We start from the raw sequence: 72,089 nt of genomic DNA, 5'->3' as shown, positions 1-72,089 counted from the left end.
TAGGGCAGATGCTCCAGCCCTCTGATCATCTTTGTAGCCATATGCTGGCCTCTCGCCAGTAGCTCCATGTCTCTCTTGTAGTGGGGAGCACAGAACTGGACACAGCACTCGAGATGAGGCCTCACCAGGGCTGAGTAGAGGGGCAGAATCACCTCCCTCAGCCTAATGGCAACACTCTTCCTAATGCACCCCAGGAGACCATTGGCCTTCTTGGCCACAAGGACACATTGCTGGCTCATTGTCACCTTGTTGTCCACCAGCACTTCCAGGTCCTTCTCTGCAGAGCTGCTCGCCAGAAGGTCAGCCCCCAGTCTGAACTGCTGCATGGAGTTATTTCTCCCTAGGAGCAGGACTTTGTCAAACCTCATGAGGTTCCTCTCCATCCAACTCTCCAGCCTGTCCAGGTCTCACAGCCCTCAGGTGTATCAGCCACTCCTCCCAGCTTGGTCTCATCAGCAAACTTGCTGAGGAGGCCCTCTGTCCCCTCATCCAGGTCATTGATGAAAAAGTTGAACAGGACGGGACCCAGTACTGAGCCCTGGGGGATGCCACTAGCCACAGGCCTCCAACCGGACTCCATGCCACCAATGACGACCCTCTGAGCTCTACCTTTCAGCCAGTTCTCAATCCACCTCACTGTCCACTTGTCTAACCCACACTTCCTGACTTGCTTAAGAGGATGTTATGGGAGACAGTGTCAAAAGCCTTGCTGAAGTCAAGGTACACAACGTCCACTGCTCTCCCCTCATCTACCCTGCCAGTCATTCCATCAGAGAAGGCTATCAGATTGGTTAAGCAGGATTTCCCCTTGGTGAATCCAAGCTAGCTACTCCTGATCACCTTCTTATCCTCCATATGCCTGGAGATGACAGAATGAGCTGTTCCATCACCTTTCCAGGGATGGAGGTGAGGCTGAGTGGCCTGTACTTGCCTGGGTCCTCCTTCTTGCCCTTCTTGAAGGCTGGAGTGACACTGGCTTTCTTCCATTCCTCAAGCACCTCTCCAGTTCTCCATGAATTTTCAAAGATGATGGAGAGCAGGTCGGCAACAACATCTACCAGCTCCCTCATTACCTGTGGGTGCATCCCATCCAGGCCATGGATTTGTGGACGTCAGGTTTGCCCAAAAGATCTGTAGCCTGATCCTCCTCGATCAAAGGAAAGTCTTCTTTTCTCCAAACCTTCTCTCTCATCTCAAGGCTCTGGGATTCCTGGGGGCTGCCCTTAGCAGTGAAGACTGAAGTAAAGAAGGATTCAGTACTTCTGCCTTTTCTGTATCCCTTGTTACCAGGGTCCCTATCCCATTCAGCAGCAGGCCCACATTTTCCCTAGTCACCCTCTTGCTACTGATGTATTTGAAGAATCCCTTCTTGTTATCCTTCACATCTCTAGCCCGATTTAATTCCAAATGGGCTTAGCCTTTCTCATCGCATCCCTGCATACCCCGACAGCATTCCTGTAATCCTCCCAGGTGGTCTGTCCCCCTCTTCCACATTCCGTGTACTTTCTCCTTCTGTCTGAGAGTGGTGGAGAGCATCCCAAGTGGTTACAGACAGAGGCAATAAGGAGCTGGCTAGACCTGGGGGAGAAGATGGGAGAGAGGCAGAGCTGTTGCTGTACAGCAAACATGGCACTTTGCTGTTACTACTGAAAGGTCACAGTCTTAATGCAAACCTGACAGTGCAGTATCTCCAGACTTGTCTAGGTTTGCATATGACCTAAGCTTATTTAGCCTGTTTTAGTAGTGATAACCTTGCAGGCAGGTTTGGCTTAGCTTAGCTGTAGTTTATAGTGAGAACCAGTAGTTATTCTGTGTATTATTTATGATCCTAAAATAAAAAGCGGCTTGCAAGAGTGTAAACACAGAATGGTATCAGAGATCCCAGACTAAACACAAATCACAAGTTCAACGAGTGGTCACTACAGGAGCACTACAGGAGTTAAACCAGAGTATATACAACAAAGAGAGCAGAAAACTAAATAACTGAGAACAAATTAAGATAACTGAGAACAAATGAAGATAACACTCCACTGTTTTTGATTTTTATTCTGTTTTTATAATAATCAAAATAAAGATGACAGTTACAAATGTTTATAAAAGACCCATGTGGATATAAGAAATAATGTCACATTCAATCCTCTCATATAAAAATAAATTTACATGGTTTCTTTGCCTCCTCTTAAGCATAGCTGACTTTCTATGTGTACTCAACTGATTCATCTCTCTGCCACTATCTATCAAAAATCTTTTCTCTGGTAAACTGTGGTAGCTTTTTAGGAATAATCTGATTTCCTTCTAAGTATTCACATTTAATTATTTCCCCCCAGAGCTAATCTCCTGTGTGACTTGGAGGCCATTCTGGAAGCCATTTTTTCCATTAAACAATGAACCACAGCACCTGTATGAAGATCCAGATATGCTTGCACTTGACTGGCTTAGTATCAGTTCTTCAAGTCAGGAGTAAAATTTCTCCCACTAGTTTATTACTATTTACTGTTCAGCATAAAATGCCTCTATCCATTGAACCTTAGCATTTCGTTATCTAATACAAATAACATCCTTCAGGCAAATACATGAACAGGATTAAGCCATGCAGCTCTTCACCAGCTCTTGATGGAGAACACACATCACGGTAATCACTGTCGACCCAATTGGCTTGGATCTCCTCAGTTACTTTTGAGAAACCCTGTGATGATAAATTGGGGACCTACCGTTGGAAGTGGCAGTGAAGGACAGAGAACAGGGTGTATAGGTCAAGCAGACAATCATCAGTCAAAAGAATGACATAACTGGAAAATGCAAGTTGAGTGTGCAAAGAGGAGTGCAAGGTACTCAACTCATTGGAACTGGGAATCTCAAACTGGAGACCGCCCCCTTGGGTAGAGAAGCAGAGGTGCAACAGAGCTGAGGAAAACAACATTCAACTCTTATTGGGCCTCCGTCTCTTTCGTTTTTATTTTTTCCCATTCTTTTTTCTATGAAAAATGCTAAATATACTTGTCCTAGCTTAAAGTAACCATGACATACAAAAATATATATTCTCTTGATTCTTGGCCACAGAACTGCACAATTCCTATAAGCATTTGGTTTTAACTAAAGCAACAATTGGCATACAAAGGTAGACTTTTTCTTTCTTTTATTTATTTTTTTTTAAGACCAGGTTTAAATGCCTAGTAGTTTGTTTATTGTGCTAATGTGTTTGTAAAGGCTGGCAGGCAGATCAGTCTGTCAGTCAGTTTTCTCTACCGCTCTTTCAAGTCTGTGCACTGATCTAGTATCCTCTGAATATGTTCTCTTGCCTTTCTATTGTGCCCCTTTCTAGGCTAAACAAACAGTCAGTGTGCTGGGCACAGTGAGGCTTACCTCATTTACTGCTTTCCAAAGATACACAAAATGTCAAGAGGACATAAATGATTTATATATATAAAAAAAAAACCACGCAGCTACACCATCGTGCAAAGTGCTGACACTATATTGAACCAAATATACTAAAGAGGCTGCATAAGTCACTGTGCTCCTATCATTTAAACTCAGAGATACATACTGTAGTGCAAAGTACCGAATTCCAGACTAGAAATAGTATTACCTTATTTATCCATAGACTTTTCCATGAGTCTAAAACATGGACAATAGCTGTATTTACATTAGTCTATTTTTTCTTGCTTATATAGTCAGGCATCTATGCTGATACAAGACCCTGGGGGTTTTGGAGACAACAGATCCAAAGTTTGACAAGAAAGTGTCTATCCATAGCTCTGACAACCCAGCTAAACAAAAACTGTTACTAGTATAACATTTATACTTCCATCCTGTTTAACAAGAGGGTTTATCCAAAAAAAACCTATTTGATAGAAATTCAAATACATTCAAAGAGAATACCAAAAAAAATCTTCAGTCTTCATAATATTTTCTATTAACTACTTCAAAATGTTTGTCACAAGTCTTGTTAACTGAATAACTGAATTCTAGACTCCATTTCTTCAAAGTAGCTACGTAATTAGTCATTTTCACATCTCAGATTCCTATTTTACAATTTATTCATATAATCTGTAACTTAGCAGGAGAAGAGTTTATGTGGACAGAAAATATTATTTAAAGGCGATAAAGATGGTTAGTTCTGCCTGAAAAGGAAGTGAGAAGTCACACTTCCAGCTGATTCCTGATGGCAGACACTGAATGAAAAATCGTCTTGTTTAGCTAAACGTATCTTCTGGGGTGTTATACACCTGTATAGCTATGGCTGACTTTTCTGACCTAAAATAAACCTCCGTTAAAGAACACTTCCTTTATCCATTGTTTCCTGATGTAAATATGCTTGGAGTCTTTTCCTGCTTCTGTGTAAGTGAAGAGATAAGAGAGGCAGCATCGTATCAAAACCAGGCTGCAATGAACACTTATAAATGCACTCCTCTTTGCTCTCCTTGACAAATTCAGGTGACTCAGGCTAAGTAGCTTTCTGGAGGAGAGGAGGGAGAAGGGAGAACATAACATTTCTAATGTGTAAGCTTTAGTGAAGTATCCATGATTTCCAAAGTTTAAAAATGTTCCTGGTTTATGCATAAAGTACATATATAATTTAAACCAAAAAAAAATCTTTAGATCAAATAAATATTTATAAAACACGGTATAAAAGCTTGTCTTTTCCCTCCCAGTAATCATGTAAAATACTACTTACTTGAATTTTGCAAGTAACAGGCAGCATATAACCAGCAAGCAGCAGATGACCAACAGACTAAACAATCTATGCTCAGATAGTGCGGTCATTATATTCTTGACATTTTCATTACATTATGTATCATTTATTTGAAAATAAATGATTGCCAGGCAATTCTCCTAATGCATACTACAACATACACCATTAAATTTTTGTAATTCAGTTTCAGCACAGACATTATCTAAGTGTGTATTTTATCCACAAAAACACATTGCTGAGAAGATCTCTCGGTGCTGGGACCAGTCGCTGTTCAGACGGCAGGCTCGGCCCACTGTAAAACACCTGCAACAGATCTATCACAAGCGAAGCAGGAGCTGCCTGGCTTAGCTAAGTCAGAAAGTTTTGCTTCCTTTACCTCCTCTCTGACAACTGCAACTCCTTAACAAAACACCAGCGTCTGCAGTTCGGTCCCAGACATCCTGTCTCCAAAGCTAAGCTGCTTAAAAGACAGTTTCCAATAGCATATCTTAGCTTGCCAGGCTAGCATAGCACTAACAATGATGAGCATTTATATAATACAGACCCTTAAGTACTTCCAACGTCGCTCAGTCAGCCTCTGAGATACCTTGTTCTGTCATTCAGGCTCGCAAAACTCCTTCCATTATAACTATTGCCAAGAGATGGCGAGGTCATTTGTTCTGACAGGACTGTGCCCTGAGGCTTACATGTCTTAAATTGATGTTCTTTCCTAGGAAAAAGAGCAGAATAAATGTCCCTTATCCTCACCAACTGAACACGTATAAGAGATGCCAATAGCTCCTTTCCATTGTGTGTCCATCTGGACTGGCTTTGTAACAGTCCCTCAATGCCCTACAGTGTCTAGCAATCATTGACTCCTACCATACATATAATCTGCATCATTTTTCCAAAAGATTAAACAATACTTATGTGGATTTCTTCTATTTAAGTCTTATCTGTCCATTTATATTTCTTCAAATTCCCAACTCTTCTTGAATAAAATGTCAGCGGGTGATAGCATGTTAATCTGTGCTATTCCATAGCAACCATGCTAAATAAGGATCAGTGTCTGACTGCATTCTTTTTAAGTATGCATTTTATTAGTCTGACTTTTTTTTTTCACTAGCCCATGTCTATGAATAATAAGTACTAACAGTTACATATCTAAATCCGTATTTCACTGTACACTGCCTAAATCATGCCTACAGATCTCTGAATCATTGTTAAATGGACCTTTGTCCATACCATGTCTGGAAAAAAGCAGAATTGATACGCATTACCTATCATTTATCCAAAAGAAGGAAAATAATCCAGTACAAATAAATAACGTCTGTTGAATTTAAACCTGTAACTATTTTCCTACATATGCCCAGACTTTTGTTTATTTATTTTATATCATCAATTCGAGCTCAACTGCATGATTTAATCACAATTTTGGGTATATATAAAAGCATGACCATTTCCTCAACATTGCTGTTTTTAGGGACAAATATACTACTGAGAGTGGTGGGATATGGACAGCAACATGACATGAAGAGAGACTGTACAAGACTGCAATTTGTCTCTGCTACATGACAATGAATGGTTAATATATGGCATTAACTGGAGTGCAGGGAAGGTGAGTTTTTTCAGAAATAATTCAGAAATTGCTATCTGGAGGCTGTTAAGCAACCTACAGATTTGTTGGAAAATTATCACATTATTTTGGCCTATGCAGGAATCTGTTTGGAAGAAGCTCACAGGTATGGTCCTAAAGAGAAGAGAGATGCAGGAAAGCTGGCTGATATTCAAGGGTCACCTCCTTCAGGCTCAACAGTGTTCCAGCCTGATGAGCTGGAAATCAAGCAAGAGCACCAGGAGGCATCTGTGGATGGCAAAAGAGATTCTGGCAAAACCCAAACATAAAAAGGGAGCATACAGGAGGAGGAATAGGGACAGGTCACCCAGGAGGAATATAAAGACACTGTTCAAGCATGCAAGGATGGTGTCTGGAAAGCCAAAGCCCATTTCGAGTTGAAACTGGTGAGGAGCATGAAAAGTACAAGATGGGCTTCTACAGATATATAGCAGCAAAAGGAAGATGATTAGCCTGCTGAATGGGGCAAGACCATGGGTGATATAGGACATGGAAAAGGCTGAGGTACTCGATCCCTTCTCTGACTGTTTTTACTGGTTAGACTTGCTTTCAGCAATCCTAGGTCCCTAGATCAATGGGAAAGTCTGGAGCAGGGAAGGCCATTGGTAGAGGAATATCAAATTGGAGAACATTTAAACAAACTAGATACACACCAGGCCATGGGACAGGGTAGATTACACCCATGAGTGCTGAGGGCACTAACTCTTTGAAAGGTCATGGAGATAAGGGTAGGTCCCTGAGGAATGGAATAAAGCAAATGTCACTCCTATCTTCAGGAAGAGCAAGAAGGAATATCTGGAACACTACAGGCGTTTAGCCTCACCTTGATCCCTGCCTAGTAAGGTAATAGCTGTAAATCCTCCTGGAAAACGTTTCTAAACACATGAAGATCAAGCAGGTGAGTGGGAGTAGTCAGCACAGATTTATGAAGGGTAAATCACGCCTGACCAATCCAATACCCTTCTATGATGGGATGACTGGCTCAGTGGGTGAGGAGAGAGCAGCAGATGTTGTTTATCTTGACTTCAGTAGTGCTTTCGATACTGTCTGCTGTAACATCCTCATAGACGGGCTGATGAAATAAGGGTTATACAAGTAGACTGAATATTGGCTGAATTGTCAGGCTGAAAGGGTTATAATCAGTGACACAAAGTCCAGCTGGAGGCCAGTGACTAGTGGCATCAATAGTGAGGCTAACATTGTTTAAGTTCTTCATGAATGACCTGGTTGAAGGGATGGAGTGCACTCTCCACAAGTTTGCAGATGACACAAAATCAGGAGGAGTGGTTGATAGTCCAGATGGTTGCACTACCATTCAGAGGGACTTTTTCCAATAGGTTAGAGAACTGAGCAGACCAGACCTTACGTAGGTCTTACTGAAGGTAAGGGAAGCTGAATCTAAGGGAAATACAAAGGTACCCAGGTAGAAATAACTCCATGCACCAGTACATGCTGGCATCCGATTGACTGAAGATCAGCTTTGCAGAAAAGGATGTAGTAGTTCTGGTAAAGATGAACAAAGGCCAGCAATGTGCCCTTGTGGCAAACAAGGCCAACAGCATCCTGGGCTGCATTAGGAAGAGTGTTTCCAGTAGGTCGAAGGAGGCAGTCCTAGCCTCACTCAGCACTGGTGAGACACATGAGAATGCTGTGTCCAGTTCTGGGCATTCCAGTCCAAGATAGACATAGACATACTGGAGCAAGTCCAGCAAAGGGCTTCTCAGTTGGTTAAGGGATTCAAAGAATTGACATATGGGGAAATTCCATTTAAAAAGAAGAATAAACGTTTTGCACTGTGAGGGTGGTCAAATAGTGGAACAGATTGTCCAGAGAGGCCACAGAGTTTCCATCCACGGAGATGTTCAAAATCTGATAGGACACGGCCCTGAGGAATCTGCTGTAGCTCATTCTGGTTTGAAGGTCAGACTAGATGATCTCCAGAGGTCCCTGCCAACCTCACCCTTTCTGTGATGTGGTGATTGGTGGTAGGGACTGGGAGCTTGCTGTTTAACCTGTTCTAATAACTTCAATCATTCTCTGGAAAATCTTAAATTGAGCAGTAGATTTTGCAGTTAGAGCATCTATTTCATTGGTTGCTAGCTATATTCTTTGTTTTGGGTTAAAATATGATACTGTAAAAATTAATATTGTACTTTATTTAACTGCACTTTTCATAAGTTTTTAAAAGATTGTCTTTCCTGAGTTTAATGAATTTGAAAAAAAATTAATAACAGAAACAAGTCATTGTAACTCTTGTAAAGTAAATGGAGGGTGTTGTAGCCCTTTTTAAGCAGTTTCCATGAGTGGTCTATGATCAATTTCAGCCTGTTTTAAAGACATGAAACTTATATCCTTTAAGACACCTGGTCAAACTGATTATATACAACTTGATGTACCTGAGGGTGCTGAAATAGAGCAAGAGTAAACTGATCAAAAGTTACAGACACATCCTAACAAACACAAAATATTGGGCAGATGAATCAAGACTATGTTTCTTCATTTACCCACAGCCCAAGTTGTCTAGCACAGACATAAATGTCTACAGTGTAGGTGTCTAAGTATATTAGTATTTTGGGATGAATCACACTTCTGATTTTCATTACTGGTGAAAAGTCCTAAATCTCTAATTTTGATCATACTTCTTTAGAAAAGAACTGCCTTCTTCCCTGGAAGTACATGGGAATCCTTAATTTTGTACTTCATATTGTCTGTGAACTGGAACTTGTCAAGCTTTCACTCTCTCAGGGTCTTTATTCGCATCGCATGTCCATGAGGAAACACTACACAATAGCATTCTCAGGATGCCGGGCTAAGCAGCAAAACTGGACAGGAATTTCCAAGTATAGTCTGTCATTCCGCAGAAACTTTGTCTCCCTCCTCGTCAGTTGGGGAAGACAGCCGTGGTGATCTCAGCTGTGCTGTGATCTACATATACACAGTACACATGTCCTGAGTTAACATCTCCCAACTCCCTTTTGTTCTCTGTTAAGAGCCTCCCTATTCTTTGCAGGGCATGTTTGAACTCTTAATTGTTCTAGACCTGTAAGCCTTCAGTGAGGATATCCTCCTGACAATAGCACGAACCTTGGTGCATGGCCAGACCAGTAATACCAGCTCTTTTCCTTTGCATTACTAATAGACCATTTTAATTTGTTATTCACTAGTGCATTTATTTCACATGCTTCTTTGGGGAGAACGTGCTCTTTCCAGCTTCTTTTGTTCTGAATTTTTAATATGTCAGTAGATCAAACTGACATCTATATTGTGTTCATTCATTATGATACATCATGATAGTTTGACAATTTCTAATTTTTAACGGAATTAATTCCAGATCTTCCAGTAATTCCCCTCTACATTGGTCTACAGTGCCAGGTATCAACAGTAACGAAAACAGGAGAAAGGAAGCCTTTCAGAGGGAGACTAGGAATAAGCTTGAGCATAATCCAGTGCCAACATGTCTAGCAAGTTACACCAGACTTCAGCTAGCTTACACCCTGCTAATTCACAGATAGAGGTTTCTATCTTGACGATGTCTGTACTTGGTCAAGACTTAGTCTCTTGTAAGTCTTAGTCAGTACCTCTTATGTTTACTGGATCAGTTCTGTTTTATCATATTCTTGTAGTATCTGTCCGTTAAAAGAAAATTTTTTTCACATTTTGTTTTTATATAAGCTGTAGTACCACTTCAATTTTTTTGATATAGTTTTGCAATTAGCCTATTCTGCCTTAGTTAGCTGAAAATTTGTGAACTCAGTGTTTTAAGATATATTACAATAAAAAATAAGGCTGCCTTTTTCTTTTTAATTGGCCAGCCACAATCAATTGGCCAAATAACTTCCAATAAAATCAGTGCCAGTTTTTAAGTTAGGTCTTAGTGTGTCATGCTTCAGAAAGACTGCTCTCCATTTCTTAAGAAATGTCTATGCTTATTTTTGTAGTTCACGTACACACACACACAGATATATGCATGTGTGTGTGTGTGTATAAATATATATATATATATATATATATATATATATTTGACTGAGTTTTTTAGGAGGAAAGCTCATGCTCAAGAATATTAAATGTATGCTAAGGTTCTCTTTCTTGAATTAGGCCTTGTTTAGCCTCAAGCTGATTAAGAATGGAATAATGTTCTAGAGGAATATGTTTTCCCCTAGTTAAAGTATAAAATGAGAAGATGAGTTAACTTGAATGTCCCAGACAAATTCTAACTAAAGCAGTTGCATCTTCTATTACACCATCTATTTGCAAGGATATCCTTGGTTTAAAGGTCTAAAGATATAATTAAAAACTGAGACGTGCACAATAAGGCTGGCATAATATTGCAGAGACAAGTTTAATTATGACATTACCTAACTTTTAAGAACATCCCTTTGCAACCTAATACTGAAATATGAACAGAGGGGTGTACAGACAGATGAAATAGAAGGTAAAGATGATAGCCTCCCATGCATTCAGACTCAGAAGTCCTATTTGTTCTAGCATTCAAACATTTCAATTCTTTGACCATCTAAAACAGAACTCGGAAGTGACAATAGGGACATGCTTTTTGTTTGTACAACAAAAGCGTTGATCACTTTTAGAACAGAGGACAAGGTACAGGCTAAACTGACTGCATCCTTAAAGATGTCAGATACAATTCTAGGAAGCTTATCAAAAGCAACCATTTTTAAAAACAATTAGGTATAGAACTTCAAAGAAATAAATCTTGCCAAGATTTTAACTAACTTTTGCAACAATGAAGCATGTATTTCATGTAGGCATTTCTAATTTGCCTTTTACCATGTTATTGCACTTACTTATATTCACCTACATACACTTCTCTGTGTAATCCACTTTTTGTATAAGCAATGTAGCTGTAGCATGTCTGTATATATTTTCAATATGTAAGTCAGTCATACTATCTGAACGATCTGGATTAGATTTCCACATGAAACCTCTACTTTCATTTCACTTCTCCAGCTACTCCCACTACATTCTCTGTGTTATCCCATATGAAGAGATTTGTTATTTAATGGCAAAAGCATCACATGTTCTTCAGTTTCTGCAATGACTCTATCCTCCATTCTTTTTTAATAAAACCGTTGTCTCACATTGACAATAACAGGACCATGTTAACACAGCTTCCAAACAATTTCTAAACAATTACTATTATTTTAAAAATAATAGTACTCTACTTATTACTAATATTATTATGTTCAAAAATATCTGTGTAGTTAAGTTTTTGAGTTTTTCTGGGTGGAACAGAGCCTTAGTTTCATTTACAGCCTGACCCCCAAAATGAATCATGAACTAGAATAACAACTACAGGTTAATAAAAAATAATTACATTTTTAATATTTAATTAAATATTAATTCAATTTAATTTAAATGATTACTTTTAGAAAACAAAGGTAAACTATAACCAATAAGTTTTGTTAGAAGAGATTCAAATTGTAATTTTTAGGTAACAGTCATTAAAAAAATGAAAGACTTTTGAAACACAAAAGATAAAGCATTCTTCAGCACAGAAACAGATAATGTTTTGCATCCTACCTTTCAATTTGAAGATGGGTTAGATGACTCCATCCATCTATCTATTCCTCTGGGTAGCCTCTCACAGTAATACCTAAAAAAAACAAGGCACTTTTCAACTTAAAAATTCTTTGTTTCCTATAGTCACATTGCCTTTGGTCTTCACTAATCCTTAAGTTCCTTTTTTACAGCTTAATTAATTTTTCTTTAATCTGTTTTTCTTGTATGTAATGTTTGTTCTCCTTTTTAAACGTTTAAGGAACAACTATTATTTTAAATGAAACATTTCATGTTTTTCTAAAAGGAGTAAGCTTAAAAAAGATCAGTGGGTGACATGAAATCAGAATTTATCCACATCAAGAACAATTATTAGTTCCTTGCCTTACAAAATGAACCAATAATAATTAAATATTTTTAAAAGATTTGTTTCTGGTAATTGTTACTCAAAATTGTGAAAAGAATTTTCTTCATATGTCTTCCTCCTTATTTCCATCCTACCTTCTTTTATTCTGTTCTTGTAACACTCAGTAAGCCAGCACATGAATGGGAAAAGATGATTTAAAGTCTTTCTCTTCCCTTCATCTATGCTGTAAAGGCAATTAAGCACTAGCATAGATAATCAAAGGAGGTTGTACACACCTAATTCCTGGAAATTTTTAAGCATAGATTGGACAAATCTATCACTAGTAGTTGGTCCTGCCTTTAAAAAAAAGGATTATACTAGCTGACTTCTCAGGAGTCCTTAAAGAATATTTTCTATGACTTTATTTAATCTATATGTCCTTAATGATTTAATATAAGGCTATTTAAATATGGTTGAAAAACTCTTGTTAATTTGAGAAGTCACATCAAAAGAAAATTCCCAGGATTTTTTTTTTTTTTTTACTAGACTTGCAGAACAATGCGTATACCTAAGATATGCAAAAAGATATATTAAAATCTGTGAAAATATATATGGACTTCTGCTTTTCAATGATTTCAATCAATAAATTCATAGAGATGATCAACTGCCTGCAGAAAATTAAAGAGTAGTGCTGAAGTAGTGATGTGACTGGAAATGAGACTCGCTTGCTGATAAACTGAAGATTTGGTTTGCAGAGTACTAGGCATTATCTAGAGACAACAGAAAAGCTATTAACAAAAATAAAATTAATAGAGTTCAAAGTATGGAACTGAAGTGAGCATCATCAGAAACTACTTGCACAGTTCCAGTAAATGTTTTTGAATTTCAGAGTGTTTAACTCTAAAATTTGAATAAAAATGTAGAAAGCAAATTGGAATTCCAAAACCAGAAGCTTTTAATTATTATTTTCAGCCTACCTGTAAGTTTTTTTATCATATTTCTCGGATTTCCTGAGTTCAGAACGCTAGCAGTCTGCAGCACATTTTTAAGCCTCCTGAAGTCAATCTCACTGTTCACATGCTGTAAACTACATACTGTATTAAACTTAGGCCTACAAGACGTAGCCATCATTAAAACTGTTTGCAGGCTCGTATTCTTTTGTTTACTGCAGGCCTAATTTATTGTTCATTAAGATACAGGCTCCCCAGTGACCCCTCTGACAATCAATGAAGTCCTAAATCCTTTAGAATATAAAATTTAGAGAAACCAGGTATTATTTGTAAGACTATTTTCCCTTAAAAGTTCTTAGTTCCAATTTATTCTGACAGAGTTAACACGATTTGGTATTAATGCACTGCCTTAATAGGTTCTCCATTGAGAGGAATGTGTCAAATGTGATCTCTAATCCCAAATACTCCCACATTCACTGGTAGCAAACATTGGTCCACTTTACGGTATGTGAATGTCCTAACCAGCTGATTTACCATGACGCAACAAGTATCGTATCACAGGACAAGGAGAACAACGCTAGCAAGACAGACAGACGGTTGTTCCCTTCCTTTCTTTTTCGTCTCCCTCCATGTCCTAAAGCTTTACACTTAGGGTGAGTAAGAATTCCTGTCATCAGCATCATGGCACTAAAGGAGAAGAAGTAATCAAAACAGTATGGCTCTGTACTCCGTTGAGATGGGGGAAATTAGAGTTCTGCACCTGTTTATACCTTGAAGACAGAAACAGTTCTTGGAACAAGACCGCAAAGTATCTTGAGAATTATTAAACATCAGTTGATACCTCACTAATGATTTGCCTTTGTATGCCTCACACGAGATTAATGTAGAACACTGAATCCTTTGACACATTGCAACTTCTGCTCTGGACGGTATCTTCCAATACCAGAAAATTATGCCTCATATATATTTTTATATATGCCTTCTAATAATAACTTTTCATTAATTAAGCTTTTACAAATAACTTCTTTCGATTTCCTAAGGAAAATATTTACCCTATGTAGAATACTTCTCATAGTTAAAAGCAACATGGAGCAACATCAGGAAAAATGAGAGTATTTAGAGTTCTATCCAGACTACTGGATGACACTGAGAAACTTGTTTCACCTGCGCTGTCTATTTTAAGGGAAAATTGCTTAGCTTGAGCAAACAATAATCCAAACACTTTAGATATGACGCAAAAGATTTTACAATTGTATATAATACAAAGAATACAGTAGAAATCAAGCTTGATAACTTTCTATATTTGATGTACTTTATTTCTTTAGTGCCCAACAACCCAATATATACATTACATAAATAAGAGTTTGGACGTTTTAAAAAGTATTTCTAAAAAATCAACCAAAAATACTTAAGGCAGAGGGAGAAGTAAATGAGACACCACATGCAGAATCGTGAGAAAAAACAACATCTGAAAACAACATGAGATATTTGGTCAAGTCAGATTTGGATCCACTTACTAAAAATGTAATAAAATTATTGTTAGTCAAAGGATTGTTCTATCCAAAATTTTAAAAAGGGTAAGAGCAGCCAAAAAAACAAAAATTTGAAACTTATATAAAAAAGTCTTTTGAAGGAAAAAAGTAATGTTTTACCATTCTCAAATTTCTGCTCAAGGAGGACAGAAATGCATGTCCACAGCGACTCAGTAGATAAATATTTACCTCAACAGCAAAACTCAGAATTTCACATCTGTTAGGAACTGAATCAAAACAAGCTGTATCATGCAATGTTTCCTGAAACAGTGTGGTGTGAGCCAGCTTCTCTCCTATAAATATCATCTATGTGCATCACGTATGGGTAGACCCTGCATTTAGAGATGTTATCAGACTGTTGCCCAGAAAAAGCCGTTTTAAAGCAGTAAGCATAACGTAATTTCATCCCCCAAACTACTAAGAAAGTATAAAGAAAAAAGTACAAGAAGTACAAAGAAAAAAAAAAAAAAAAAAAAAAAAGAAGGCCTAATTTTACTAATAAACTACATTCAGGAAGTGACTCCCACAGTTTTAGTCATATGGGCTCTGGCAATGCCACAGAGCAGTCATTTAAATCTTTTTGCATCTCACTTGAGAAAGTGGGCAATGTTCCATGCTTCAGGGCCTGGATCTATATGAAAAAAATTAAACAGTGCCAGGCAACACTGGCAAGCAGCAGCAGACAAATATCTTTTTTTTTTTTTTTTTTAGAGAAGTGCCTGGCTCTGTTTTTGACAGATCCAGCTAGTCTTCCAAAAAATTTCTAAAAACAGTTTGGGAGCTGGGACTGTTGGGAATGGGGCAAGGCACATTTCCTCCTCGTCTTCACAGCTCCAAAGGAGGCAACACAAGGACAAGCCAGCTAGACACACTTGTTAAGAATGGCCACTTTATTATTAAAAAAACCCCAGCAAACCAAACAAAAAAAAACTTTAAAAAAGTCTAAATAATTTCTAAATAATTAGAAACCAGAAAGCCAAAACAGAGAGATTCATTATTATTCTTTTTTCATGGTCTCATTGAAGACGGAAGGTCTTTCCGGGACTTAGTTATACACAAATAATAACTATCAATATTTTTCATCATTTCAACACTGTAATGAGAATAATCTTGACTGTATCTTCATTTTTATAGAAAATCCTCTAGTGCAGAAACATTGTTTTGCCTCTTGCAGGAGTAATTAATAAATCATCTTTAACATTAATATTTTAACTATTCTTGTTTCATTCAACTAACCCAGTGAGGTATTCTTTTAATTCTGCTAGGACATAATAGTAATTAAAATTCTGCTTGAACCAGATCCAAGTATTTACATAAAAAAATAAGAAAATCTTTCAATATTCTTTGATTTCTTTAGTGCAAATAAATTATAGTATCAAATGACCTTCCTGTACTTGAACATAAAACACTAGCTTTCACAAAGGAGTAGTATCAGGCGAGTATTCAAAATGCATAATTTTAAAAATTTGTAAATAAACACACTAGTAACACTGATTTTCAGAGACATATGGATAATTAAATACTGACAAGAACTTCCTCTTTGACCCACAGTTTTGAAAGTACTATAGGATATCATGGATTTACTTCAGAAGAAACTGAACTGTGATTTCATGTGACTACTAAAAGCAAAACAGGAACAGAACAAAAAGATAAATACATCAGTCTTTTGTTCACAGATAGGACCCTGTTTATCCATTTAGCCCTACTTATTAAATGTTAAGATTTAATAACCATTATTCTACAGAATCCTCCAAAGAACTACCTCCTAAAACATACTTTTCTATAAATTATATTTTACATGGTCTTTTTCCCAAGTATTTCTTAATGCTTACAAGTTTCCCGACTCCTTTATATTTTATTCATACTTACATCAAGATGCGTAATTGTATTTTGATGCATTACTGTATTTTTCTAGTATATTTAAGATTATTTGATTACTAAGTAAAACTCCATCTAGTCAATGGCCCAAATCAGTGTAACTTAAAAACTCCACCTTTCCACTTTTGGTTGTTCAGGAGAAACAGACTACCTCAGACTTCTTTAGAAGAATGTCATCCAAACTAATGAGGCTGTTACAAACACAGCAACAATTTTCCTCTGCAAGAAGAAGATGGGCTTGATGTTGTCAATATATCTTGTGAAATATTGCAAGAATTTTACTGAATAGCATTGAGAATCCAGAATGTGTACCCTTAAATCGTGCTTCAGGAAAGAACCTTTAGAATTCTGATTTATATCTAAAGGATATCTTTCTAGGAAGACAAAAGATAGAGAGATATGCTCACGCATAGGATTTCTATTAGCAATATAAAATCCCATTTGATTGAAAATAGGATTCTGATTTGAAAGAATTTATTTACTGTTTTGAAAGCACCTTCCATTAAATCAGAAAGTTTTGGCCTTAAATGTCCTCATTAGATGCTCTTGGCTTCTTCACTGTTACGAGATTTAGCAAACCCCCTTAGAAGACCACATTTATCGAGTAATTCACAGTCAATTACAAAACCATTACAATACTGTTGGCCACGCTGCTTCCAGCAACACAGCTGTTCCAACCATGCTGCACATTTACCAAAAATCTTGGCAGATTTTCTCTATTCCAGTGAGAATTTTGTGCTGAAAAGTCCCATAATTAATTGAACCAACAAAGGTCCATCTGAACAAAACACTATAAGCATTATAAATTGACTTTTCCAGTAATGGAAATATTCTTACCTAAGAGTATTTATTACCCATTCTACTGTCAAATTACTCCAGATACGACTCTTAGGATTAACATAAATAATTTCAATACTTCATTTTATGTAATTATCTCTTTTTAATCATAAATTTTTTGAAAAGAGAGACATTCTGTCTTTAACCAGTCTATATACATTTTTGTCTTGTGCAAGTGAGTAATTTCTTACAATTGAGAACACTGCTGAGTCTTTGGTGCTTTCTGTAACTGTATCCTCTACCACTGCAGTACCATAAGCATCCAGTTTTCCCCACAGTGTAAAAGCACTGCAAGAGTTTTCTTTGGGCAAGTCTACTTTGCATGCAAATCACAGAATGGTTGAGGTTGGAAGGGACCTCTGGAGATCATCTAGTCCAACCTCCCTGCTCAAACAGGGTCACCTAGAGCATGTTAGACAGGGTTGCATCCAGGCAGGTTTTGAAGATCTCCAGAGGAGGAGACTCCACAACTTCTCTGAAGAACTTATTCCAGTGCTCCGTCACTCTCACAGTGAAGAAATTCCTCCTCATGTTTAGGCAGAACTTCCTGTGATTCAGTTTGTGCCCATTGCCTGGATGTAGGCAAAAAAAGTACACAAAAAAGTGTAATCCCACAGCTTCTCATAAATCAGACAGGTCCATACCAAGAGCAAAATGCATAAGCAAGCTCAGATTTGAGCATGATCTTGGTGAATGAAGGGATTCATGTGCTTAAACATGCCTGATGGGTATGTGCCTCATGGCATGACTGCACAACTTACAAGTCTGGCAGCTACATAAGTCCATTCTATATATAAGTCCATTCTATACAAAAGGCTGAGATAAAAAAAAAAAAAAGAAAAAAAAAAGAAAAAAGAAAAAAGAAGAAAGGCAGCAGGGAGAGTATCTTATCACTTGACCCGTGGTTCCTGACATCAGTAAACAGAAAGCAGTTTTTTTCAGAATTTCATAAAATGCTCTTAAAGTCCTTTGCGACTAGAAAAACTCTATCTCCTAAAATTCATTGAACACAAAAGTAACTTTATAACAACTTCATTTTTTGAACAAGTATTAAAGTCTGCAACACAAGTTACAAACACTGTACATAAATGGAATTCAGTATTGCTCAACATAAAGAGATAATAATTTCACTGAGTTTCATGCAGTTCACTAGACAGCTTATCAGGGATAAGAACTTGTCTGCTGGAAAAGATTTCACCAGAACTTTCATAGAGTGAAGTATTTCATACTGACCTTTTAACCTAATCGACATTAAACACTAAAGACTTTTTAATTTGGTCATATAAAAGAGCAATAAGGAGGAAAAGTAAAGATTGCATCTTCAGTGTTTGCTTGTATTAATCTAAACAATGTCTACTGTTTATTTTAATAGTCTGAAATCTTATAGACCTACTATGAAAATGGACTGATACACTACCAGAAGTGCTGGCCTCTAGAAATTCAGGGTAAAAGTTGAATCTAAAATAAACTCAAATAAGCATAGGGATTAGAAAGATACTCTGAGGAGTTTAACCTCTTGCTTACTGTTCTGAAATATGTAGTATTAGCAGCATTAACTATTAACAAGCTAACTACAACAAATGGTTAAAAAGACATTTTCAGCAGTCATCTTTCAGGGCAGTTTAGAAAGTATTTCTCAGATCTTTTGGAAAGTATTTCTGAGATTCTCCTTCTAATAGAGGAATCTTTTTCATTTCCAGGCAGTGGGAGCAGATGTGCTTCTAGTTACACAGAAAACTACTTATAATAGAATTAGAGGCTTTACAAATCTCTCCTTTCAATATTTGTCACTAAAGATCGCACCTTCTAAAAGTTATATCTTATACAGAATAATTTGTAATTAGGCTCATCAAAATTATATCACCTTTATTGCCATATGATTTTTTTAAAAAAGGAAAAAAATCCCCTATCTTCAATATATATTAGAAATTATAAATATTTTTAAAATCTCATGCCAAATTTGTGAATGCATTGCTGACCCCAAATTTGCATTACCAGTATTTACATAGTCAGATTGTTATAAACCCTCATGAACTTCTCTGAGAAGAATGTCTTTTCATGTGTATAATCCATTGTTAAAGATTAAAAAATCCAGACAAACATTGTGATTTAACAGAAGTACAGTTTATATGCATGTGATAGTTATGAAAAAAGATTTAACCCCAGAACTTCCTCTCCTTTCAAGTCTTCTTGATCCAAATCCCACATGCTTCCTGTATCTGACTTCCACCTCTCTATATATGCTATGGTTATATGTTTTCAGGTAACTTGCATAATCACATATGAAAATATCTCGTACCATTAAAAGAATGGCAAATATCATGAATAACAGGAAGACATAGCAGAAAAGAAGGAATTTGTTAAATATTTCTTTTTTTTTCCAAAGTTAAATTCTAACTGCTTTTATTTTTATGATTTTATTTCCAAATCTAATTGCTCAAGAAGAAGAAAAAAGCAACCATAGTATTAGTACAAAAATGGTTTCTAGTTAGAATGTTTTGCATTTGCTTAGATACTAAAAATTGAGATATCTGAGACAAGAGTCATGATTTTGGCCTAAGAAATGTTTTTTTGGAAATGTTCATTGAATAGAGAATATAGTAAAATAGTTAAATCTACATTAGCTGCACAAAATCCCATTTACTCAAAGTTATGGCTTGCATAATATCTACTCTAAAATATTTTTTTATTACTTTTGGGTCATATTGCTGCTAAAACCTTAATAAAATCTTTTCCATAACCAGAGTTTTTGTATACAATCTATCTCAAACACATTTAACATCTTTTCCCTAATCCTAAAAAATCTGTTCCTGGATATTACTTAAGTATTCATGTCTTCTACATTCAGAACCAGCTAATGAGCATTTACTCGAACAGATATTATTCATCACCAAAAGGCTTTCTTTACCAGATCCATATTACATTTCAAAGAAACAAAAAATCTACTCAGGAATACCATTGACAAGAGGATAAAGTATCACTTTTTTCCACACTTTGCATAAATCTAATCAAGATACTTTTCTCATATGAGAAATATCTGGGGCCTGAGTTCAAGATGGAATCATTAAGCACCTAACTCATAACAAAATAATTTGGTCCAGCCGGTAGAAAAAGAATGTTTCACATAAACAAGTTCTCCACTATGAATATAGAGGAGAATTAGGTAGAAACAACAGAATGTCATTAGAGAGAAAAAAAAAAAAAAAAAAAAAAAAAAAAAAAGAAAAAGAAAAGAAAAGAAAAAAAGAAAGATGAAACAAAGCAGTGTGAAAGATGAGTCAAGCACTCCGATTCCTGCGGAATGTGACCGGGTCCAAAGGGAGAGCCACTGACTCTTAACAACCTGGATCTCAGCTAAGAACTAAACTAAATTTCTATTGCTCTTGACAGAATAATTCAAGAGAAGACTACGAGAAGCGTGCTGTAAAACATAGCCTCTGGGCAGTCTGAGGGCAGTCGCAAATCAAGAGGTTAGTTTTAAACCTGAAATTTTTGCTTTCCGAACGAATCTGTAATCAACAGGTTGCTAGACAAAAACAACAAAAAAGGATGAAACCTCCTTTGTTTGATTTATTTTTTTGTGCAAGGCCAAATCCATGCAATATATTTCAAGACTGGCAAAGGGTTAAGCCTGCACAGTAAGGACCGGCTCAAGCATGTCTGTCTCCCGAAAGCTGAGAACTGAGCCCTCTGGTACTGCAAAGACCTGGACAGCATGGAAGGCAATCCAGTCTTTACAGAAAGACTAGAAATGAGAGAAAAAATAAACTCTATGAGCTGTAAATTTGGGTAAAGAGGAAAAAGAAATGGAATAAGCTCTAATACTGTAGAAAATGAAAAAAACAACTCACCTTTTTTTTCTATTTTTCAAGTAACTATCGGATAAGCTTGCTTTGTTAAAAGTAGTTCTGAGATTAAGCTATATCTACTTCAATGATATGCCAGACAGGCAAGGAATGCAGACTTCCTATATTCTTTCCTTAGAAAACAAAAGTGCATGATTTGGAATATTGGTACTGCAGAAAAAGGCACAGAATAGCTACCTGCAGTCAGTGAGAAGTAAATTCAAGTAAAAAAAAATACAACCATGAGAGAAAGCTAAGGGATGAGGATTACACGACACTCTCCTGGGAGATTCGGATTAAATCCCTTCTGCTCAAAAAGAATTATGTTTTAGCTCAGACAAAATCCCACACTGGGATGGTGTGTTTTGGGATCAGACTTATCTAACTCAGTCATCTCAGAGCGCAGGTCCAGGAGGTCAGGTCTGGCTGCATCTATCTTCTTGTATGTGGGCAAAAACATGTTTGTGAACAAAAACCTGCTTTTACTGAAATAGGAACAGGAAACGCTCTAAAAGACAAATTGTCACTGCCAAAATTTAAATGAAGACAATAAAATACTCATTTAGTATAAATAGAAAAATGTGTTTATACTACTTGGATGTGAAAAAATCTCAAGATTGATTCACACCTGGCACTTCAAATGTACAACAGACAAAAGGCTTGGAGAAGGATGAGACCGCACTTTCCAAAAATGTTCCAACAATTAAAAAAAAATGGAAACTATTTCTAGAAACTTATTTTATTTTTAACCAAATATTCTCTGGGTTCTTTAGTATTGTTATTGCTTCATTGCTATGTTAGAATTGCCTTCATTCCCCCTTTTTTTAAAAACAGTAAAAGATGCATCTGACAGATATTTTCTTTCTTTAAATTTAACAAATATTTTCAAAACCAATTTTTCCATGTTTCATGAATCACAGAATAAAGCTCTTTCGTTACTTCTTATTTTTGTTCTGTATTATATATTACATTAAACAATAAAACTGTGCTTTAGGAAACAATCCTGTGGCTATCATTTATTTTATACATTCCTGCAAGTGCATATAAATTCAAAATTTAAATCGTAGAATCATAGAATCAGTAAGGTTGGAAGGGACCTCCGGAGACCACCTAGTCCAACCTCCCTGCTCAAACAGGGTCACCTAGAGCATGTTAGACAAAGTCGCATCCAGGCGGGCCTTGAAGATCTCCAGAGAAGGAGACTCCACAACCACTCTGGGCAACCTTCTCACAGTGACAAAAATTCCCCCTCCCGGTCAGGCGGAACTTCCTGTGCTTCAATTCCTGCCCATTGCCTCTTGTCCTGTCACAAGGGACAACTGAAAAGAGTTTGTCCCCATCCCTTTGACACCCTCCCTTCAGGTACTTGTACACATTGATAAGATCCCCCCTCAGTCTTCTCTTCCCCAGGCTGAAGAGGCCCAGCTCTCGCAGCCGTTCCTCACAGGGCAGGTGCTCCAGCCCTCTGATCATCTTTGTAGCCATACGCTGGACTCTCTCCAGTAGCTCCATGTCTCTCTTGTAGTGGGGAGCACAGAACTGGACACAGTACTCGAGATGAGGCCTCCCCAGGGCTGAGTAGAGGGGCAGGATCACCTCCCTCGACCTGCTGGCAACACTCTTCCTAATGCAGTCCAGGAGACCATTGGCTTTCTTGGCCACAAGGGCACATTGCTGGCTCATGGTTACCTTGTTGTCCACCAGCACTCCCAGGTCCTTTTCTGCAGTGCTGCTCTCCAGAAGGTCAGCCCCCAGCTTGTACTGGTGCATGGGGTTATTTTTCCCTAGGTGCAGGACTCTGTGCTTGCCCTTGTCGAACCTCATGAGGTTCCTCTCTGCCCAACTCTCCAGCCTGTCCAGATCTCTCTGAATGGCAGCACAGCCCTCAGAAGTGTCAGCCACTCCTCCCAGCTTGGTCTCATCAGCAAACTTGCTGAGGAGGCACTCTGTCCCCTTATCCAGGTCATTGATGAAAAAGTTGAACAGGACGGGTCCCAGTACTGAGCCCTGGGGGACACCACTAGCCACAGGCCTCCAACTAGACTCCACATCTCTGATGAAAACCCTCTGAGCTCTGCCTTTCAGCCAGTTCTCAATCCACCTCACTGTCCACTCATCTAACCCACACTTCCCGAGCTTATCTAGGAGGATGTTACGGGAGACAGTGTCAAAAGCCTTGCTGAAGTCAAGGTACACAACGTCCACTGCTCTCCCCTCATCTACCCAGCCAGTCATTCCATCACAGAAGGCCATCAGGTTGGTTAAGCAGGATTTCCCCTTGGTGAATCCGTGCTGGCTACTCCTAATCACCTTCTTCTCCTCCATATGCCTGGAGATGACATCCAGAATGAGCTGTTCCATCACCTTTCCAGGGATGGAGGTGAGGCTGACTGGCCTGTAGTTTCCTGGGTCCTCCTTCTTGCCCTTCTTGAAGACTGGAGTGACATTGGCTTTCTTCCATTCCTCAGGCACCTCTCTAGTTCTCCAGGACCTTCCAAAGATGATGGAGAGCAGCTTGGCAACAACATCCCCGTTATTTTGTATTGGACTCTATATTTTTAATATTTTTAATAAATCATATTAAAAATATGGAGTCCAATACAAAATAACACATCTTCTCTTTCTTTTTGATTCACACTTTTTTTTCAGTTCATCAATTATAATATTTTTTTTTTATATTGTGTTAAAGATATGCTTATAGCAAACTGCATCTTATTGGTCTGCAAGCTAAAGGGCATGGAAGCAAGAAAAGAAGGGGAACGACTTGCACGTTCTTCTCAATACCTGCAATATTGATTCACTCCAATCTTCTGGCTTTCACAGCTATCTTCAATAAATATAAAAAGGCAATGGTTTCATCTTCAACAAAACTGAATTCTACAGGAAATTTTCAGTTACTCCGACGTACTTTTCCATAAGTTGTACCAACAACTCAACACGTGTAACTATGAATTTCATACATAAGGGGATTTGTCTTAACAACACTAAGCCTATGGTTTAAAAATCTCACTGTTCTTTTATTTAACCTACAGTGGGAGTTCCACGGTTCAGAGCAGTAACATGGTAAAATAATTCACGAAGAAAATTCAGGAAGTTGAGATAACTTATTCTCAGTGTTGCACTAAGATTTCAGTTAGATTATAATCACAAAAACAGGCAATTTTAATACAATCTGACTTTGTGTTGTTCTGTGCGCAGAAATTTCACATGCAGAATAAGTCTATTTGCAATAGGCATTATTATTATTACAGCAAAACTACCTCCAATTTAAACATATGCATTGAAATAAAAGGAAGGTGGAACAAATTCCTATCATTTCTATCCTTAAGCTGCTCTAAGGAAGCACAAAATCAGAATGGACCTCCAGGATCACAAAATCTAATCTTTTATTGCCCCAGGGAGTATTTTATTTATTTTGTTTCAAAATTGTTCATATTCTCTTGTAATCACGCACACTTTTTCACACGTTTAGCCTCACATGACAAGCTATAGCTCCTCACAGAAGGTAAGTCCTTCCACTTTCTTTATTCACCCAGCAGAGAGTCTTCATGTTTATTTTGGTTAGAATTTAGGATGTTTAAAATTAAATAGTATGTTGAACAACACCGATGTGTTGTGGTAGGTGACATCCATTTTTACTGGAGACTTTTCAACACAGTTGCCTTATTTTTTGGCTTCATGACTTTGGTAGCTTATAATCCTATTGTTAAGTAGGGCACCCAAATGCATTTCTGCCTCAATTTTTTCCAAACTGTGTTCAAAAGAAGAGAATCATACCAGTCCCAGAGTATGTCACTTTATATTATCTATTATTGAATTTCATGCCATTTCTACTAACCCAGTCCTCACAGCTAGGAAGTTATTTTTACACTACATCATCCCTTGTGTTTAAAGTATTTACAATTTCATTTTAACAAAAAGAAAATGCAAAGAACATTTTCATAATATTTCTGCCAAGGCCATTAGCGGTAAGATTAAAGAAGTTCAGTGTCAAGACTTCAGATTCTTTTAGGAACATCACTAGTAGCTTTTCACAAACCTACCAATAACTCTCTTAATTTTTTTCATCCCTAGTTTAACTAATAGCTTATTCACAGCTGAATTTCAGGAAGATGCTATTAAGTGTTTTCTTCTGTGTTATTTATAAAATATATAAAACAACATCAAATAGCATCTTGGCTTACCTTCAGAGAAATGTTGCATTTTATTTCCATCTGTCTCTGTATTTAATTTATTTTTTTGTCTTAATACATTTGCGCAAAATTTACCCTTTGTAAATTCAGGCCCCAGTAATAGACCCAGTAAACCTACTTTATCTTTCCATTTAATTTAAAATAAAACAGTTTGTAAGATTTTTTTAAAAAAGCTATTTTACACAGTCAGATCCTCTCAAATACACTATTACTTAACAAAAGTAGTTTTAATTAATGTCACCTTTTACAGGTTTGTAGCCTACTAAATTAATAGTTTGCTGGCTAGCATATGCATAGACATCCTGGCCTTACCATATTTTTAGTATTTGTTCTCCAGTCTCTATCTGAAAAAAACACTTGTCTGTCCAAAAAGATTAAGATTTTAATATGGATTTAAATCCAAAACTGAGGTTACAGTAGGCTCTTGTTTATCCTACATTATTCCAATCAAAGCTTTTCTACTTTTCTCCTCTAATGATTCTGAAGTTCAGAAAAATACTTCTTATGGCATGAGTCAGACTAAAAGTCCATTTATCCTGGTCTCTGATCATGTCTAATGCCAAATGCTTTAGGGTCAAGTCTCGGGATAGGAAAGTATAGAGTGTTTTTTCCTCTCAGTATATCCTACCAGATTTTGATAGGTTCCAACCGAGGAACTTCCTAAACTAGAGTTACATCTATTTCTTTGTGTTTAATAATATTTCATAGATTTTCTCTTTCATTAACATAGCTGATTGGGATCTTTTATTCTTCGGCAACCACGACAGCTTGCAATAAGCTATGTGATAAGCTATATAATTTGTGTGTTGTCTTAAAACCTGATGGGGGATGTTAATGATGAGAAATATGAAAAAAAATCTTTTCATGATTCTTTCCTATCTTTTTTCCAGACTAAAAAGTCTTTTCTTAAATAATATGATGACTTCTTGATGCCTTCCATGCATGTGAACATTGCTGTTGTCCTTGACAGTATCTTTCTGAATTCTGCTATACATGTTTTTTGAGGCAAAGGGACTAAATTTCTAAATGAACTTCAGTATACTGATTTATACAGTGATACAATGAATAATAATTTTTAACTTTTACTCATAACTTCTACAATTTTATTTGCCATTTTGACTGCTGCTGCACACTGAGTCTATTTTTTTTCATAGAAATGCAGCACTAACTCACAATATATATTTCCTGTGTGGCAACAGATGATTACAACCCATCATTCCACATTTACAAAGGTGGCTTTTTAATTTTTTTTTGTGAATATTGCTTTTTATTTCTTGATACTCAGTTCAACCTGGTATTTTATCTCAAATTCATTCAATATCATGAGATCTTTCAATTTTAAATATCTTTGTCAAACATCATTCACTCTTAGCAGCACTTCAGAAGACACACTGCTTTCCAGGTTGTTTGTGAACATGTTTAAGGGATCAGCAAAGATCCCAGGGGGACTTCACTGGAAGCATGTCCACTGTGAAAGCTGCCTATTTATTTTCATTCTGTATTCCATATTTTTTAAACAATTACCAACTCATAATAGGCTCTTTCTCTCTATTTCACAATAATTTGGTACTTTAAGAGACTTAATAACTTTACAGACTTTGATGCAGACAAGTTCTCTTTACTTCTGCTGTTCCTCCTAATTTGTTTTTATCCACCAGTACATGAAAAATTATGTTCCCCTAACAACTGTCCTTTCCAAACTATGTTTCTTCAACATCTGTGTTCCAGACCTTCTCGCTTATTTTATCATTTCCGATAAAAGTTTTGTTCTCACATATTTCTAGTTTCATAAACAAACACTTTCTATTGTACACTATTCTCTCAAAACTTCTCAGAAAGTATGCTGATCATTCACAAATGTGAACACTGTGAAAGATGGTCACATATAGAAGCATGCACACATATAGAAGCATGCAAGAAAAATGAACAGTGATGAGATAAGCCCAGTTTTATGGAATGCAATACATGAAACGATGGTAAGTGGCATGTTTCTGCATGGAATAATGCAAACAGATTCACAAAACAGAATTAACGAGAGCTGGAAGAGACCTTTAGAGCTCGTCTGGCCTGACTCCCTGCTCAAAGCAGGGCTAACTTCCAAGGCTGCTAGGGCTATGTCCAGAGGATGGATATCCCATAAGCCATCTGAGAAACCTATTTTAATAGTTGAGTTCAGCCTCTCTTCACACATCATAAGCTACAGTCCCTGACCAGCTTGGATACACTGCAGAATTCCCATACAGGATTAGACAATATCCCATTTAACCCAATTTCAGTCTCCAAAAGTGAAAGCTTAGAGAAAGGGTGTGATACTTCTCTGGTGTATATTCAGAAATCCAGAAATTTGTGGCTAAACACTTCTTGATCTACTGGTTGTATCTTCGTGTTTAAGAATTTAGGATGTTTTTTTTCCTTAAACATTTGCAGTCATGCACTACCTGCAATATTCTAATGTCACCTGTGTAGCACTTTCACTGTTTGATGCAATTCTACATACAGACATCACAAGATGTAGGTAAAATAAGTTTATGTTATTAAAAGTAAAGATTTGTAAGAGTGAGATTTGATGGTGACATTTAAAAACAAGTTAGTATTTTCCCTCTGATTATCCAGTTGCAGAAAACAACAAATTCTTAGGAGGAAAACTAGATACAGCGAGGGATGCTAACAAGCAATATCTGGTATTGGAAAACTTGATATTTCTGTATCATCAAGGAGCTCTGTAAGAACCTAGCTGCAGTATTTCTAGACCCTTCTTAATAAATACATCTTTTTTGTGTGTGTGTATATATGGCTTAGATCATCACATACTTCCATGATGATAAGTTTCTCGGGTCAGAGGTTGTATCTTCTAGTGGTGTTATTTAGAGCATTGCAATTTATCCTGTTACAGAGAACATGAGTTGAAGTGCTGCCTAAAATTTATAACGTTACTGGTCTACACTGTAGCAAAGTTGCTACTAGTACTTCAAGGAAAATTAACTGCAAATAGCTGAATGCAGGACAGAAATATGGGACAACACTAGCTAATTCCATCCTTGTCCATCCATTGGCTGCTTTTGACATAATTTTGGTCTTCTTGAAATCTTCTAGTTTAACACGGCAAACATGGCAAAAGTCAGTTATACATAATTATATTCTATGTATTAAACAATCCTATAGACTTATACAGATAAGTTTGTGTACTTAGCTGATCCTTTGTGTGATTTATGCAACTGCTCCATAGCATGTAATAACCTGAAAAAGTAACTCAGTCATTGCTACCTGTAGGTATTTTTGCTATATTACTGATCTGAATAGCAATAATAAAATTGTTTGTAATAATACATGAAATAAGTACCATTCCTAGTGGATGCTGAAATAATTGTGTTCCAGTTTCTGGTCTGAGTTGCCAAAGTTCTTCATTACATTAAGCAGAGACTTACATATGTGACATTATACCATTTATAGGGATGGATGAATGGACAGACAGACAGATAAGTGAACAGATAGATTTAAGTAGAGACACAAAAAGCAGAATAATGAAGATGCTTATTAGTAATACATATACAGACTTAAAACCCTTGAGTAAGCTCCTTCTCTTTTTCTATTTTCCTCTTTAAAGCCTTCTGCCTTAAAACAATGGAAGTGTGGGAAAATACCAGTGCCACAGAAACAAAAAAAACATGAGAGAATAAAGGAAAGCAAACTTTAAAATATTCAAGAAATAAACAGTCTGTGTTAATCAAATTCAACCCAACTTTCAACCCCCAACTTCTCTAGAACTGAAGAAAAAAAGGGTATACTAGTAAAAACAACTATCTGAAATGATTAGTAAGCTCTGGAGTTGAGACTGTCAGTAACTGCTGGATGTTTGCTATATTTTCTTATCTGTCAGAAGGATCTTAAGACTTTAAAACACTAGGCTGAAATAACAAGCTTTACTTGTTGTTTTGTTATTAATTTTTAAAACAAAAATTGAGATGTCTTCTTGCATTTGAGCTGCTTTGTATGTTTTTTTTTCCCACTACAATCAGCGTTTGTTTGCAGTGTTCATAGCTGAAGAATTGTTTTCCAATTTTGTACTTCTGCTTCAACAAAAAGATGTTATTTAGAGGAAAGGGACTTTCAGGCAGGTAAAGAGGAAGAATAAAATGAAAGAATAAAATGAAAGAATAAAATGAGGGAAAGTCCAAAGATAATCCAAGGGTGAAGGAAGTCAATGGAAAGAGGGTTCCTTTTGTAATTTTATCACAAGATAAACCAGTGCAAATAAAATTAGAACACACGTTTACATTTTATTTTGTATATATTGAGCAGAATGAAATAACTCAAAAACTTATTTTTGCTTTTTTTGCTTTTCTGGAATATTCTAGTAAATTAATTCTTTTGAAATGTCTTTAGAAACAGAAGGAAAAGAAAAATATTTGCGCTATAAACTTGACCGGCTATTTTCATCTGAGTAAGCAGAAATATAGTATCGTTCATCCAAATAATTCTCATTGATACAGCTCATGCTCTGACTTCATACAAATCAATTTACGTAAGCACATTTTGAAGAAACACCGCTCCATTCAGCTTCTACACTTCAGCACAGCATTTACATTTCCTGAGTATTAAGCTTTCACATAGCTTTGATTGTCTCTGTAATCATTTATTTGGGAAACGTGTTAAACGTTTATGTATAGAACTGAAGAAAACCATTTTTTAGGCCTGTTTAAGAATTGCTCAGGATAGATATGGCATTCAGAAGCTCCTTTAGACTTCCCTTATCAATTGCTTGCTTTGGTTTGCTGAGTAATACCATATTTCTGCATACTTCTAAGCACAGCAGTTGTTATACATCTTTTATCTCACCAGATTTCAGTAATACTGAAATATTTCTTATTATTTGTCTTCCCTCACTTCTACCACTCTCTACAGCTTCCTCATGTGCACAACAAAATCATGCCATCTTTGCCTGCTAGTGAGAAGGCGCACATGAACCTCTGCAAACTGATATAGTCAGACATGACTTCGAACACTTGTAGACAAGAACAGCTCACCTTGCGACAACGCAAGAACAGCGGAAAAGCTGACGTACAACCACTGTCGAACAAACAAGCAGCCTCCGTTATTCAGCTTGAGGCTGAGGAAGGCTAACAACTAACCCCATTCCGTAAGGATCAGTTGTCACGATACCGTTTCGGCTCGTAGCACTGGTGAGTTAGCGCTACGGCACAGCGCTTTGAGGATAGGATCATCACGTACAACCAAAACAGAGGGCTGGGTTAACAATTACAACTGAAAAAAAGGTGAGAACATGCTCAAGGTGGTATTTTAGAGCCCCAAATTTATTACTTGTACTTTTGGTAAAACATCCTGTAATTGTTGTATTTTCCTCCCACACCTACTTTCATTGTGTGTGGATGAATACACATGTAATTAAAAATACCTTACTACGTGTTATTTAAAAGACAATACCCTAACAACTACACACAAGGAGCAAAGATACATGCTGAATAGGTGTAGGAAATAGGAAAAACTTGCTTTATTTTAATGCTCACATCTTATTCTATCCGGAATCCTTCAGGCTTCACATTTGTAACAGTGTTGTAGATTTGAAAAGACACAGAATTCAGAACATCATATGAAGCTTGTAAATTGTATAAGCATATCACTCCCCGAAATTATTTGTACTTTTGACCTACTAGTAACCAAAATCTGTGAGAATGGCTATTTCACTCATTATCATACATAAAATTTTCCACAATATCAAGACCTAGTCTCACACAAGGCCACTCAGCTCCCCCCATACATCCTCTCACTTACCCTTCAAGTATTTCATTTCTATCTCTGTCTCTGTCCAGAATCTATAAAAGAGTAAACTCACCCCAAAAGGTACATAACCTCTAAACTCACTGTAAAGAATATTAGCATGAACATTTAACAAAACTATTTACAATACTGTAAGCACAGTTGATGACAAGCTGAACTTTTTTCTTACTTTCTTTCGCTGGCATATTTCTCATATTGGTAAAGATGTAGGAGATAATAGCTTTTTCATTATGCCGGAGTCTATTAATATTATATTAGTAATTTTCTTTTAAACAAAATCGCTTATTTCAGAGTATGTAATACCTATGAAGACAAGTTTTCTAACAATCTTTGAAGTGAAGATACTGCCCTGGAAAGATAAAACATGTTTTTCTAGAAGTGTTTCCTATTCCAGGACATTTATGCAGAAGTATTTTATTTTACTTATTTAGAAACTGGCAAAAATGTTTATTCAATTTCTTCTGGTATTTTGCAAAGGAAACATTCTGCATGTGGGACCACTGATTTGTAGAAAGGTACTAACAAAATACACAAAATGCAGAAAGAAGATTCTAGTTTGGAAAGAATACTGGCTACACTAACACTCAGTGAAGTGATATATGAATAACATGAGATTTAGCATATTAAAGAAAGCCTAGATACGTTACTTTGACCACAGCCAGGAATCTCCTGCCTTTGCATATGCTGAGTTTGTTGTACGTTTGAGGGACACAGATTCTTCTTGCTCAATTGCAACACCACCTTAAGACTGTTAATAGTTTTGTTTGGAGAGCAACTGTGAAGTGAAGGAGGGATAGAAGTAGATGTGTTTTCCAGTCTTTCCCTTCTCAAACTTTCTGTCCAAGCAGAGCAGGATTCCTATGCTGAAAGTCAAAGAATATAATTTTGATCACATGGTAGTGCTGAAGCAGGTCTTTATAGGAGTAATAGGTTCTGCTGCAACCTCACAGATTTTGCAAGGCAGAGATGGATTATAGAGCCTTTTGAGGGAAGAGCCCCAGCAACACACCCTCTGCCAAACTGGGACTCTTTTCTTGTGCCTTCATAGGATTCAAAGCTTGCAAGAGTTACCCTGAGAGCAGTGGCTATTTTCCCAGAGCTGTTGTGCTTTCTGTAACATCTTTCTAAATGAAACTTCAGGAGGAAACAAATGCCACAAACCCTGCACAGTCCCTGCAAAGCTCTGAATCCTGAAGCAGGAACATGAGCACCTTTACTGTTATAAGGCACAGCTTGATCTTGCAAAACCTAATCTGGCAGATAAGCAGCAGCAGACTTGACTACTGAGCCTGAAAAGCTCTTAGCCATGGAGTGCTCAGCAGCTGTGAGGAAGAGGAAATCTGTTGAGAGCTTGCACTGGAGAAGCTACATACACAGTTTTAAAATGTTTCAGCAGCTTTTGTTCTAGCAGTGTTTACTTTATGCACCTGACAACTCGCTCTGTTCAAGAGGTGACATTTCTTGCAATTCAGTGCTTTGTTCTGAAGTCCCATTAAACACTAGGTTGCCGCAGAATCCCACAGGCCTGTGATTCACCTAGTTGTGGTGAATGAAGAAAAGCTGAGCAACAAGTCATGCTTTCATCAGGGATTTACGCACACTTAGGGGGAAATAGAAGGACACTGTGACAATACTGTCATAGTTCCAGGAAAAAAAAAAGAAAAAAAAAACAACATGTGCATCTTTTGTGTACTACAGCACACAGCCATAGAATAAACCTGGCCCCTCTCCCATTTGCATAGGAGGATTTTCTAAGCCCCCCTCCTTCACATCTGAGAGCTGGTGGGGAGTGGGGGGCTGGCCAAGAAGTGTCTGCAAGTTCTCCAGCCCAGTCACAGTTGGAAGCTGGAAACCCACTTCCTTAAGATTTCTGCATGTCATTTTCAAATATACTGAAACTGCACTTATGTTTCAAAATAAGGCACAAGTCAGTAACTTAATTTTAACCTTGCAACTGAGCAGAAATCAAGCTTCCCATATCTTTCAGCTATGCTCTGCCAACATATGCATAAGTTTGCTCGTTTTCCTCATATGTTACTCTTCACTCACAGCAAACTGCTCCTGTACACTTACCTGCATGGTGACACTAGCTGTTACAGTACTCTCTGCTCAAGCTGTACACTGCACTGAAAATTAGAATCTCCCTCTTTTGGGACTCTAATCTCTTGACAGTCTGTACATGAATCTTGGTAGAAAAAGGTTTCTATTCTTTGTTAATTATGGTAATTGTCAATTATTCTATCTTTACTATTTTTCCAGACAGAGCTGATAAAAACGTTTGGAAAAAAAGAAAAAAAATGTATCTGAATGAATATACAATGTTTTTAACTGGATGCAATACAAAGCATAACACTTAGAACAAGAAATACTTAAAATACTTCCAAAATGAAGTAAAACAATACCCCAACACTACACTAGGTAGTATATATTATACTAATATAGATTAGCCTAAAATTCCATGTTATCCTTCTACAACTGCACTACTCATAAGGCATCCAGTTGTCTCAAGTGTATGCATGCGTATGTAATTAATGCTTATATGTCACCTGTTTATGCATAAATTCAGCTGTAAAAGATAACAATGAATTTAAGACAAGTGCAGTTTTGTATTGAAGTTACATGAAGAAATAAAATATGCATAAAGTTTAGTATGTTTATTGTAGTTGTACATTTAATTTTGAATAATTTCCTTATGCAAAGTTGACAAAAGACATTTCTTCATGTTTCTTTCAGCAATTACAGCTGAAACATATTTGAGAAGATGGCTTTTAGTATGCTCATCCTACCCTCAAAAATCCCAAATTCTCAAGTATTAGCAAAACTGGGAGTTCTGAAAGAGATGACAGTTATGGTGTCCTTGTACACAGGGATGCTAGGGAAAGACGTAAAGAAGATAAATTACATCGTAAAGAAAAAATGCCTGTCAATTAGTCTCTTTCCATTCTATCTTCAAGTAAATGAAGCCAAAGTTATTTTTTCTTTCATAGTTTTTTCATGAGGAGAGGCTATTTTGATCATTTTTTTCAGAACTGATATCACTTAAATTTACCACACCATTTTTCTTGTGAGAGTTTATCTTAAAAATTGTTGACATTTTACAACAGGGTAAACACAAACCAGCACATTGACATTAGTCAAAATATTAAAATTTCTTAAAAATCAGAAAACCCATGTTGCACAGTACCTGCTAATGGCCTGAAAGACATACTCCTACCATACTTCACTTTATATTGAGCAAGGATTTTAGTTAAAACTACTGGCACCTCTTAGTGTGAATAAATCTAAATAATTTTTGCTAGTCCCTGAAGACCACCTATGTGGGAAGTCAAGATGAAAGCAGAGTGACAGTAATTATTTTTTTTAAAAGCATTCCTGCCTGCCCTGGCACAATTACACAAGTTGAAAGTATGCCCTTTTCTAAACTCTTGATTACACACACTCAGTAAAATTAAAGCAGTGTGGTTGCTTTTGAATAAGAGCTCCTGTGTTTATAAAGGAAAGCAGAATTCTAGCTTGCTTAGTCAGATAGAGAGCACCTTTTCTACTACTTAGTTCCTCCCTCTTTCAAATGAATGTTCCTTTGTATCATCCAGGATGACGACTCATTCATGTGTAAAGCAAAGGTTTGGAGGTAGACCTAATATGCAAGTTAGTGTTTCCGAAACAAGCTATAAGTATCTAACAGTTATTCATAGCCAAGATGAAGCAGTGATTTCCAAAGTGGGGTCAGTAATTTACTGGGGGCTACAGAACACTTTGAAGCTATGTACAAAGAACCGCTGGACACCAGGTACCTGTTCTCGTCTCTGGCTTTCAAATCACGTTTAGAAAAACAAAAACACTCCCTCCCTCCCCCCCAACACTTTTCCCCTTGTCATTACCATACAAGTAATTGTTGTGGTAACATCACAGATTACATGTAAGGAAGAAAAGGTCTCTGCAAGACCTTTGAACATTTAAGATTCCCTCCCACAAAGATAAGTATTATGTCTTACAACTAGATTACAGTCTGAGGCAAGCAACTGAGCTGTTTACAGAAAAGATCATGGTAGTAGGGTTGCTAAGGAATAATTCTGACTCATGGAATGAGACAAAAATACAAAAGATTAAAGAGTTAGATTTAAAGATTAATTCAACCATTATTGAACCCAACTCTCATTTCTCTTCTTCATCATAGTCAATGAAAACATCAACTTTAATAATAGGTAACATTAAAAAAAAAAACACATGCATTGCACAATGATAAAAGCAACACAGATTTTTTAAAAATTTAATTTCATGTAAGAAATTAAAATGATGCGTTAGTGGAAAAGTGTAAATGGGAATATTTTAGTAGTCAAAATAAATATTTAATAAAAACAGATACCCACAACAAAATACAAACACAACAAAACTTGGTATTTGGAAGTATATTACCCACAATTCCTCATGTTAAACTGCTAAATTTCAGTGGTTTAATTATTATCATATTGCCCTCAGCAATGGCTAAACATTATTTAAATTAGTTGTGTGAAAAGTCATGAGACCAAAAATACTATTCCAATGACTAAATAGTAAAGCCAGTTTACTATACATAAGGAATAATTTACTACACCAGGGACTCAATCCACAGTCATCAATACTAATAATACACAAAGTCATCCATCAGTCAGCAAGGACAACTGCATAGCATACTGGTTGTTGTACCAAAAGTGCATTTTTCAGCATCCAATGGACTGGGGAAAAAGTGGTAAAATGGCCCATTTTTTACATAATTTTTAAAAACAACCAGATGATTGACAGTTGAAGAGAAACATGTATTTCTTTTAAAAGGAAAAGTATAGTCTAAAGATCTTAAGAGCACCATAAGATTTCTATCAGATAAAACAGTACAAAACATTAGTATTGTAAGTAAAGAGCAATTAAAAGGTTATTACACCATCCCATATTTAGAATGCAACTGAAAGAATTTTAGTGTGCTGTTGCATCATCCCATGGTCTAACACACACATACTACAAACAGTGGTATTTATTGAATTTTCACTAAGCACTGAAAACAAATAAAGCAAAGAAAATGTTTTTCATGTATAACAGAGGTCTAGAAAGATTTAAACTGCTAATGTGTAAACTGAAATGTAGAAAACACAAACAGGCTTATTATGTGGGGAAAAGCAGCAGTGTCTGATTTAATCCACTAACTTTCAATTCAGCTCTTTCACTGATTCTTTGAAAGTATTGGTAGACAGGGATATTCAGTAATAATAATTTTATGTGAGTGCCACTTTCTCACTATTGGAAGTTTCTGCATTTATATTATTCTCAATCCTTTATTATTCTATTCCCATCTACCTCCCACATTTAAAAGCTGCAAATTTCTCCCATTAAAAAAAAAAAAAGTAGAACTACCTTTTGCTGCTTAAGTGATATGCATTTGACATTATTTCTGTTTTCAAAGCACTGATTCCACTTCCCAGGTGGATCACATATTAAACAATAATTAAAAATAGTACTCTCTCCCTACTCTGTTGTGACATGATAAAGGCTATTCACCATTCAATATACGTTCAATCTCTTCTAGTCTTTTCAAAGCAGCAACTCTCTTTTTCTCAATGTCTTTGATTTCCTTTGTAGATTTTTTAGAAGTCTCTTTGCCCATGTTGGTTTTCTCTGTTCGTTTCTTATTTTTTAACTGCCCTTTAACTGTTGTTTGGGCGGTTTTCTTTTCATTTTTTACTTCTTTCAAGTTTTCAAATGATTTTTTCTCTTCTACAGCTGCAATCCCATCTGCTGGAAGTGATGACTGCTCTGCAGCACTGAGTGATGCAATTTTACTTCTGACTATGTTCAGATGACGCTGAATATATTCCTCATGAGGTGCCAACGATAGAGTTTCAACCAAACATTCTTCTGCTTTCTTTAAGTCTTTCTCTTCAAAGTAAACCACACAAAGATTATGTTTTCCTTGTACATTGTTAGGATCCAGTTTCAGAATTTTTTCAAAACACATTTTTGCTCCACTTATATCTTTCTTTTGGTTCATTAAAATATCTCCTTTTAAAATCAGACCTTTGGTATGATCAGGGTAGTATCTCAGTAGGTCTTCCAGGATGGGTAATGCCATCAATTCTTTTGCTGTCTGAGAATAAAGAAGTGCCAAATTGAACAAAGCACTTCGGAAGTTTGGCTGTAACCTTATCGCTTTCTTCATCCAGGCCTCTGCTTCTGTATCTTTTTTGTCATCCATTGCTAGCATACCCAAATTGAAATAGCCATTTGCATCCTGTGGTTCTTCTTTCACATAATTTAATAGTCTTTGTTTAGCTTCAGGTCTAAGCCGAGCATCACCTAAAGGACACAAAATTTCAGATTTCTCAAGAACTTTTGGACTAGGCCTGTGAAATGCTAAGGTTTATACAAATTAAAATGAAACATTTAGTACAACTGCAAAAGGTTTAAAAATCCTACTTTTTTGCTAACAGCTTTTTATAAAGTTTTTTTTCCCTACAGAATAAAACTACTTACAGTTGACTTGTAGCCAAAGTTAGCATCACTACCCTATTATTTCTTGAATTGTATTTAGTTTTTGTATAAAGTACAAATATAGGTGTCTCCACAAGCTTAAGAGAGATTATTTTCACATTTGATTAACCAACAGGAATGGAGAAAAGACATTAGTTCTGACAAATCTGTTCTCACAGAGGCAAACTTGGCATGGAAGACCTCATTTTGTTAAAAATAGATTGATAGAATTTAAAGCTGGGGATGACACAGTAACTTCAGATTGAGCCTGGCTAAATATTTTTTATAACCAGTTAAAATAAACTCAAAATAATTCCCTTATTTTGCCTCAACAAACAAACCCAATCATTCAAATACCATCCACTACCATAGTGAAAATTAATCATATCTGATCATGCTAAGAGTCTCAGCTTGAAGTCTGTGCTACTAAACACTCAGTGAAGATCTCTTTGTAAGAAGGCAAGTCTTTTTGAAGGATGGGGGAGCAGGGAGCTGACTTTAGCTTTCTTCTTCACCTCCTGGCACCCTCTAGTATGAGTAACTGAATACTAGATAGCTAACACTTCTGCTTGTCTGAAGCCCTTGTGGTTTCTGGTATTACATAACTTACAACATGAGGACAAGAGATGAACAACAAACCATTTGCACCATAGCTCCAATCAAACCTACTGAATCCCTTTCTTAGGGGTAACTTGCCATTCCAATAAGAGGAAACAGAATCCCTTAGTAGTTACTTGGTAAATATTCTTTGCAACAGCCTGTATTCACGAAAGGGTTTCATTTATCCATAGAGCTAGAAGTTATCATATATATATATATATATATATATATATATGAATAAAATTAGACATTAAAATTGGACTTGATTCATACTAATTAGCAATATTACAAAGGAAATTCTTGCTAGATTTAAAGTCCACAGCGGTCATACATTTTAGTCAGTGAGGAACAGATATCTATATAAATGTAAAACATCAGTATAGCACATATTTTACTAAACAACAACTTTTTTCAAAATTGTTCATATGTAATCTGTTCTCAATAATTCTGCATAAGACTATTCTTTATAAGATGTTGTATTACAAAAAAATTGTTTTAAAAGTACTTATCAGTTAGTGTATATTTACACTTTGCACAAATTTCATACTCTCCCAATAAACAGTTTCTTCTTTTGTGTCTCAATGCATTTGAGAATGATACGATGAACTTCTTTTTCAAAAAACAACCTTTTTTTTTTTTTTTTTAAAAAAAAAAGAAAGTATGCATTCTATGAATGCGGATACACAATGCTTGTATTAGGGACAACTAACATACCAGACTCCTGCATCAGCAGTGCTGAGTTGAACAATGCCAGTTTATGTGCTGGGTTCAGTTCCAGTGCTCGGTTGAAATTCTTCAGAGCTTCTGTCGGATCTTTTAGTTCAATGTAAACAATTGCCAAGTTGTACCACAGGTCTGCATTAGTTCTATCTAATTCTAGAGCTCTAAGATAAGCTTCCTTAGCTTGCAGAGGTTTGTTCATTTTTAGAAGCAATTCTCCCCTGTTAAAGAATCAAATTTTACTTTCAATAACTTTTCATAAGGATATCAAAATAATTGAAAGGTTTCTAAAAGTGTGCCTTCCTAAAGACAGTAGATGCAGTGAAATAGTAATTTTTCTCTTTTGTTTTAAACAAAGCAACACATGACTTGGTTTTATGCCATTTCCCAAAGCTTCCACCTCTCAAAATCTATATAGAAGTGTATATGTAAGGGAGGAGGCAGGGGAGTCATCAAGGGTCCTAACAGCTACTCTGTAATTACACACTGCAGCAGCTACAGTCTAGGCTTCTTGGCACCTGCCTAAGTCCCAGGGGGGATCTCAACTAGATAATTAGTGAACTGAAGCCTCAGTGCTCACAGAAATGTTACTGTTATCTGCTCAGGCTGCTATTTACATGCTTTGCACTCATGCAAGTCTTGTGTCTTCTGGACCAACTTGGTCCAACTTTGTGAACCAACTTCAACAAAAAAAGGTAAAGAAAGCTCTATAATCCAGACTAACTAAAAGCTGTTTAGTTAAAAACTAAACTAGCTAATGGGAAATGTGAGTTTGAAATTCATGAAGATTTCAAACAGAAGCATCTTGCTATAAAATCTTCCCATACGCATCATGTGTGAAAATATTAAGCAGAAATTTAAAATATTTAAAAGGAATTCTAAGAATGAATAATTGATTACTGATGCCAGAACTGTATCTCCCAATTTCAACATAATCATTAAACCCATTCCAGTAGCTTAACTGCATAAAGTAAAAACTGTTTATTAGTTCTGCAAATAACTAAATAAATACACATTCAAGAATATACAACTATAAAAGAGATACCTGCTGATATAGGCCTGCTTGAAATCTGGCCTCATACTAATCGCTTGTCGATATAATTGATCTGCTTCTTCAAGGCGAGATTCATTTGCTCGAATTAGGTTTGCAAGATTGATATAAACATTCAGATGGTTGGGAGCTACTCTTGCTGCGTACTTTTTACCTGGAATAATCTGTCAAAAAGAATATATGTACCATATATAGACCACCAAGAAATTGCAACAAAATCTGAGACATAATCAGTAAAGATCTAATCTTCAGTCTGCCAAATTTGTTTTGGGTACCACTGGATATCAGCGTATAGGCTCTTAATAATCACAAATAGCAATTCTTCTTTCCTGAAAAAAATCATACCAAAACAGAAACAGATTTTTTCCTTTTTTGATTCTGCAAAGATACAGACTTTTATACCATACTTGAGATACTAGTTTAAGCTCTGTTGTTGCTTAACTGGGCAAATGGCCATCAATGACCAGCCAGCCCTTGCAAAACTTCCCCAATTCAGATTAAGAATATTTGTTAAAGCCTAAACCCACATTCTATCAATTTAATTCCTTTTTGGACTATCCATCCTAAGGTGTGATAAGATTTTACCACTCACTGTTACAGTTGATGTGAAAATTTCAACTGCTACAATATACTAACAGTTGTATTGCTTATACTTTATCAGTCTAGAATCTTCATGTTGTTTCACAGAACAAACTTTTTAATGCTGTAATTCTCCTCAGTAGTCTGCTGTTTTTTATTGACAGTCTCATTTTACTCTTAACTTGTGTTACTTTCATATATACAGCAATAAAATTACTTTCCTTTTCCTCCTAAACAACTAAAATAAGTAATATTACCTACACAGACATCTAAATTTATGATAAGAGTAACAAAGTATGTTTTAAAAAATATATTCAAGCAAAGATTTTTTCTATCACTGCTGTTATTTCTCTTCTCCCCATTCCAACACCACATTTTAGACTTCATATGTAGGTTTGGAAATTCAATCGTTAGTGTTGTTAGCTAAAAGGGAGAGCAAACCCTGTGTGATTAGAAACTGTATGTACACATTTAACTATTGCTCTTTTATATTCTCAATTTAAGCAAATTAGTATAAAGTTAAAACAGTATAAAATTGAAAGTTTGAAGAAAAAAGTTCAAAATAGCATTTCTTAAAATGTTATGACTATAACCTGCTCTTTCAAAAGAGAAAGAAAAAAAAAGCCCTTTAATAATACAGCAAAATAGAGCGCTATGCAAAAATAAGAAAAACTTGTATCATGAATAAAGGTTTGAAAGATCTATGACAGCAGATAAAATAAAATTAATAATTACCTGTGGCATCAATGATTTGGCAATGATATATGATTCTTCAGCTTTTTTAGTTTTGTTTAAATTTTTGTAAGTTCGTCCTACATTCATATGGGCACCAATATCATCTTAATAAAGAAAAGAATAATAAAAATCTAAATACTTCCATATATTGAGTACCATACAAATAAATGACTATGCCTTACGAGTGGCATTAAGTAGAGCTACTATATAAAGACCATTAAAAAAACAATTCTGAAATATTTTTCATCTTAATTATGAAGTTAGCATTAAATTAAGCATAAGCCTAGGACAGATCATAAAGTTTCTTATGAAATGCTCTAAAATTTGAGGTCATGCTTTATATGCATCTATTTTTAATTTCTTGTTATAGTAGAAGCATCTGACTGACAAATTTGTGTGTCAGAACTTTCAGTTTATGTTACTTTGTGACAGAACTGTCAAAGTGAAAGACAACAGTGCTGATGTCAAATTTAAAAAACATGATGTATCTTGAGTAATAAGAAATTCTCCAAAGTTAGAAAATATCTAACATTAAAATATAAAAAAAGCAAGCAGACCTTGCTTTCTTCTGTGTGAACGTAATATGTAACAAATGCAGTATACATGTTAAATTGAAATTTATTAGGTTTCTAAAATGAAACAGTAACAATTATCAAGTACTACCTAGAACTTCCTTTGCAACAGTACCTACAATTCAGTACATACCCTTTAATACTGCCTAGACTTATTAATTTTTAAAGAAGTTTTTAGTTTGAAATAAGAAAATTAAATATTATTAATTACATTAAATACTGAATTAAGAGTTTGGATAGCATTCCTTCTGAATTAATTTAAATAATGGTTTTAAATTGGAAGTCTTTGTATTTCTGCATAGATACAAGCTTTTCCCAAGTATCTTTTGGAGTTTATTTCTTTTTAAAGAATTATCTTCTCACACTTAAAAACTATGGATCAATTTATTAAGACTATTATAAGGTTTGAAGTTTGGTTAGGGAAAAATAGTTGATTCAGAAGATTTTAAGCAAGCTTAGAGTACTAAAATATTAGAGGTGGAGAGGAGAGAACAATAAGCTATTGAACGAATTCAACGGTAACCAGTCAAAGGTTATACCTGGTTGCACTTGGGTGGCCTGTATGAAGAATTGCAAAGCTCTTTCAAAATTCTTTTCATTTTCTAATGCATGTCCCACATTATTCCACAGTTTTGCATTGTTCTTATTTACCTAAAAACAAGAAAAGGATACAAATACATAGATTATTAAACTGCAATTACATAACATTTGGTTTTCTTGTAACTACATCAGACATGTAAAACTGCACAGCAAATGACACAGATTTCATCAAGCTACTCTAAAACCTGTAAAGAATATGCGAAGAATAAACATAGCATACAATTAGAACAATTAAAAGGATATTTAGGAAGAAGTTCATTTTAAGCTATTACTCAGATATTGCCCCTAAAAATCCTAAGAGTTCCAAAATTCATTGGAATTGTTAAGAGACAATGAATAGCTGGTAATACAAACTATCCTATCATGTTATATGCACTTTAAACATTTTCATGCCTCACACCTTTTTTTAGATTTTTGTACTCAAGAGAACATACTATGCTTTTGTCCAGATAAAATAATATATTCAACTGTAACAAAATCAAGACAAAAGATACTACCTCTACAAGAAATATTCTATTTCTAAAAGTCTATTTCTTGCACATGAATTCCCATGCAACAACACACAGTGCTTTTAAAGCATTCTCCAAAGTGACTAATGAAGTATTAATACAATCAATGTAGAAATAAACCTGGCAAAACAAATATAATTTCTCTTCAATTTTATCATACTCTACCATACTCAGCATTTTGAAAGGAATAATAAAAAAGTTTCCAATAATTCTTTGAAACGAAATACAGTACCTTTAAAGCTGACATAAACAATGTGTATTCTGACTCCCAATCCCAGTTTCTGTGTAGTGTTTTTAAGGCATGAGTGAATAATACCACAGCCAAACAGACCCAAGAAATTTTTCTTAGCACACTATTAAATTAAAAGAGAGATATGTTAGAAGCACAAAACTGCAATTCATAATAAATTAAATATTTTATATGCTAGAAGGCACATAAATTGAGGAACTTTTTTATGGTTTATCTAATTTTTTTGCATCACTATGCAATCCATTTAATAAAAATGAAGGCATTACACATTATTAAAACCAAAAGTATAGAAAAAGTATATTTTTAATATTCAGAGCTTATCTGTAACGTAATAAAATGAATGTGATCATGATGTCAAACACATAGAACAAACAGCAGAAAGGTCTGCTGTTGAGACTACCCAAACTTTCATAATCATATAAAATCCTAATGTAACTGTAATACCTAACTTAAAGCCGTTTTCAGCATCTCTTTAGCAATCTGCATTTTGTTTTAAAATCTGCAAGTCGGGGGCAGAAATCACTCTCTGTGACCAGCTTCTCAGCAACAGTATTTTTCTAGAGTTTATGTAGTTTATTTTTCTGAAAGTTAAGCATCACTTAATTTAACCACAATAGATATAAAATACATGCTTTGACAAGTTGATCATTAGATCTCTGAATTCTGATGTAATTGTGGAAAAAACCTGCACTGAATACCCAGTAGCTTTCCTAAAATTATGAACATTCTTTTGTATTTAAAAAGCTTTAAAAGTTTCCCTCAAGTAGATATGGCTGTTCAGCACTGCCAGCTATTGACTCTGAGTTATGTCATAGGTCTTCACACACTGCTCTGTGCTTCACAGGGGTTGGGAAAAAAATCTGTTTTCTATCAAATTTTAAAATGTACAAAATTGTGCAGACTTAGATGGTTATGTTTATTTTAAAGAAAGTACAACAGAACTAAGAGAAAAACTGGCACATGACACAGGCTCTAATTGTATATCCCCACTAGCCTTATAGAAAGCAACTTCACTGCACATAGTCCTAAAGTAAAGAGCCTTCTCCCCCTCATAAGACTTTTTAGAGCACTGATTCCCAACCTTTCTGTAATAAGCCACCCTGCTGCCTGACTTCCCTTCTCTGACATCCTCTCCTCTTGGATCTTAGTATTCTTTCACACCACTTTGATTCTTATTCACGATGATGCCTTCTTCTCACTCCCACAAAGTATAGCTGATTTCTTACTCTGAGCTGTCAGCTTTGGCAGCACCAGTTCGGCACAACTTATCATGCAAAACCTCACCTCTTCTGATGTCAGTTATAACTGATTGGAATTTACTGCCTTAGGGTTTGTCTGAACTAGCACAAGGATGCCACTGGCATAACAACGGTAAAGCATCCAGGTCACAGGGAAGTATTTACAGTTTATGAAGATAGTGTAAAATCTAAGAGCCATTTATAAGATAACAGATGCCTCCAAAACCCCAAAGCTGCAAAAGGTACTTTTTGAGCATAATTTCCTAATGAAAGATTCTCACCTAAAGTATTCTTTATTTTAAAAAGTACTGAATTGCTCTGATGTTTATTCTTAGCACTGCATCTCTTAAGATTTTAGCAGTAATGAAGGTTTTTGAATATGCTGCAAACCAATGCACATGCATTATATACACTCCAGTCAGTAACTACTTTTGAAAATGATCAAATCTGAGCAAGAATTTTTTCCGTAATCCTTTTAAAAAACCTAGATTTTAAACAGCAAAAGTGTGTTTCTTTATATTACAGAGACTGGATATACTACTAGGAATACAGATCAGTGAGTAAGTCCAGGAAACTTCAAAGAAAACAATGTACTCTGCATAACCTAGTATTTCAGGTTAAAGTCATAAACTATCATGCTGAAGTTCAACAAATATGATGCAACTGAATCAAATCTATTAGCCTTTCCTCTTACAATCTTCATGCAACTGCTAATAAAAAAAAAGTGGCACAAGGCCACAACCTATATAGACTAATTTTAATCACAAATATTTGCCTGTGCAAAAGTGTTTTTTTTCTATTAAGCTGTCTAATAAATGTCTGTCTCCTAAAGCAGCACTGGAACTCTTTCAGCAACAAGGATAAGTGTATCATGTTTTTACATCAATGATGCTCACCAAGCTTTAAAAATTTTGTTACAAATGAAAATACCCAATGGTCTAAGAAAATCCTTGTTATCATTTGTCCACACCACATGACTACCAAACAGTTCATCTAGATTGTTCAGTAAGACCTCAGAACAAGAACTGTAACATGCTAAATGAACATTGGTAAAATGTGTACTTGTTTATTTGCTACGAAATTAAGATGGATGAGTTAAACTAGTTACAGATACTACTAAGGTACCTTTTATTGGACAATTTCTTCCATCCATGTGCTACTAAAATGCAGAATCCCATGCTAGGAACATACAACACTCGTTCTGCTACTACAAACCCAACAGGAAAAAAAAGATTTGATGCAGGAATGAATGGCAGCACAATTAAGCAGAGTGCCTAGAAAAGAAAAGTAAGTGAATTAGTAACCAAGATTAGGTAGTTACAAACTGTATCTAACAGCCAAATTAAGACACACTTATGAAAAACAGAAAAATAGACATAAATTATAGATCTTAATTAGAAAAATAAACCCAAACCGAAGACCTCTGTTTTATATTGAGACCACTAAACATGGCAAGCTTTAAACTACAACTGGTATTCTTTTTACTTAACAGTTTATTCGGTTCTTTACATTACAGAAAAAAAACAATTGTAAAAAAAAACCCAGTAAGATAAAGAAAAAAACCCACCCAAGAACTCTGAACAGAAAACAAAATACTCTTTTTTAAAATTAAGATTCCACATATAAAAACAACAACAGTCCTAGAACCCTGGTCATTGTCTTTTTATAAAAGAAGCCACAGTTCTCAATAAAATGAACTTTAAATATTGATTTTTCTATTTTCTATTAATGTATAATACTTGATATAATAGTGAGAACTATTATGTTAACACATAATATTTGAAAGTCAAAAGCAGTAATATTTACCAACTGTCATACCTTTTGCTTAGTATTATTTACTAAGAATTTGAAATAAGGCATGATCCTCTTTATAATTTGTTAATTTTAAAATCAAGAGAAATTGTATTGTATATTTGCAAAATTCAAAAAGTTAGTTTTATTGTATTAAAAAAAAAAAAAAAACACTCTGCAAGGTCAATGCAGGCTGAAAGAATGGACACATTTAACCTAAAGCTTTTGGAAAGACTAAACCTAACCAGATTACCCCACAACCTACGATTTCAAAATTGTTCCAAGCCAAAAAGAGGAAGACGACTGGAAACAGCAAAACTGCAAAATATCACATATACATACATTTTAACCTTAAACTTGAAGGACAGATACAACTAACTACAATATCTACATGAGAGTAAGTGAACAAAATATACATATACTTTTGTTCATGATCCTTTATGTATGGTCCATTCCTACAGAGCCCTAGCAACTCTATCAATAGAATCCCTTACTAGAAAAGTAAACTAATTTTTTAAAGTTAAGAGAACAGGTATAGTATTTTCAAGCCTTAGACCATTTGGGTCAGGAATGGAAAACCAACTGTAGTTTTCTTACAAAAATAATTTTAATGCTATAAAAAAATCCCCAATATAATTATACACTAACAGCAACTTTATATGCAAAGCAGAACTGAACTTTAGAATAATTAAAAGTTAACTGCTTTTCATATCATATAGATTACTGTTCATTTACAATAAAGTGCCTTTCTGGTTTCTGTTAAGATTGTGAGCAACTGCATAAAAAACAGAATCAACTACTGAATGAACATCTCTTATTAGATATTGCACGGCTGGCACCTTAAGATACCTAAAATCAAAACAAACCTAACTGCCTTAATTGCAACTCTTAGGCTGACATCTTGACAAAACGTGTGTGTATGGGAGAAAAAAGTCAAAGATGGAGAAATCTGTCTGCTGCAAAGAAAGTAGACATCACTATTTGCTTTAAGGCTTCAGTGTCTTAACATTAAATAACAGCTTTAATTTCATGTACCAAAAAAGAACTGAAATGATTATTCCTAAATATTTGGCCTCCAACTAAGAAGAACAAAAGACATGGAACATTTCTTTGAAGAAAGAGTTGACAGGAATTTTCTAAAAATTTTCAATACAAGCAGTTGCTATTCTTTAAACTATACATAAGCATAATTTTAGCTACTAATCTATGTTCTCAAAAACTAAAACCACAACACAGAAGTCTGAGCAGATGTTTCAAACCACTTTGAAATGGCAAGGATCCTTCATCTATCAAAGTCATTCTTCTGTAACATTTTTTCATTTAATTATAGGAAATGCCTTTACTCTTTCATAGAGGGCAACTATGGGAATTGAGGGTTAGTATCATTCTATATTTCACTGTTCCGAGCAGCCAAACACCTATGACTTTGTACAAAAAGCGCATTGTAAGTGTGCCTTGATTCAGCGTGCACTGTTTTACATATGCTTTCATTGAACTGTGAATTATCTGTTTTTAACTTTAAAAGTGTATAAAAGGCATGTACATAAGTTTAAATGGATCAACTGATCTTGTGAAGTCTGCTAGGTTACTGATTTCAAGTTCTCTTATGATTTTACCAAATTAGTGGTTTTACATTATTGCTCAAAATTTTATATTCAATTTTTAAGTAAGGACATGGTTCCACAACCCCAGGAAGTCACACTAATTATAGAGAAAGCCACTGTTTTCTATTAGGTTGGGGTAGAAAGGATCTTGTAGCATGATATTGCATAAGCTCCACCAGCGCTGGATGCTTTTCGTCTAGGCATCTACTTAAATGGCTGACATGTTTCAAAGGTCTTGGAATTCTTTTCCCTCCAGAAGTTCCATAATTTTGTAGCATTTGTTGTGAGAAGAACTGCACAACATTTTCCAAACTTCTTCCAATTATTTTGCTTCTTCTTAGCACACTGTCCTTCAGCTCTTACTTCCTGTGCAGTAGCCTCAAAGCTACCCCAGATAAACATGTTCTCTTCTGCTCATTTAGTCTCTCTTTATCAATGTCTTTCAGTAGATGCAGAAGTTCCTTTGAAAAATATCCTAGCCAAGGCATCTGATAAGAAAAACAAAACAGAAATCATTAAAGTATGCAGGCAGAAAAAAAAGCATATGAGAACATTCTAAAATACAATAGTAAAGTATGAAGAGTATCTGAACAGCTACAGGACCATTCAAAAGCCCTGGCATTATACACAATATTTCAAAGCTTGAGCTGTCAGCACAGAGATTGTAGAAATAAGTACTGCTAAATTTAGAAGTGGCAGATATATCACTCGAAAGTGTCAAATGCTCCCTCCAGGAAAACTAAAGATACCTGTCTGTCCTGACACTTATACAGTAATAACTTACCAAAGTTTGTGGACAAGTAATAATAGAGTTGTCCCATGGACAGGGGCTAAAGGGTAGGGGCAGGAAGGTGGTGTTAGGCAGGGCAGTAAAACAATACTTGTTTGGGACATTTAGCAAACATTAAGAGATGATAAAAAATTAAAATTAAAAAGCAATAAAGAAATGCCTACACCAAAAAAATTCCATGAACAGAAGAGGGCTGTGATTGCTGCTTAATTCTGAAACCAAGTGCAAAGCCACTAAAGTAATTCCAGATCTACACTACTCTTCATATTCAACATTTTCAATATTTATATTGCAATCTATTTTTAAAGGTCACAGAGACAGTTATCTGATTGTTCAAAATCTGATTGTTCATCTGATTGTTTGTAAAAAAAAAATAAAAAAAGAAATAAGAGAATTTAATAGCTCGTACATTGTTTCCAGGGCATGTCCTTTTCTACTGTCAAAATAATTGATTAATTGAAGCAATATGACATCAATGTGTCTAATTGAAATATTTTTTGTTCACTTGTTTAGTTATTGTCAGTTGGTAAAATAAATTACTTCAAAAGAACAATTCATCTGTTTTACACTTTCCTAGTCCTATTTCTTATTCTGAAAAAGAAATTTCCCCATGACAAAAAAAATAAAGTAAAACAAAATTAAACAAATACATCCACTTACCTAAGTCATTTTCCCCCAGAGGTAACTGGCATCAAAGGGTTGCTGACTGAAAATAGGTCTTTCATCTTTTGCATCTCTCATTAGCAAGTTTACCACACGAGACTGCTTCTGGAAATGTGTAGAGGGTCACTGTCGCTTGTAGATGTGGAAGAGGAATCCCATCTTCAGTCTTATCCTTGTACCACACGTGGCACAGTACCCAATTCTATATTCTATATCAGCAAGCATTGAAAGACATATTCAAACACACTTGCAGCGTCCTTTCTCTTTTGCATTCTGAATCTCTCTCCTTTGCATTTCCTTTACAAAGTCCAAATAAACATCTTTATTTCTGTAGTGGATCTGCTGATCTCTTAAATGAAAGTAATTTGAGACTCTCTCCTTAAATTAGGCTTCAGTATGAGACCTGCCTGATTCCTCTTAAACAGCTTTTTTTTTGACAACACATTTGTGCAGTAAGATAGCAGCAGAATGTTCATTCGTAACACTGGGCTAACAGATGAGGCTTCCAAAACATGATAGAGATTTGCAAGACTCCTAGTCACTTCTTTTCAAGACCTTTAGAGTTTAAGATATCAAACAGTACCTACAGTCATGGTACCAAATGTACTATGCTAAAGCCACCTTTATACTGATACAAACAATGTGGCATCCATGCAGATGGCACACAGAATTTATACCTACCAGGGTTATAGCTTACTTTGACTAGCATAAATTCAGGCTTTTATTGGCAGAACTGAGTATCAAGACAACAAATTTTTAAAAAAGTAATTCAATATAATTAACTACAAAATTGCCATAAACTGCATAAGTTGGTCTTACTGAACAACTTATGGTCTTACTGAACAACAAAGTTGGTTCACTTTAAAGATGGTTCTATGATTTCTTTTAGAAAGTCAGACTGAGAAGCCATATAGAAGAGTTTCCTGCTATGGGATGGCAGAACTATCTATACCACGACACTAACAGCTTACTGGAACGCAGAAATATGTTTTTATCTATAGTGTTTTTGCATGTTATAGTACATGTATTAAAACCATTAATATGATATTGCATTCTCATTTCCTAAGAAATTAGCTTCTAGGCATTCAGATACTATGCTTGGAGGAAAAAAAAAAAAAGGTCATACAGGTTATATACATAGTATATGTATATAATTAAGCTATGGAAAATTGCTTTCATTAAACAATTATATTGAGTTAAGCTATATTGTAGCTGCCAGACTGGACAGAATGACCTTGGAAGTCTATAAAAACCACTTGGAATAATATAAATATGTATTTTATAAAACTAAAAAGAACACTGACTTGCTACTATGGGTGCTGAGAATGTCATTAACCCTTCTCTTACAAATTTCACTGGGGGGACCAAAGAGAAAAGCAGGGAAATAAGGGTTCTCAAAGTTCTCCAAAAACAATGAAAACCCTCTCCCTCCTCCCCCCTATTTCTACTACTTTTAGTACACTGGAGGAAAATAATTTTACTATATTTAAGTAAGAAGTAATTAAGCTAAAGTTTCACAATTTTGAGAAATGTTAATGTTGGCAGCACTTAAAGACACCAGTTAATTATCCATTTAAATATGTTTTGTCCAAAGTTATATTTTTTAAATTGTGATTTTCTGGGAAAGTCATTTTGCACATTTAGTATATCAAACAGCTATATAGGTCTCTTTTGCTCCTACAAAGTGAAAATAAGCTGTAGCATTGCAGATGAAGCCTCTTATCCTGAATTTGGAAATCAGTTTTCTAGTGAAGCAATTAGATTTGCTTCTCCAACATCGCGAGAATAATCATATTAATCAAAGCTATAACTATATACTAGGTCTCTTTGAAGTGAACCAAATTTGTCAGCTTATTAGCAAAAAAAGTACTTAAGGTTAAATTGTGCATAAATATTCCCACCCACATGCAACTTTTGGCTGAGGTTACATATTAAAAAAACAAAACAAAACACGTTATTACTGAGGCAGACCAAGATTCAGGCATGCTGGTAAATGTTTGTGGTAGACATAATTACATCACTGACTTAATAAGAAGAAACATTATCTGGGTTCATCAATCATCTTGTGAAATTTTGAAAAGTCAGCAACTAAAAAGGCAAGTGTTCTTAGACAAAAAAGTACTAGTTGTTTCATTTGCTTCTTTCCACTTCATCCAAAATATTCTTTCTTGTCAATCCATTTCAGTTTTAAAGCTTTATATTACCAAAAAACATTTATAGGCTGAGGAAATAATTTTTTCCTTAAAATATGGAAAAGGACACAGAAGAATGTCTTAAGAGAACATCCACAAAAGAGGAAAACATATGCCCTTAAATGCCAAACGATAGCTTTTTAAAAAAATATAGAAAAATAATTGAGTCACTTGGTAAATATGTGGAATAATTGTTGACATTTAAATAATGTAGACATGTTACAGGATCAAAATGCATTCTGATCTTCAAAATGTACGCAGACTCCAGTGAAACTCCAAGTTTGTTGTTTGAGTTTTGAATACCCGAGGGGCCACAACATGGTTTGCTATTACATTAAGACTGGGCATATTTATTCTTATCTCTTGCCTGTGTTTCTCAATCTCATTCCTGACAGAATAAACAGACTGTTATTAATTACGAGTTAATAGTATTGTTGCAGTGGTTTTCCCCTTTTTTCGCATGTTCTTTCTAGCACACAATAAGATGCATTAAAGTCACTGGGTTACTTACACCAGGCTGAGGCATGTGAATAAACATCCACAGCTAGCTCTACTCTTGCAAGAAAAGGACATAAAACATGCATCGTTCATACCATCAATACAGTCTTGGAGGAATCCCCAGGATATCGGAGGCTGAAGACGATCAAAGACCCCAGAAAACAAAAGAATGTAAGAGTGGCAATATTTCTGACATCTAACAAAGACTCCACAAGAGGAATAGTTCCCATTGTCCAGTCACAGCATAATTCTGAAGGGTTGAGAAGAAGCCAAGCATTTACAGGGAGGAGGTAGTTGAAAGTCAGCTGCCTTGCCGGAGATGGACTTACAGCAGCTGGGTTATCAAATCTAAAACAAAAGAAAGGAGAAAAAGAAAAAAGTTATGAACTTGAGTTCATGCCCAGGTACTAGCAAAGTCTAAATTCATAGCTAATATTGCCAGTTACAACCACGTATAAAATACTAATCATTCTGCATTTGTCAAGTGAGTAACTCAGGAACCAGATATGATGCATCTCAGCATGGGACTGAGGCTCCTCTGTTTCTTCAAGAAACTGGTTTGAGATATAATCACCTTAAGCTTCAATTCACAGAGAATGATTATATCATTTTTGCTAAAGTTGGACCCAACAGTCCTTCCTTTGGAGAAAAAAAAAAAATGTGGCCCAATTTTCATGGAGAATATTAGATTCTTGCATTTTTACATATCTCACAACAAAATTTTTTTTAAAGATAAAATTACAGTTTTTCAGTTCCAACATTCTAACGTTATTCCTACATACTCAATTTTAAGCACTGTATCTGAAGTTAACTATACCTTCTGCATAGTAGGTATCTGAAAAAGAAAGATAATTTCATATATAGGATGAGAAAAGCTTTTAAAAATTTTTGAAGTACTTATTGAAGGTTCAAAAAATATGACCAAACAAAAAACTTCATTAATAAAATATTTAATCTCTGGAGTATTAGAACCAACTAAGAACCACAACTGTTTAAAAATTAATGCCTGCTCAGACACTTCAGTATTTTGGATGTTCTTGTCAGCAGATACTGAAATACACTAGTTATTGATTTCAGAGAAATAATATTATACAGTCATTACCTAACAATACTAAAGTAAGCTACTAGATGTTTTAGGCGAAATAGTTTTCAGCCTTTTATTCAGACTTCATTAAGCCACATCTTATTTATCAATATATATAAATAAGAAACACTTTCATATTACCTTGTAAACACTGGAAGTTGAGACTGAATAACCTGGACTCTAACTACAACAAGAAGCAGTGTACTGAACATAAGGACAATGAGCTTTAGCAGTGTTTGGAGCATAGAGAAAGGGATACTGCCCTTTCCTCGAAGAATCTGTACAGCTGTGTCCAACAGCACTGGCAAGGTATACTGCAAAGGAAAAATAGTTTGTTAGCAGACAGTGTACCCACTAACCTTTTATACAAATTTTAGTTCTGATCCGTTTTCCCTTAGGTTTCTGTGATTGTCCGCTCCAAATAGTTAAATTTGACTCAGCTTCATTTGTATGACTCCTCCTCTCAAAAGAAATTTACCTAATCAAAAGAATTGTTTATTTTTGCTAACATTATCATAGCTGAACTCAAACATTTTCTTGCAATCTCGTATTTTGCACCGACGTGTTAAACATCTAACCTGTCTTCAAATGCAGAATATATAAAGTTTTATCATGAAATAAGTTTTGAAATCGAGATTATCACTATTTTCAAAATTATTTCTCTATTTAGGGAAAATTTTCAAAGAAGGTATTGTAGGAACTGTGGAAATACTATTGCCTGCTTAGCTCTGGGTTTCTATTTTATTTCTCCACTGTATTAATCCTATCAGTCCCTGTGTCATGAACATTATGATCTTGCATAGTTCCTCAATATGTATCCCAATTTCTTCACAGTATGCCTGCTTCCTTCCTTTCATGCTGTATGCTGGGGATGATTTACTGCTTCATATATACTGGCAGAAATACAGTTATAGACAAGTTTTGAGAACTGTTTAAAGACTTAGTTCATGCTACTGTAACACTCGCATCAGCAGAAGCGCCAGCTTGCATTTTATTTTTTCTACTCAATTGACCTACATAAATTTGTTAAACTTTCAAGAAAAGGAGAACCAGATCAAGAGTCACAAGACAGAAGTGGTTTGAAAAGTAAGGTCACAAACAGGTGATTTCCTTAGAAATCCACTTTGAAAACTCTGTACTTATACACTGGATGTGCAAAGCTATTAGTTAAAAAAAATATTTTTGTAAACGCAGAAATGATTTTGACATTTTAGCCTTAATACCTATGACAAAGACAGGCAACCCTTTGGCTTTTACTGTTGCAGTTTTTGCAAAATGTTCTTTAAAATAATTAAGAAATGGTAAATTAGAAAGATATTCTTACAATATCCATTTTCATATTTTTAGATTGTGTATAGTTTTACTATTAAAAAGCCAAATCCTATCTCGTTGTGAGAACATCACTTGTTTTTCCAGACCAAAAAAAAAGTTGCTATTATCTTACTAATAACAATACTCAAAATGAAACTTAAGAGATTAAAATTTAAATTTGAAGGCTTTTTCAGAGCGACAAATTTCATTACGATATTATTGATTCAAATAAGACTACTCTAGAACATCTGGTTAGCCATTAGCATGTGATGGCAGCCATTTGCAAATATAATGTTCTCTATTTTCGCTAACCTATTTAAAAATGGACAATGCCTCTATCTTTAAGCACCCCAGACCTTAACTCTGTTACATGCCGGTCTTTGCAAACTTGTTGATTAAACCTCAGGTTTTAGTTAAGACATGCCGGTTCTTTATCAAATATATTTGCTAACATCTCTGCACGACTTACAAAAAGCAACTTAGAAGACATTTGATTCTCTCTCATGACCCATACGTTTTAAATATCGAGTCAAAGGAAAATCTGAAAAGTGTAAAACAGCTAGAGGACTAGCCTAAACTGACAAAATCAGTGATAAAATATGAAGCTTCTGAATATTTAATGTCTCATTACAGAATTCCTGAGAAGAAATTTGATCTTTCAACCACATCTTACCCCTTGAGCAATAAATACTTCATATACACAGCATATTCCCACTACTGTTATTCCTTGTTCTTTACACAACGTTGCAACAGCTACTAGAAACACTGTCACTGCAATTGGAGTCCACACTGTAAATCAAAAAGACATGATTGAAAATGTTCCACCTTACAGTGCTAACAATTAATAAACCAAATTAAATTAAAAGCTGAAACTAGGCTTTATGTTTGAACAAAATCTAGAAACTGATATGGTATCAAAGGGGAGATCCTCAGTCTTACTTTACAAAATCATAATAAACACCTGTCAGTTTTACAATCGCCTCCCTTTAAAAATTGAATAAAAGGCAAAAGATCAATAAGGCATTCTGATAAAAAAAAAAAAAAACCAACAAAATCAAATAAACAAGTTTTAAAATACCATTTTAAATCAAATGTTTAAAGGCAGTCATGAATTTTCACAAAGTCATTTAGAAAACAGACAAGACTCCTATATCTCCATTCTGCAGCTTATTTAGGACAGTTCAAGGCATCCCAGCATATTTTCAGCATTTGCACTAATAAAGATCAGTGCAAGAATCACCTACTCAGAGAATTCTAGGGTTTTACAAAGCAACTTAAAAAGCTCTATCTTGGAAAAAAAAAAAGCAATTTATGATGCTAAATATTATTTGTAATATTACATAGGTATCTTGGACACAAAGATTTTTTTCATGTACACAATTCCTTAAAAATAGTAACATAAATGTATTGGTTATAAGAGCTTTCTTACCACTGATACAGACATGAAACTAGATAGATATCTATCAGTCACTTACCTATAGTATTATCTGGCCCTTTGGATTTAGTATACGACAAAAAAGCAGCTAGAAAAAAGATAGATGATAAGAGTTCTGCTCTGCCCACAACTCCAGTTACCTAAAAAGAAAAGGAAGAAGAAGAAAAGGTTGTTTCACTAGTTACTATGGAGCTTAAGAACAGATCCTACATCCTTATTCTTCTCCAAGGTCATGCTTACACCCTATGCCTGTGAGGGTAGCAGGAAGAATCATAGTATGGCTGCATGCAGGGAGGACTCCAAATTAACTACAGGATGTAGAATACTACAGTGACAGGTTACTAACTGTTTTTTCTTCTTTGTGTATGTAGTTATTGAATTACTCTGACAATTACTGGTCCTGGACTGACAGTTGAAAAGTCACAGCTGATCAGTCAAAAAAGAGACTGTTTTTCTGCAGTTCCCATTTTTGTCAGTTGCTTCATTAAAATACTAAAATACAACAAGCTTTCCTGCCTGGCTTTCTCACTGAGTAGTTAACGGCGTATGACTGATACACTATCAGGATATGCATAACTAAGACCTTTAAACCAAGCAAAAAATGCTACCAATCGTATGGATGCTTTCAGTTCAACCAATGCTGAATTCAAAGACATTGATAACGAGTGGCCACCAGCCACCCTGACGTGCCTGTAAGTATCGCTATTAATGAAGCAACTGAGAAATGCTGCACTTTTAAAAATCTTCAGTAATACCAGCTGCAAATATCAGCTGAAGCAAACTGGGCAGCATTATGACTGCTAAAACCTGGAAGAAACCAGCTTTCATCAGTAAGAGCTAAGAGTGACAAGATTGCCTTACATATACATCCTGGCAACATACCCCTGCAGACAACAGCATATAGAAACTACCACAGTCAATTTAGTTCGTATCTTCCAGAAGCGAATGAACAGATCTGAAAGAAGTGCTCACTTGACCAGTGCTACAGCAGCTCTTATCTGAACAGAGTTATCAATACATTCACAGCAAACTCTATGCAACACTGTTTAAGAATGACTTAAAGTTTGGTAATCTTGTGTATGATAATGTGGCTGACAGTATCAAATTTTTGCAGGTACTGCCCCCCTTAGTAATGAGACAGAGAGGAACAGATTTTATGATTATTTTTGTAGAGAAGTGCTAAAATCCATAGGGCAGAAGGTTATTTCAGAATCCCTAATGAAATAGAGGCTATGTTTTCTGTGTACAGGATATGTCTTCTGAATGAAGCTAAATTGTGACCAGCAGCCAAAGGCAGATTATTATGTTAAGTTACTGCAATAGCTGCTAATCTGACCAAAATACACCATAGGGCTGCCTTTTTTAAAGGGGGCCAATTAGGAGAGATGCCTTTGATTACATTTAATTTTTTGCAAATAAGCTGTTCACAAAATGGCATGCTCTCCCAAGATAAAGTCATATTTGGCTAAGAGAAGCTCATAGTTCACCATTTAATTACGATGCTGAAGGCTGACTTTCAGCCATCCAGCCTCAGCTTGACATTTTTATTTCTAAGTGCATTCTTGGTCAAGCATAATCTATCCAGCACAGCATAAAGAGAAAGTAATTCAAGATGCAAGACCAGAGTGTAAAGAAAAGTATTCAAATCTGAATACTGAAATCATTTTCTGATGCTTTTTTTTTTTTTTTTTTTTGCCAAATGAACTCAATGAATTATGCTTAGACAAAGTATATTTCACAACTGACTGAAAGGCAGAGTTTTTGTAACGTTTTGGATAATATATAGGTGTTTGTTTCTAAAATGTCTTAAGATGCTTAAAGGATTCCTTGTCTGGATCACAAAGTTCTTCAGCACTGACAGGTATTAAGGAGAGCATAGTCTGGAGATAGGTTGAACGAGACCATTTGTAGAGTAACTGTGCTAGTGCTCCCAGAGAAAGCACCAAGAGTAGAAAAATTCTATTTCTGGATATAGTGGTGATTTATCAGATAAAGTCTTACCATTCCCAAGGTTAGTTAACATTCCATAGCTGGAAACAAATTAGCATGCCTCTCAGCCAGAAGAGGAACACACTAGGTAGAATGAACTCGAATCTGGAGACGATGTCAAACGTGACTTTACAATCTGAGAGGTAATGATGCTGTTATTCAAAGAGTTTATTCAAAGAGTTTCCTCAAAATTTTTTTCTCAAAAAGTGATATATCACCATCACAAGAGCCCAGCTTCTCTCTGAAGTCAATCAAAATTCTCCTCCATTTAGCCTGCTTTTTTTTTTTTTTTTTTTTTTAAGGGGAAAAACTGATTTATCACAAGATAAGCAACAGTTTAAAACTTGCACGTATTGTATCTGCCATTTGAAACTCCTGTACAGGAGAATAATATTAGGAGAGTAAATTGAAGGAATTCAATTCAGATACATTTTGTATCAGCAAAAGGAACAAAAACTAGAAATGAGTCCTGCTTTGGAGCTTTTATTAAAGTTTGGAGAACAGTTAGCACCTAAGTTCAAAGTCTTAAACACAGCTAGTTATTACTTGATCTCTGTCCATGGAAGAAAATTTAAGAATCTCAGTTGATTTGTCCAAACAAATCAAAATTGTCAACTCTAAGAATCCTTTCTTGGATGTTCATGTGTTCTTACATGCATTTTAAGTAGAATTCATCTCAATACAAACACTTGAAAAGGATAGAAAGCAGTGTACTTCTGAAAAGGAGAAAGCTTAAACTGAAAAGGGTTGGGAGAGGGAAAGAAAGCTCTTGACTGATTCTTCGGCATATAAATATAGTAGCAAAAGAATTCAATCACAGGTGCACTTAAATCCCAAATTTCCTAAGCATTTAAGTTCTAATAATTACAGTCCTGCAGTGCCCTCATGTGTCAAATATCTGTGATTACACATTTATCACCAAATTACTTAAATTTGTATTTGTAATTAGTAGCTTTTAAAAAACACATTACCTAATTCAATGATCTTTCAGCATATAGACAGAATGTTTTAAAGGCATTATATGACTTCTTGGGTAACTCTATTGCACAATATTAAAAACAACTAAATGTTTGACTAGTATCTCATACGGAATCTGATAGTTCATAAACAAGCATAATAAAAAAAACATCATATCAGGAATTAAAGACGACAGAAGATTACATAGGATGATCTAAGACATGAACCACTAATTTAAGCCACTAGCAATTTTCTGATGCTCCTGCAAAGATGCTATCATATTTGTTCGAGAGGCAAAGCCAAACCTCGAAACTTAAAGCATATTATGTCCTTTAAAGAAAGCCAACCCTGTTTTTCCTATAATTTTCCCCATGTTAATCAGTGTTTTGTGTTTCCAAGCACAAAAGCAAGAAAAAAAATGTTTATGCTTTAAACTTTTGCAGTTTTGAAGCATGCCATTAACTTCCTCTCAAAAAGAAGATATTAGGTGCACAAATAGCAGCCAATTAAAAAAAATACATGAAATTGTTTTCTATAAAGACTTACTTAACACACAGGTAAGGTCTGTTGAATTGCTGAGAGGGATTTCTACCTTTAGAAAACAAGAATTAGAGGTGAGAACTATTTGTCCAATGAGAGCAGGAAAAAAAAATACAATATAGGATGAAAAATAGCAGCCTTTTCTCTTCAAAATTCGTAACAAAAAACTCCACATGATAACACCCCAAAAAAGCAAAAGTTCAAAACATTTTTAGAAAGTTTCAGTGTAACAGAGAATTTTGAATCAGTTAAGATTATAGGAAAAATAATTGGGAATGGGCTTTTCAACCAATGTGAATCTCTGCACAGACAGATTGCTACATGATGCAGAATTAGCAGTAGAGAATTACGCAGCTTTATCAATGTCTCCGGTAGAAATAAGTCGTAACAAAAAAACCCCACAGTACTCCATTCAAAAAAGAAAAAAGGAAAAAAAATTGGAACTTCTGACACTGGTCGCCAAGAGTGGCTGAGCATTAAAATGTATATAATCAGATGGCTTTTAAAAATGCCGTTCTTGATAGAGGCAAAACACTCCTTTAGAATTAAAACAAAGGTAAATATCAAGAAGGCAAGAAGTTTTCATCTTTCTTGCACTAGACATTGTCAAATATACGATGTTGAAACAGATAAAGAATGTTGAAACAAAGTCCTAAAGTTAGATCTAGGATAGCAACTACAGCATTCCTAGAAAAAAAAATCCTGCTGAGAGCAAGGCCTAAAAACAGAGAGAGAACAGTTGCACTGATTAGCTAAAAGAGAACATGTATGAATTCTGAAAATGAATTAAGAGGTGTTCATAATACTTGCAAGATACAATGTGAAATAGATATTTGTGCATCCTGTGATGATCCATGCAAACTAAAACAGCTGTCATCATAAAAGTGAATGCTTGTGGCCAAAATCCAGATTATTTGATAATTAAACATTTCTTTATTTTTCAGTAGGTCCATGGAATACCAAATAACTTTGAGCACACAGGAATAATCATAAGCTGGTCACCTCCATCCCTCCTCTTTGCAAAGGGCAGAGTACAAACACAAGTAAAGTCCAAATACAAACTTAACACACTTTTGGGAAATTATATATATACTATAAATTATATATATATAAATACACACACACACACATATATCACACACACAAAATACAAAATTTAAGGTTAACAAATACAGTTTAACTTTAGTCACATATTAAACATACTGTAGCTTTACCTACCGCTTCAGTATGTATTGGGTGCACTGCAAAGAGCAAGGATGCAACTACACTGCTCCTGTTGTCCAGAAAAAGCTTGCAGACCTTGAGGAAGACTATACAAACCACCACATGAAAGACCAGATTTAAGAAGTGGTATGAAACTGCATTTAATTCGCTGAACAAGTAGTTTAGGCGAAACGTGAGGACTGTGAGGGGACGGTAAGATTTATGACTCCTCTCCTAAAAAGGAAATAAGTCACCATCAATTTATAAAGCACTTTTCATTCCAAAATATCTTGAAAAAAGTGTACACGTACTTCCCCCACTATTCACAGGCATACACCTTCAAAATAAAGACATGAAAAATCAGTAATATTAAAAAAACCTAGCAAAATAAAAGGTGGATTATTTAAAATTAACTTGAGAAAAGTTAATTCTGACCACTTTTCCAATCTCCAAACTGTTTTATTTTATCTTTCAAATATTTTGATTAATCTGTAATTTTATTCTGTACATCAACATACACAGTAAAATTTTAGTATACTCAGCTAAATGTATTATCTAAAAATTTTTAGATAATACATCTGTCTGTAACAGATAAGCAGAGCTTATGTATAGGTTCTTAAACTCCTTCCATGATCACTTTAAAAAAAAAATTATATATTACTACCTTCCTATTCATAAATGCATTTACTAAGCTACAGCCTACTGACCTTTCATGATTATATCTATAAAACAGAGGAAGAAAATGTAAGAAAAAATTTGGGTGAAAATTACACATACATGCAAACAAGAAAAACACAAGACAAAATATTTAAGAGATCATAAACATTCAAATTAACGTGATTTTCATTTCATTAAATTTAACTTGACTTTCATTTATTTGTAAGCACAAAATCAACACTAGAAATGAAATGTTTTTTCCCCTCTTCCTCAAATTTAGGTGGTCTTTGGGGTAAAAAGATGTTAGAAAACACTCTTTGAAATTTCTGAACTGCAGGACTACATGGTATCTGAAAAACAATTTGAAAGCTTTCATTATATTCTATAAAAATGAAGTATCAAAGTCTATTTTGTACAGCTAACAATTACCATTTCACATTGTACTAATCCTATGAATTAAGGACATAAGGAAAAGTAACAATTACACAATGGAATGCTTTGATAGGTAAAAATATATATGCCTGACAGTTTTTTTTTTTTTGCTCATTAATGACACCATTTGTACCTTTCTGAACTTTATGAAAACTTCATCTTGAAGCATTGCTACCTAACATCTTTTATCAATAGCTTTAATGTCAATGCATTTTTTCAGACACAAACTCAACATGGGCCACATACCAAAAGCTCTGAATTCAGATAAAGATACTTGCTCAAATAAACGTGATGTATTCAATTCCTCTTCTCCACATTTTGTTGTTTAACTGTGTAACTTTCCTTCCAGATTAAAATTAGAAATAAGTACTATTGCCTAGCTTGTGGAGGAGGAAGGGGAAACGGTCAGGTTTGTCTAATTTCTATACTGCAATTAAATAGTAGACAGTCCTGTGATAAAGGGCCCTCCACACTTTCTACAAGTACTTTTGTTTAGCAATGGGGGGAGAATATAAGCCATATCTGCTGATGATTTGGTAGTACAAACAACCAACCACCAAATTCCAGCAAAAGCAAACTATTCTGTTAAAACCACACTAGGAAAAGAAAGTCTAAGAACTGCAAGCTTATTTCAGTGTTCCATTTCTTAAGTGTTTCACAGAGAGTTTACCTCAGACATTGGAGTCCCCCAGAAGTCATTCTGAAATAGATTTTTTAAAGGAGTAGAAGGATGTAAATCTTTATTGTCCAAAATTGCTGAAACATCATCAAAAACAAAGCCACAGAAGAGACTATTCCAGTAGCAGGCTGCCACAACACCAAGTATTAATGCTGCTTCCTTCAGACTTACATCAGCCATCTTCTCTAAGAGCTTTTGTGGACAATATACAGGCAGAAACTTAGTTTTCCTGAATGAAAAAATTAAGCTTAATAAAGTTAAGACAGTTAATATTTTAAAAGATAATGACACTTCATTTCTAAAAATGAAGATCTAAAAGCATCCTCAATTCTCATCAACAGTTTAGTGCACTGTATTAAACATTCTATCCCTTAAAAAAAAAAAAAAAAATTTCCAAAACCAAGCTAGATATAGTCTCTTGGCCACATTTCATATTTTTCTAAAAGAGAAGCAAAATTGAAGATAACCTGTGGACTAATTTGCATCAGATAGCTGTGTAGTTCAAATGAATGCTATCAGTTTGAGAACTGTGAAACTAACTGCTCTAGAACACTGAATAAATTAACAGGCTGACACTCATAGAATTGGAAGTTTTATCCAAGTGGCAAACAGTATGTTAGTTATTCATATTTTTATGTTTAAGTGTGCTTCTCACAAACAATGTTTAAAAAACAATCCAAAAATATTCTGAAGATCAAATAAAAAAAGCTTCATAAATGTGTTTAAGATCAGGTAAAGAAGGCCATATGTAATATTAAAGAATTTCACTTACCATTGAAGCTCACACCTTGTTCATTTTCATTCTTTGTAGTTCATGAAGTCATTTTTTTTCCCCAACTCTCCCATCATCAATGAATGTCTCCTCTAAGGATAAATAGCACACAAAGAAAATACTACAAAAAGACTATATCTTACATTATTTTCTCCCATTTTACATAATGGCTATTTAATAATTTCTAAGGCTTCGGATGTTTATTATGTTTATTTCATAATAATATACAGGCAGTCAAAAAGGTGAAATTGTTATGCACTGGGTTCTAAGATTTTCCTGTGTGAATATACTCCTTTGCTTTGGAAAAGTAAGTAAGAATGCAGTTACAGGATAAAAGCATTCTTTCTGACTACAGGTAGATGTGGCATGGCTTACTGCCAGTTGCTGAGACCCAAAATATCAAAAAGCTATAGACAGCTGAACAATGACTTCGTTCTGAAAAAATTAAAAAGGCACGACTAGATAAAGTGTATAGTATTTCCCCAAAAACTAGAGAGAAAACCATCTCTGAGGACACAAAACTGCTAATATTAGGCAAATGACATGAAGCCATAAATACATAAAAACATCAATGTTGTCTATCTACCAGGGTTCACATATTAAAGTCCATTAACTACTTAGGAGCTATAAAATCTGTTTTATTCTCCTAAGACCTGAAATGCTTTTTGTTGCTTGTCTTTAAGAACAGTGTTCAGGTTTTAAGTATACTATCCCATAAAAGCAGAACATAAAGGTATTTTACCCATATAGGTAATCTCACTTGATCTTTGTGTATTGCAGTCCAGAATTGAAAGCATGAAAATCACCTATCAGAAATGGTGGTTTTAGGGTAAGACCTAACCAGTGGTATGGAAACAAATATATGCTCAACAAGGTACAGGTTCAGTGAACTAATAACCATGACAAAGATCATTTAGAAGAAACCAAAACCAATTCATTCAGTGTTACTCACATGGCCTTGAAGTTATTCTTTTTTTAGTACTTGTAGGACAGGCTATTGAAGCTGCTTCAATCCAGGAACAGCCTTTCTTTAAAGTTATCACTACCTTGGCATTAATAATAAAAAAAACAGAGAAAAAACATTTTTAAAATAAATATCAAACATAATTAAAAATCAGCATTAAACAGAGTTAACGAAGAGGCTGTCTCATCAACAAAATATGCTTCTACCCCTCTGGATCGGAGCACTTAAAAACAGAAAGCTAAGATTAGTCTGAACATATTTGTCTTTTTTCCTGGCAGCCAGAGAAGCCTTATTAAAAAACAAAACCAAAGCATTCTGCAGGAATATATGAAAATACAACCTCCTTTGAACATTACGTCACTAAAGTTAAAGGTATTTTATTAAAAATGAGGAGGAGAAAAATCTGCTATGTCTCACCCTGCTAGAAACACAGTATAGAATATTCTTGTTTGCAACAGATTCTGGACAATGCCTTTCCTACTTTTCAAGACTAGTTATCCTGAAAATCAGTGACATCTGAAAAGGACCTACATCGAAAAAAAACCCAATTATTTTCTAACATACTAACCTAGTTTTCTGAAATAATATCTTCTAAAAACTGAGCGAGTAAGATGAAACTATCATGCAGAAATGATCTCAAGGTTTAAAGAAATTCACCCTTAAAACAAAACAAAACCCTCTACCACCTTGTGAGTTGGTTTTTGGTACCTTGAGGCTTCTTCACTAACAATACCATTTTACTGTTCTGGTTGGAGCAGTAAGTCCTTGCAGACACTGCTTTCGTCCTCAGAGAGTTTAACTGAAGTAATTCTTAAACAATAGTTCAGAAGCCTCTACTGCTGTACAACTACAAGTGGGGTGGGGGGAAGGTTTGTAAGAATAGCTTCCTATCCAAAGAATTTAAGTATAGCTCACAGTTTCAGAAGTCTGTTTCACTGAGGCCTGTCCTAGATCAAGTTTAGCTGGGGGGGGGGCAGGGGAGGAGGGGGAAGGGAGCGCTCAGAAAAGCCAACTTTAGCTGCTAACTTTTCAAATACTTATTGTCTCGACTCTTCCCCAAGCAGAATATATTTCAAGACAGCCACCTTACTCATTCCCTAATTCTAGGCAACTCAGATGCTTTCACGAGCCCTCATTTTTGTCCTGACTTTCTTTTCTTTTATCTATAACCTATACATTACACAACGCAACATGCCAACTATAGTAGGGAAAATACTGCCACTTTTATTTTACTAAAAAGGAAATCTTAAACAGAGAGACTTAAGATTTTTAACCACATCCCAAAAGTCTGTTTTAAGTGACTAGTGCATCATCAGAAAAGTCTGTTTTAGAACTTAACAAAACCTTTACATTTAACATGATGATTTTTAATTGCAGTTTGCCCTTCCCTACAAGCATATCTCATGTCACAGAAATATCAGGATGTGCAAACATCTGAATATAATTTGGGCTTTCAAGACAAGTACTAAAGCACAGATACTCACTGATAATCCCAAAGTTTACTAAATTCACAGTAAGATGTAAACACATCTCAATTAAATATATCACTTGCAGCTAAAACCAAAATAATGCAACAACACTGCTTGATTTACCTCAAACTTGGTATCCTCAAATTCATCGCACCATTCTCCCCTCAAACTTCTGCCATGTGCAAAAACACCAACACGGCAACAAAAAGTCACAGAAGAGACCTAGAAGGGCTCCCAATTTTTCCAGAAATATGCTTCCAGGACAAGCACAAAATGAAACTGAGGAAATGCAAGACTACATACAATCTGTATTTTTCATAATACAGTAGTACAAATATTTTTCTCCTTCCAACTTACACTTTGGCACACATTTCAGGGAAATACATGTAATATATAAGTATACTTATATAGTACAGATAATATAAAGCTAGAAAAATTCCTTTTCGCCTCGACTGATTGCAGGATAGTTTAAAATTCTTGCTGAATTAAAGCATAAATATGTAAAAAGATGTTTTTAGTCCTTCATGTTAACATTGGCAAGGTGGATTTTGAGCAAGACTCAGTATAAGAGTTACCATTTCCTATTTGCTGCCACAACTGGTTTACAACCAGACTCTTGACTAGTCAAAGTAGGTAAACTTCAAACTTGGAATACCCAACAACAAGCTGAGAATATAAGACAAAAATAGGAAGAGGTTTGTAAAAGCTACAGTGTATTTAGTAAGGTAAGGAAGAAAAAAAAAAAAAAGTCTGCCATTAATCTCACTAATCAAGATAACAGCAATTGCTGTTTGGCAGCCAACACTTTCTCCACACTAACAAAGCTGTTAGCAATCAGTTTGAAGGTGGAAAGTAAGAACCCACTAGTAGTATGCAAGACTAATAACCTCACAGACCACAGATGTGCAAGAAAAGGTATGCATGGGGCTACTCAAATGAGTTAAAGTGAGAGTGAATGCCTTCCCATTCTCGCTGAACAGACATGCTGAAATTTGGTATCAGCACAAATACGGTGCAACTCCATCGTCACTCCCAGTGATGTATATTATGATAAACACCTCTAAAATATGCTGCCTAGCAGCTTGTCATGTTAACACAGGTTTTCCATGAGGGACAACCATATCACTGACTGATTCTACACAGATCAACAGGTCTACAGTCCTTCAAGTCGTATTTTGACGTTAGTTCCCTTTTACTTTCACAGCTTCCAAGACTGCCCATTCACGATCTACAGAACTGCCACAGAGGAGTCCCTGTTTGACTGGAGGAAGTCAGCACAGACATACTCTTTATTTCTAAGACTTCTATTTTATTTTACAATGATACCTGAACACCTCCTGAAGAATATACAGCTGAAAACGATGAGCAGCAAGATATGCCTTGTGAGACAAATTGCAAGATCTCAAGAGCTGCTTGCAAAAAAAAAAAAAAAAACAACAGAATGCTCAAGCTGTGCAAAATATCTGATTGCTAGTCTAATTTTAAGTTGCATTGCATTGAAATCTGCAGCTTGCACTATATTATTTTCTTGCCCATGCAGAGCCACTAATTGGGAAAGACAGACAAGCAGGTGTTCACGATTCAGTGCTCTCCAGCAGGTTTGGCCTGTAAGCCAGTTTTTCTTCTGATTTGTTAAGAACCCTCTGCCAGTGTCTAGTCTGCTCCTTCATAGAAAAGAGTGCAATATAAAAAAACCGAAAACACTTCTAGAAAAGTAGGAAAACAACAAGAAGTTTCTTAATCACTATCAGCTCCACAATACCATAGATAGGTGAGGACCACATACTACAAAGCACAGATGACTGCACAAGAAGTTCAAGATATATGCACAAAGGAACACACAGTGACATTCCAATGGTGTCTTCAGTTGGGAGATTTGGGAGTGGGGAAGCCACTTTCTACTCATATGGATTTAAGAGAAATTATAAAGCATAAATTTAGGAAGGAATACAGCTGCAATCCCTAAATATGAAACAGCAATCTACCACTCTAGTTAGCTATCTGCCACTTTAAATTACAATAAATCCTAGCAAGAGAAAATAATAAATTATATCTAGTCAACATAAGTATTTTAAGATCTACTTTTAGAAACTTGAAAATAGATTTAAAAGTTTTATTCTACTGGGCAATATCACTTGCCTTCTTCCCCTTCCCAAGGGGAGAAGCAGGTTTCACCAAATCAGGTTTCAAAGAAACCTGCATCAAAGAAAATACTCTATGCAACTCATCCTTTTCTTTTTCAACAAAAAGATATGGGTAGCAACAGTAGTAGAGAACTAGGAAAAAAAATAAAAACTTTTATATGGGGAAAACACTCTCATAATTCACTTAATTTCATTCCAGATTTCCAGAGAAACTGACAGGAATGAATATCATCATTAAAATTCATCTCAAGCTTCAAATCTGTTGCAGCTTTTGAATGAGAGGTCTTACTACTCAAGAAAACACTCAGCATAACTGACAACTTACTGGTATCTCCGATTTAAAATTTGGCTCAAACCCAGGGAAGTAATGAACTGTCAGAAAACTTAAAACTTAGAAATGATTCAACTTGTTTACTGTCCGTAACAGAGTCTTACTGCATTCTAAAGACTGATTTTTATTATTCTCATACTCTGAAAATATTCTCATTACTGCTTTTATTAAATATTCACAAATATTAAAAAACATGCCAGATATTTTCAGTCATACCACGGCTTTAGTACAAGATAACACTTTCAACCATAATCAAACTGTTCTCTGTAGACAACAGAAGCAGCAATGAGACCAGAGCCTGCAATTCCATAGGGTCACTTTGATGATCTGTGCCTTACAAGTGCAACGTGAGGAACAATTATTATCTCAAGGAGTTTAATTCTGTGCTATATTCATTAGGAAACAGGTAATGAAAAACAAGCTTGCATAAGGATCAGGCAGCCTCTCAAAAAACTTCCAAAACATAGTAACGATCATTTATGCGTGTATCTAATCATAAAATGTGGGTTCCCCACTCTCTTGCTTGGAAATCTAAGTCAGTGAAGGCACAGACACAAATGGAAGAGATCTGCAGGACTGGACTTTCACCTCAGTTACTCTGAAGGCATATGCTTTGATGATAACTGAGGCCCCCTAACTAAAACATATTTACAGCTCACATAGAAGAGTGATGTAAACTATTTCTCGCTCTCTCAAAAAAAAAGAGGAAAAAGAAAACAGATGAGCAGCAAATTAGTCTATATGGCTGTATTTATGAATACCAGCATATACAATGAGCTGCCAAGTTAATAGTTTAGTCACTTTAAAATGTTATTTTAATCAGCACCTGATGCTTTATGATAGCCTCACGTGCCTTGTCCATTTGGTCCCCTTTTTGTAATTATTTTATTGTTGCTAAACCAAATATTGTCTGCTGACTTGATATCACTGATTAATGATAGAAAGCAATCATGTACACTATTTCTATTTGTTCTGTTGTTCCCTTCCAACACAGCCTTTAAACTTATCTTCTCCTAAAAATGCTGTTCCAAGGCTTAACTTCAGTTTGAAACACTTTAGATCCACAGCTGAGATTTCAATGATTGGGTTAGAAAAGCATATGGTAGGCAGTACTTCAGAAGCTGGAAGGAGGAAGAATGCAAAACATGCCTGCACCCCCTCTCCTCTGGCTGTCACCTTAGAGCAGAACAAATTTAACAGACGTTTTAATAGAGCAACCTCCTTCTGCAAATACTGCAGGATCAAAGGGAATGGGAATAATCTGAAGAACTTTCTGCTCCCCAGAAAGTGGATATATTACTTTCTCAAAGCCTCTACCTTTCTCTTTACTTAGTTTCTGAAGTATCAACTAGGTGAGGAATGTCAGTTCTGACTTGGAGTCGGAATATGTGCTGCAGGAAGCAAAAGTTTGGTCGTGTTGGGGGGGAAAAATAACAACAGCTGTGAAGAATTTGCTGTCAACCAGTCAGCTGAACTAACACTCAGACATTTTAGGTACCCTGGTATAAACAAACATCAAAATATAAATACCAAAAATAGATAACAAGAAGATACTGCACTGTTCAGTTTCAGTTTATTCAATACAACTGACGCAACAATCAGATGAAATACAAACTACACAAGAATAATAAATATCTTAAAATAATTAACTCTTGCAGGACCTAATTTCTCATGTCCAAACCTTTAAATTTTTTTTTGCTACTAAGCTGTACATTTAAGTAGCAACAGAACACCTTCTACATTCAGAACAGTAGAATATGTGATTCGCTTCCTCATAAGACACATATGCAAAAGTCATATTTCTAAAATAACGCTGACCAAACGGATCAACACTCCTAATGCTCCAGAAATGTAACAATATAAACTGCATGTTCATTAACTCCAAGTATCAGATGAACAAAAGCTACAATGGGTGACATAAGCTGAAAAGGCAGCCTTTAGACTCCTCTATGCATGTCCTTATTTAGTATGCTTGGTCTGTATATGTTTTTTTTTTTTTTAACAACATTCTATTAGATTTTTAATATAGCAGGTTTCGCATTAGCTTTTCAAAACAGTAGACTGTATCAAGATTGATTTAACATAGATGCTCAGCTCTTGTACCAGGGTAGGTCAAGCTGTTAACAACACAGCTAAAATGCGTTCTGGCTCCAGATCTAAAAGTATCCATCCCCACCAAAAGAAGATGCGTTTATAGAACTCTTGTCATGTGATTAGATGGGAGGCAGAACAACAACAACAAAAAAAAAACTTTTCAAAGTCATTCTATATTTTATACATTCTCCCTTTAACGTAGGGTTAACACTTCCATTCTTTTCATTCTATTTTTGTTTATAAAAGTTATTATACCTATTCTAAAATGTCCTTTAGTTCTGCAACAATCCTCTTGATTATCTATACTACACAATTGCAATCTAGACATGGCTGCACTGCAAGTATATGTAATAGCATATTTTTTGTTAACAGGACAACAGGAACATAAATGTTGAAACTCATCTTATAGCAAGCCAAAATAACTCTATGCAGAACTCCTTTTCTGTGGATATCCGCCATCTATAAAGCCCTTCAAAGTAAAGAAATCATTGATTTATGCTTAATAATGATGAATTTTATTTTTAGCCATGTTTCCCATTCATGAAATACAGCCAGTCTCTTTTCCTGCCCTAATTAAAGGGTTTTCTTTTCTTACACAATACAGAGCTATAAGTAATCAAACTCAGTCAAAGTATAAAAGCCTCTACCTTTGCTTAAGAATTAAGAGTTAAAACATGACTGAAACAAGTTACATAACTTTAAGGAGTGCCAAGTGTCTTCAGTTCTGTCAGCCTTCATTAAATATAAACACTGATTAAAAGATAGCAAAGAAACCATGCAACCAGAGAAAGCCTGAAGTCAGGAAAGTTAAAAGATTAGGATCACCCCTCTCCTTCAATAGAGAAAGCCAACAAAAAAAATCTTCAGTTTTCAACATGCCTGCTGAACAAAGACGTAAACACAATTCAAACGCTTGCCCTTCCCCCCTTTTTATTTCAAAAGACACATTCATGCTCAAATAGATAAAATACAGGATGCCAAACTTTGGGGGCCATCCGACACCACCAATGGTCGCTCACATTACCTCGCAGGCCACTGACAGAGGCAACAGATGTGACCAGTTTACAAATGCAACCCTTCCCCTTACCATCCTTTGAGGGCTACTCATTATACTTATCCAGACATACCTACACAGAGAGACACGGACAGTGGCGCAACCCCCGCGGGCAGCCGCCCTTGCGGGAAAACCCACGCTGCCTGCAGCACTGGGGCGAAGAGGGGGACGAGGGCGGGGGACAGAACCAACGGCCGCCGCTGGGAGCCCCCAGAGGCGGCTGCGCGGCCAGCACGGAGGCCGCACCGGTGCGCGGGCCTCCGAGGCCAAGACGGAGAGGACACGCGCCCCCGCCGCGGAGGACGACTGCGGGCAGCGTCGCCCCCCGCCGTCCCCTGCGGAAGGGGGAGGTCCCCACGCTGCCGCCGCTCCCCGCCCTACCTGAGGCCGCGGAGGCCGAGGTCGAGGCCGCGCCCGCGCCGCCGCCCCACAGCCCGCTCCGCGCCCGCCGCACACCGCCGCCACAGGCACTCCCGCCGCACTGCGCACGCGCGCACCAATCCGCAAAGTCTGCCGGGAAACCGCTCAACCCGCCGCGGGAGTTGTTCCCCCCCCCCCGGGGTATGCCGGGATCTGTAGTCCCGGGGAGCGCACAGCATGCTGGGACACGTAGTCCGCCACCAGCAGCGAGGCGTTGCCGCCTTTGCTGCGACGAGTCGTTGGCCAGACCCGCGCTGCCCTCCCTGCCGGCGTTTCCGCAGCCGCGGGGGCCGCGCCGCGCCGGGGCGGCGGCGGCGGCGGCGAGGCTCAGCTGGCACTGTGGCGCTGGTAGCGCCACGGGAGGCTCGGCCCGCCCCGGAGCGGAGCCGGTGGGAGTGTTTGACGGCGTCGCCTAGCAGCGGCCTCCGCCGCCATCGCGGCACTCGCGGAGCGGTGAGGTCGCAA

General features: G+C 35.8%; 1 protein-coding gene across 8 annotated transcripts; it reads right to left on the bottom strand.

Annotated features, from left to right (window-relative positions):
* Nucleotides 1-35,513: 35,513 nt before the first annotated feature.
* TMTC3 (transmembrane O-mannosyltransferase targeting cadherins 3) lies at nt 35,514-71,671 on the bottom strand. 8 transcript variants are annotated; one of them, XM_062585019.1, is made up of 17 exons: nt 71,586-71,671; nt 64,101-64,194; nt 63,149-63,240; nt 62,548-62,605; nt 62,368-62,397; nt 60,624-60,842; nt 55,960-56,059; nt 55,158-55,273; nt 53,315-53,487; nt 52,185-52,437; nt 45,677-45,825; nt 43,296-43,416; nt 42,494-42,605; nt 41,383-41,486; nt 40,063-40,232; nt 39,012-39,238; nt 35,514-37,523 (listed from the first exon to the last, which is right to left on the bottom strand). In XM_062585019.1, exons 4-17 carry the CDS (start codon nt 62,554-62,556, stop codon nt 36,721-36,723), a joined length of 2,586 nt encoding a protein of 861 aa, XP_062441003.1. In that variant the 5' UTR covers nt 62,557-62,605; nt 63,149-63,240; nt 64,101-64,194; nt 71,586-71,671; the 3' UTR covers nt 35,514-36,720. The 8 variants fall into 8 exon arrangements, with proteins under 8 accessions (XP_062441003.1, XP_062440985.1, XP_062440994.1 ...); XM_062585001.1 differs by having other exon boundaries at nt 62,368-62,568; nt 63,149-63,269; XM_062585010.1 differs by having other exon boundaries at nt 62,368-62,605.
* Nucleotides 71,672-72,089: the final 418 nt, after the last annotated feature.

This window comes from Rhea pennata, chromosome 1, assembly GCF_028389875.1.
Source record: "Rhea pennata isolate bPtePen1 chromosome 1, bPtePen1.pri, whole genome shotgun sequence".
Classification (NCBI taxonomy): Eukaryota; Metazoa; Chordata; class Aves; order Rheiformes; family Rheidae; genus Rhea; species Rhea pennata.
The sequence above is the reverse complement of the archived record's forward strand: the minus strand, read 5'-3'. Positions and strand labels throughout refer to the sequence as shown.

Coding starts and splice junctions, on each gene's coding strand:
- TMTC3 (XM_062585001.1), bottom strand. Junction 60,843..62,367: donor GGGGGACTCCAATGTCTGAG/GTAAACTCTCTG, acceptor TTTCCTTTTTAG/GAGAGGAGTCATAAATCTTA. Junction 52,438..53,314: donor CAACTTCCAGTGTTTACAAG/GTAATATGAAAG, acceptor CTTTTGTTTTAG/ATTTGATAACCCAGCTGCTG.